Source organism: Callithrix jacchus, chromosome 14 (genome assembly GCF_049354715.1).
Source record: "Callithrix jacchus isolate 240 chromosome 14, calJac240_pri, whole genome shotgun sequence".
Classification (NCBI taxonomy): domain Eukaryota; kingdom Metazoa; phylum Chordata; class Mammalia; order Primates; family Cebidae; genus Callithrix; species Callithrix jacchus.
In genome coordinates, this window is record NC_133515.1 from 25,593,045 (window position 1) to 25,653,162 (window position 60,118).

General features: G+C 43.2%; 1 protein-coding gene and 1 long non-coding RNA gene across 4 annotated transcripts; one reads left to right on the top strand and one right to left on the bottom strand.

Annotated features, from left to right (window-relative positions):
• Nucleotides 1-2,119: 2,119 nt before the first annotated feature.
• On the bottom strand, nucleotides 2,120-7,036 carry SPMIP9 (sperm microtubule inner protein 9). Of its 3 annotated transcripts, none has more exons than XM_035272015.3 (4): nucleotides 6,951-7,036; nucleotides 6,011-6,047; nucleotides 5,175-5,267; nucleotides 2,120-2,653 (listed from the first exon to the last, which is right to left on the bottom strand). In XM_035272015.3, the coding sequence occupies exons 1-4, from the start codon at nucleotides 7,028-7,030 to the stop codon at nucleotides 2,231-2,233; spliced, it is 633 nt and encodes a 210-aa protein (XP_035127906.1). In that variant the 5' UTR covers nucleotides 7,031-7,036; the 3' UTR covers nucleotides 2,120-2,230. The 3 variants fall into 3 exon arrangements, with proteins under 3 accessions (XP_035127906.1, XP_002757571.1, XP_035127908.1); XM_002757525.5 differs by having other exon boundaries at nucleotides 6,898-7,036; XM_035272017.3 differs by lacking the exon at nucleotides 5,175-5,267.
• A 118-nt stretch (nucleotides 7,037-7,154) lies between these two features.
• Nucleotides 7,155-52,178, top strand: LOC118147252 (uncharacterized). Its single transcript, XR_004733452.2, has 3 exons — nucleotides 7,155-7,241; nucleotides 22,747-22,937; nucleotides 51,980-52,178. It is a non-coding gene; the product is annotated as an uncharacterized LOC118147252 (long non-coding RNA).
• Nucleotides 52,179-60,118: the final 7,940 nt, after the last annotated feature.

Here is a 60,118-nt window from a genome sequence, read left to right on the forward strand (position 1 = left end):
CCAGCTACTTGGGAGGTTGAGGCAGAAGAATCACTTGAACCTGGGAGACAGAGGTTGCAGTGAGCTGAGATGGTGCCACTTCTCTTCAGCCTGGGCAATAAAACGAGATTCTATCTCAAAAAAGAAAAATCAATAGGTAAGGATATATGTTCGTGAATAGTTATTGCAGCACAATGTGTATAGGAAAAATTGGAAACGCGTGACTATCCCCTAATAAGGAAATTGTAGTAAATCAATATCCATCAATTCAATGGAATATTAGGCAGTTATTAAAAATAATTATCTCTATAAGTGGGGAGAAAATAAGCATGCAGAGTGTTGTGCCCAGCCTGGCTACTGCAGTGTGGCCACAGTCTTGCAGCATTGGCATCATGCGCGTTCTCACTCATCTATGGAGTCTTTTAAAAAGTTGATCTCATGGAAGTAGGAAATAGAATAGTGAGAGCTTCTTGGAAATGCTGAATCTACACCCCAGAACTACAGAACTAAAACTTGCATTTTAATAAGATTCCCTAGGGGAAACACTGGTGTGCGGTATGATCCCAAAACAAAAGATTTCTCACATACTGTGCAAAGCTGGATAGTCACAACAAAAATCTGTCCTCTCCTTCTAAACCAATAAACCCCTCATTCTTAGTTGGGGACATTGCCATCCAGAATAAAGATGATACTTCCCAGCCTTCCTTGGGGTTTGGTATGACCATATAGCTAAGCTCTGACAAGGGGACAAGATAGTAAGTGAAGAATGTCATTTCTGCATTGTGCACCTCAAAGGAAAATTATCTGTATCCCCTGGTTATTCTTTTTTCTGCTACCTGAAAAATGTCAACAACCGAATCAGCCACTGTATCAGTCAGCTTGGGCTGCCATAACAAAATACCACAGACTGGGCAACTGAAACAACAGAAATTTATTTTTTCACAGTTTGGGAGGCTGGAAAGTCCAAGTTCAAGATCGAGCAGGGTTTGGTCTCTGGTGGGGGCTCTCTTCCTGGCTTGGACACAATTGCCTTCAAAGTGTCTTCCCATGGCCATTCCTCAGTACGCACACATGGATAGAGAGATCTCTCTCTCTCTTCCTTTTCTAACAAGGACACCTATTAGAAGAGGTGTCCTACTGGATTAGGGCCCTACTCTTATGACCTCAATTGACCTAATTACCTCCCAAAAGCTTTATCTCCAAATACAATCACGTTGGGGGTTAGAGTTCCAACATATGTATTTGTAGGATACATAATTCAGTCCATAGCATCTACCTTGGGCCTGAAGATAGAAGCCACAACAAACATATTCTACCCTCGTAACTGTCTACCTCTGAACTGTTAGGCAAGAGATAAATAATCTAGCATGTTGGTCAAGCCACTGTGTTTTGGTTCTCTTTGTTACAGCAGCTTAACCTATTTCCTCACTGATACATATGTGTGTTTACATGCATTCCACTGAGCAAGAAGAAAAGTATGAAACAATGCCCTCTAAACTGTTGCCATTCATTGCTACAAAGTAGTAGTGGTGGGTAAACTAAACTAAGAGTATTGAGGGGAAAAGTTATCCAATAGCACCTCAGGTTTTGCAATCACACCCATTATCTAGATGACTGAGGGAAACGTGCTTTTTCCCACTTTATAAATAAATGCTTAAAACAGTAAGAATCTTTACAGCAGGAATTTTTTTTTTTTTTTTTTTTTTTTGAAGCTGAGTCTCCCTCTGTTGCCCAGGCTGGAAGTGGCACCATCTCAGCTCACTGCAACCTCTGCCTCCTGGGTTCAAGCGATTCTCATGCTTCGGCCTTCTGAGTAGCTGGGACTATAGGTCTGAGCCACCACACCCAGCTAATTTTTATATTTTTAGTAGAGATGGGGTTTTACCATGTTGGCCAGGCTGGTCTCGAACTCCTGACCTCAGATGATCCACCCACCTTGGCCTCCCAAAGTGCTGGGATTACAGGTGCGAGCCACTGTGCCTGACCAGGACTCTTAATTATAATGAAACATGACACAAATTTCAGTTCTAAATACACACTGATTTCTCCTCCTTCCCTCTCTTCCTCCCTCCAAAATGGGCATGCTGTAGCCAGGGCAGGCCAGGGAGGAAGGTAGAATGAGCAGGTCCCAGGGTCCCAGTGAAGTTGGAACATCTTTCCAGTTTTATTTTCAGTTCTCTTCTCTGTACTCCAAGGGCATAGGATTTCCACATGCCCTTAGAAGAGACCTTGGAAGATATTTTCATCCTTCCTACTGGTAAAATGGCATCAAGGGTCCCCACCGGTTCAAGATGGGGACCTTGCCTATATGGTGATGAGGACAGGGACACCCTGGCAGTAGCAGGTAGCCTTTGCCCATCTCTGCAGCAGGCTGGTGTTTGGGATCCAGAAGGCACGGAAAGTCAGCACTCTGGAAGACCTGGTTGGGGTCACTCTCAGCCAGGTTCAGATCATGGGAAGCTGGATATGTGAAATGGCAGGTGCTGGTGAACTTATACTTGTCCTCCTTTGTGGCCTCATGGTCCTGTGATGGGAAGAAGCCGGGGAGCCCTAGGTCTCTGGCAGTCATGTGGGGTCTTTTGAAGGCAGGATATCCATCCGTTAGCTTGGGGTTAGGGTTGGGGATGGGCCTATAAAACTCTTTGTCCCGGAGTTGAGCGTCGAGCTTTGCCTGCTGTGGAAACAAATCACACGTGAGTGGAGGGGTGACAGAGACGAGAGACAGTGTAGCTTTTCTTGGAAGCATCTAAGACAGAGCCCATCCTTCTTTTTTTAGTTTTTAAAAAACTTTAAATTAGTCCTTGAATGGTAATATATACAACAGAGAAAATACTGAAATTACGTGAAAGAGTTTATAGTAAAAAATTAGTCTTTTCCACTCTCCTCCTCCCTCAGTTTCCATCTCCAGAGACAACCACTGCTATCAGTGCTTTTTGTATCTTTCTAGAAATATTTTATATGCATATCAACATGTATGTGCATATCTTCTTCCCTTGGTTTGTACACAAGTAATGAATATTCCATTCCACACTTTGCTTCCATTAAATAACATCTTAGAAATTGATCCATCTTTATTTGTTTAGATCTTTTTTTTAGTAGGGAAATCGCAGGACAGGAAAAGATTTTTAAGCAATCTTAAAAAGAGAAAATGATAAAGGAAAAAAAATGATAAATCTAACTATATTAAAAATAAGAAATTGAGACCAGGTGCAGTGGCTCACACCTGTAATCCCACCAGTTTGGGAGGCCAAGGCAGGCAGATCACCTGAGGTCGGGAGTTGAAGACCAGCCTGACCAACGTGGAGACACCTCGTCTCTACTAAAAATACAAAATTAGCCAGGCGTGGTGGCGGGTGCCTGTAATGCCAGCTACTCAGGAGACTGAGGCAGGAGAATTGCTTGAACCAAGGAGGCAGAGGTTTCAAATCCTTGAACCAAGGATTGCGCCACTGCACTTCAGCCTAAAAAACAAGAGCAAAACTCTGTCTCAAATTAAAAAAAGATAAACAAACAAAAAAAGAATTCACACTCCCTGAAAAATTTAGTGCAAAGACAAACCACAAACTGGAGAAGAGTTTATCCACATATAACATACATAACTGAGAAATGAAAAATGCTTAGGGCCAGGCATGGTGGCCCACACCTGTAATCCCAGCACGTTGGGAGGCTGAGGCAGGTGGATCACTTGAGGTCAGGAGTTCTAGACCAGCCTTGCCAACGAGGGGAAACCTCATTTGTACTAAAAATACGAAATTTGGCTGGGTGTGGTGGTGCATGCCTGCAATCCCAGCTACTTGGGAGGCTGAGGCAGGACAATCGCTTGAACCTGGGAGGCAGAAGTTGCAGTAAGCTGAGATGGCACCACTGCACTCCAGCCTGGGTAACAGAGCCAGATTCTGTTGCAAAAAAAAAAAAAGAAAAATGCTTAGAATCTTTTTAAAAACTCCTGCAAATTAATAATAATAATAAAAGACAAGCAACCCAGTAGAAAAATGAGCAAAATACATGAACAGACATTTTATAGAACAAATCTCCATCAATAAATGAAAAGGTGTCCAACCTCATTAATAGTAAGTGAAAAGAAAATTATGACCATAGGAAAATATGATATTGCACCCACCAAATTGGCAAAAATTAAAATGTCTGCTAATACCAAGCAATGGCAAGATTGCAGAGCAACAAAAGTAACCATCTCCAGCTAGCCATAATGTAAATTGGTGCAACCACTTTGGAAAACAGTGATTTTACCTAATACTCAATGACAAACAATTCCACTCCTGGAATGGAGAAACTCTTGAACATTAGGATGTGTCTCATCTCATTTTCAGTGCAGCATTTGGGAGTGGGAAGAGGAGGAATAAAGCATGCAAATGTCCACCAATAAGAAGAGACAGATACAGAAAAGACAAATACAGTATGCTGCGGCATATTCATGCAATGTAACACTATGCAGGAGAAAATGAATAATATGCCATAATGTTTGGCAAAAAGTGACAAATAAAGTTCAAAAAGGCAAAACCAAACAATTTGTTTGAAGGGATATATACATACAAGGTCAAATGAGTTTTTAGAAAAGCACACAGGGAATTTTGTTTTGTTTTGCTTTTGGAAACAGAGTCTTGCTCCACCTCCCGGGTTCAAGTGATTCTTATGTCTCAGCCTCCCAAGCAGCTGAGAATACAAGTGTGCACCAACATACCAGGCTAATTTTTGTATTTTTGTAGAGACGGAATTTTGCCATGTCAGCCAGGCTGGTCTTGAACTCCTGGCCTCCCAAAATGCTAGTATTACAGGCCACCACACCTGGCCTACAAGGGAATGATTAACCACTTCTGGAGATGGGAGGAGGGGTAAGTTTGTGGGCCACCCAAGAGGCTCTAAGGTACTGCTAATGTTGACGTGCCAGGTTTTAAGCTGTCTGTAATGGTTTCATCGGTGTTTGTTTTATCAGTGTTATTTAACCTTTAAATGTGTATTATTTACAATGTTTTGTATGCATGACATATTTGATGTACATTTGAAAACATCCACACACATACATGCACATGCACATAAAAGACCTCTAAGTCACATCTCCTGGCATTGAATATTGTTCTAACAAGTGCCCAAATGTCCACATTTGTAATACAAATGAAGCAATAGAGAGGATTTCAGTGGACAGTTGATTGAATGAAAGGACTTGCATGGCTTCCTACCTCTTGCAGTGTGACCCTGGAGTATTTGTGCTTCCCATAGGGCTGATAGTCGACCATGTGGGAGCTTTGGTATATGTCTAAATCCACAGAGTCCTAAAGCACAAGGAGAATAAAGACAAGAGAATCCCTCTTTGCACTCCTCTTAAAGCCATTCATGGCTTCTTGCTGTTTGTAAGACAAAGACCAACTTTGGGGCCTGACATTCAGAGCCCAGAGGATCTGGTTGTGACCCACTCTGACCATCCCATCATCTCCCCGCCCTCTCTACTCCAGCCTCACTTTCTCCCACTCGCATGGGTTGGCATGTGTTCTTTCCTATCTCCTAATGAAAATGCAAGTTGCCTATCACAGACTAACAAACTCCTACCTATCCTCCAAGACCCAGACTAAATGTCACTTCCCCAAAACATCTCTCCCATTCTTTTATTCTCTACCTCCCAAGAGTTAAGTCTTTTCCTGTTCCTTACAACCCTGCACAACAGCACTTACAGAGTATCCTGTGATGGATATGATGAAGTTCACTATATCAGGTTTAGCGTCCTTAGACATCTCTGCAGTCCCAAAGCCCAGCACAGTGGCTGGTACACTGTGAGTGCCTAATAAGTGCATGCTGAGTAGTAACTTAACCCCCAGAAAATTATAAAGAAGAGAACTGAGTTCTCTTCTTCTTGTACAAAAACAAACAAAAAACACCAAAAACAAAAGAAAAAAAAATCCCAAAACTATCATTCCACAAAGATGAGCACAGGGAGCCACAAGAAGCCTGGCCCTTCCAGGGACTTGCTGAGGCTACCAACACTGAGACAGTCACAGGGGACAGAAACCACATCACTTACCTGTCCTGGGTATATCACACGTGCCATGGCAAAAGACCTAGACACAGACAAGTTGTTTAGCCCTGCTCTGCCACAGACAAGGGAAGTAGCCACTATCTTCAAGCTGTGCCAACCAAGCATGGCTGTCCCAGCTTTCTTAGCCCACTCCTCCCCACCTTCCCTGGGCTCCCACTCTGCATGTCACACTCCATCATCAAGGGGTTCATGGTGATACCAGGGTCCCTGGGACAAAGGAACTGGAGCAGGACTCAGGAGGAATGAGGGCTGTTTAAAAGATCACATTTACAGATCAGGTTTACTGTTTGAGAGGGAAATCTGATCTTAGGGCAAGTGATGTTCTGGAAAATGCTTGACAACCGTGTTTCTGGGGAAAATAGGCCCTGGGTTTATAGCATCTGCCAATTTCTATGGTGTGAAGGCTCCTATCATGGCTCACTTCAGGCCATCAATATAATGTCATTGGCACTGAGTTGCACAGATATGAGCAGGATGGGCTCTTGTGAGCCAATATGAACTGGCTCTAGCTCACAGGTTCCTGTGAACCAGGCTTCAGTACTCCTCCTGGATGGAGGAAGGCCCAGGCCTGGGACTCAGAGCCACCTTGATTCAGGAGGGGAGTATCCAAGGTGAAGAAAGTTGAAAGGCTCTGCATTCCCAGTTGAACAACAGTTTATAGGCCTAACCCTGACCCTTCCTTCTAGCCCTGAAGTCCTAGGGATACCTCACTGCCCAGACCCCTTGTGTACATGGGCCCCTAGAGCTTTGATGGGTACTCCAATGCATTCCCTGGGAACCCTCCCCTAAGCCCCACTCCCTCAGCAGACTGTGGCCCAGCAGGGTGGTGCCTGGACCTCAACCAACTTCTGTGTCCCCTCCCTTTTGCTCACAGACAGCTTCTCTCCTAGGACTGGGGACCAGCTGCTACGCAGACAGAGCCTACCCCTTCTGCCAGGGCAAGATGGCGCTCCTGCCGTCCCACCTCCAGGTGCCCTTGCCACATGGAGAGTCCTGCTGCTGCATCCCACTGCCACGCCTATCTTTGAGTTGAGCCCTGACCTGTGTGATGACGGTCCCTATCATTGTGAGGTGGGTGGCTGCTCAGGCTGCCTGCAGGTCAGTTCCCCTGTCCCTGGCTCACCAGAGCCAACAGGAATCCTGGCAGCACTGGAAGGTCTTGGGGACCAGAGCTTTCTGATACTCTACAGAATCTTTCTATTCCTAGGAGAGGACGGTAAATAGAGCCCATGTGGTTTATAACATCAGACTGTGTGTGACTGAATCTACCTCATACCATAGCTTGCCCCCACAGACCTCTGCTGCCTGAAACCCTGGCTCAAAATTGTCAAAATGTCATACTTTTTGACATTCATGGTGTGTGGCTTTGTAGAGAAACAAGTGTTGGTGAGGATGTGGAGAAATTAAAACCATATCGTTTTGCAATTCTACTTGTAGTTATAAGTCAAAAAGAATCAGAAGCAGGGACTCAAATGGAACCAATGTTCACAATGAGTCACAATAGCCAAAAGGTAGAAACAACTCAAATGTCCATCAGAGATGAATGGATGTGGTATACATGTGCAATGGAATATTATTCAGTCTTAAAAGGGAGGCCTGGAGTGTGGCTCATGCCTGTAATCCCAGCACTTTGGGAAGCCGACGTGACCTTGTGAGGTCAGGAGTTCCAGACCAGCCTGGCTAACATGGTGAAACCCTGACTCTACTAAAAATACAAAAATTACCCGGGCATGGTGGTGCACGCCTGTAGTCCCAGCTACTTGGGAGGCTGAAGCAGGAGAATCACTTCAACCGAGGAGGTGGAGGTTGCAATGAGCCAAGATCACACCACTGCACTCCAGCCTGTGTGACAGAGCAAGACTCCATCTCAAAAAAAATAAAAATAAAGGAAGGCAATATTGACACATGCTACAGCATAAATAAACCTTGATACATACAGCATAGATAAAAAGACAAATGCGGGATGATGCCACTTGTGTGAGGTACTTAGGGAAGTACAATTTATAGAGATAGAAAGTAGAATAATGGTTGCCAGAGACTGAGGAGAGGAACGGGAAGTTATTGTTTAATGGGTATGAAGTTTCTGTTTCAGAAGATTAAAAAAAGTTCTGGGGATGGATGGTGGTGATGGTTGCGCATTGTGAATGTACTTAATGCCACTGAATTATGCACATAAAAGTGATTATAACGATAAACTTTGTTATATATATGTAATTTCATATCTACTTATATATATTTTATATTTTATGTAATTTTTTTCTTTTTTGTATTTTTCTTTTTGTCAGTACCAACTTGCTATTTTATGTAATTTGTATATACATATGTATACTTAATTTTATATATGCTATATATAATATTAAACATTTTATATGTTATATGTTATATTATATATATAATTTTAATAATCCACCTTCTTTAATGGACACCTTCTCCATGAAGCTTTCCTTGACCTCACTAGGTATCACCATAGACTCATCTATCCAACCAATATTTACTGAGCACTTAGTTTGTGTTTGGGCATGCTTCTGAACTTTATAGATTCAAGAGTGACCAAAATAGATGGAAGTCTCTGCTTACATTCTGGTGATATGAAAACACAGAGCAAACACAATAATAAGCAAGTCACCCTCCATTAGATAGAGCAAATAAGCCCAGTGATACACAAGAGAATGACTAGTGGGCTTTTAGATGGGAGGTCCAAGAAGGTCTCTCTGAGAGAGCGATGTTACAGTAGAGATCTGAAGCACGGGAACGAACCAGCCATGCAAAGACCCTGAGGATAAAGGGTTCCAGACACAGCAATCAGCTAGTGCAAAGCCTAAAGGCAGTAACCACTAAGAACAAGAACCAGCCATGTCCCTAGAAAGGACTGAATGATGGCCAAAATCAAGCCATTGAGTCGGCTAGGAATCTCCAGCATTCTTCTTCTTTCTTTAATGGAGTGCCAACTTCCCCTCAGAGAACAATTGCTTGCCTTTCTTTGGTTTGAGTGTGACCACAGAATTCACATGTTGGAAATTTGGTCCCTAGCATGGCACTGTTGGGACTTTAAGATTTGATTAGGTGGTTAAGAGGCATTAATGCTGCTCTCTTGAGACTGCATTAATTCTCACCATAGTGAGTGAGTTATTGCTCTCTCGGGACTGGATTAGTTACCCCAAGAGCTAGTTGTTATAAAGTAAAGTGAGGCCGCCCCTCACATTTCGTGAATTTCGCATGTGCTCACTTGCCCTCCCACTTCTGTACCATGTTATGATGTGGTATGAAAGGCCCTTCCAGAAACTGCTGCCATACCCTTGAACTTCCCAGCCTCCAAAACCATGAGCCAAATAAACTTCCGGGTTTTGCTGGTGTTGTTTTTTTTTTTTTTTTTTTAGAAAGAAAAAAGGAATGAAGGGGAGGAAGATAGAGGAAGAAAAAGAGGGAGAGAAAATGGGAATGTAGCTTTATTCTAAAAATGGATATTAATAATGGCTGATCAATATTTTGTGTATTTAAAATGGAGAGCTCTATAAATATTTATTGAGTTTACTTGTTTTGGATCTGAGTTCAAGTCCGGATATCTTTATTAATTTTCTGTCTCGTTGAGTCTAAATCTCTTTATGAGACTTATGTATCTGGGTGTTAGGATCATTAGCTCTTTTTTTTTTTGAGACGGAGTTTCACTCTCGTTACCCAGGCTGGAGTGCAATGGCTCGATCTCAGCTCACCGCAACCTCCACCTCCTGGGTTCAGGCAATTCTTTTGCCTCAGCCTCCTGAGTAGCTGGGATTACAGGCACACGCCACCATGCCCAGCTATTTTTTTGTATTTTTAGTAGAGACGGGGTTTCACCATCTTGACCAGGATGGTCTCGATCTCTTGACCTCGTGATCCACCCGCCTCGGCCTCCCAAAGTGCTGGGATTGCAGGCATGAGCCACCGCACCCAGCCCTGTTAGCTCTTATTGTTGCATTGATCCTCTTACCACTATATCTTTGTTGCTTTGAAATCTATTTTATCAGATGCAAGAATTGCAACTCCTGCTTTTTATTTATTTATTTATTTTTGCTCTCCATTTGGTTGGTAAATCTTTCTCCATCCCTTTGTTTTAAGTCTTTGTGTATCTTTGGATGTGAAATGGGTCTGGATGTAGCATACCATTGGGTTTGGGCTGTATCTAAGATTGGAGGATTTAGTTGACTTAAATATAGGGTTACCGCCATTTGATGTTAACTGGCTATTTTATCCATTCGTTGATGTAAATTCTTCTTTATGCTGATGCTCTTTACTTTTTGGTATATTTTTAGAAAGGCTCATACTGGTTGTTTCTTTCTATGTATAATGCTTCTTTCAGAAGCTCTTGTAAAGTCGGCCTGGTGGTAATAAAATCTCTGAGTACTTGCTTGTTCATAAAAGATTTTATTTTTCCTTCAGTGGTGAAGCTTAGTTTGGCAGGATATGAAATTCTGGGCTGAAAGTTCTGTTCTTTAAGGATGTTGAATATCAGCCCCTACTCTCTTCTGGCTTGTAGGGTTTCTGCTGAGAGATCTGCTGTAAGTCTAATAGGCTTCCCTTTGTGGGTAACCTGACCTTTCTCTCTGGCTGCCCTTAGTATTTTCTCCTTCGTTTCAACCCTGGTGAATCTGACGATTATGTGCCTTGGGGTTGCTCTTCTTGAGGAATATCTTTGTGGTGTTCTCTGTATTACCTGGGGTTGAATATTGTCCTGCTTTGATAGATTCAGAAAGTTTTCCTGAATAATATCCTGAAGAGTATTTTCCAGCTTGGATTCATTCTCTCTGTCGCATTCAGGTGCACCTATCAAATGTAAATTAGGTCTTTTCACATAGTCCCATATTTCTTGAAGACTTTGCTCATTCCTTTTTATCCTTTTTTCTCTATTCTTGTCTTCTGGTTTTATTTTATTAAGTAGTGCTGGTGTTGTTTATTAAGATGGAATCTTGCTCTGTTGCCCAGGCTGGAGTGTGCAGAGGTGCAATCTTGGCTCACTGAAACCTCTGCCTCACAGGTTCAAGCTATCCTCCCACCACCTCAGCCTCCTGAGTAGCTAGGATTACAGGCATGCACCACCATGCCTGACTAACCTTTTTGGTATTTTTAGTAGAGATGGGTTTTTACCATGTTGGCCAGGCTGGTCTCAAATTCCTGAACTCAAGTGATCTGCCCACTTCGGCCGCCCAAAGTGCTAGGATTACAGGCGTGAGCCACCACACCCAAACTTAAACTTCTGTTTTTTATAAATTAGTCTGTGGTGTTCTGTTATAGAAAAAAAAAAAAATGGACTAAGACACTCCCCTTCAGGGATCACATGGTGTGGGTGGTGCAGATCCTACTCCAACTCTAAGTGGTCATGTTGCCACCAGAATATTCCAGTCTCTAGGCCACAGTGATTGATTGTGGGCAGTGATGGGGAGAGGCTCATGATCCACGCTGGGCTGATGAGTGCCATCCCTAGCTCTTGGGAAGGAATAGCTGAAACAGCAGGCACCAAGAACCATGTGAGTCTCAAGCTGCCTGAAGCCACTGTGTGGAGAAAGCCAGGCCAATAATAAAATCAGCACAAAGAAAAGAATACCCAAGAGACAGAAACAGCAACAGCACTTTGACTAACACGTACAACCATGCCTGAAGCTGGACCTACATCTACACGTCAGTTTCTGTGAGCCAGTACATTCCTTTTCTTGCTAACGCCATCAAGGTTGGAGGGCTCACATAGTTATTTCTCCTAACTAACTGTAGGATTTTTGAGGGAAAGAGTGGGGTCTCACATTTTTTTCCTCAGTGCACTGACACTTAAGGGTGGGGATTTAAGAAGTGCTTGTGAATTAAATAAAACTAAAGAAATGGAAAAGACTAAGGCAAAGAACAGAGTGACAACAGGGATGAGAGTGGAGAGGGCAGCTGGGGAGTAGCAAGTGATTTTTGTCCCCCAAGTACGCATTTTTCATAAAAGTATTACAAAGTACATTTTGGAGTCCTGAATTCAAATTCTGATACTTACTGTCCTCATGTCCTTGGGTAAATTATGTAAGATTAATAAAAGGCCGTTTGATCATCTGTAAAACAGAAGTAACACCTACCTGAAAAGATTGTAGGAAGTTAAAAGATATGTCTGTGAAGGTGCTTGGTGTTCTTCATACCAATATTTGCCCATATTTTCTGAGTTCCTGCTGTATGTTAGGCATTGTGCAAGGGCCTGGAATTAGGGTAACGAAGTAGAAGAGAAATTATCTCTGCCCTTACGAAGTTACAGTATGGTGGCAGATAAATATGCAAATAATCACACAAGTCAGTCTTTCATTACAATTTTAACAAGAGCCACGAAGTAGAAATGTGGAGAATCAGAGGTTGGTCCAGTCTTGGGAGCTGGTCAGAGAAGACTTGCCTCAAGTAAAGACATTTTAGCTCAGTTCTAAAGGGGAAGGAGAGTTCTGTTCATTACCCTGGGGCAGGAAATAGACTTCCCACGTGTAGGACAGAAGCCGCTCTGCTAGAGCAGAGCCACGAGGGACAAGGGCAGCTCTAGATGAGGCTGGAGAGAGGGGTACTACCTCATCAAGCAAGGTATAGTAAGAACCTTGACTTTATCCTTTGCAAGCCACTGGATGATGATGGTGATGTCTGGGACAGTTTGATGAGATGGCAGTAAATAGGAAGAGAAGTGAGCAGGTTCAGGAGACGTTAGGAGCTGGGCGCAGTGGCTCACGCCTGCAATCCCAGCACTTTGGGAGACTGAGGCGGGTGGATCAAAAGATCAGGCATTCGAGACCAGCCTGGCCAACATGGTGAAACTCCATCTCTACTAAAAATACCAAAAAGAGAGGGAGAGAGAGAGAGAGAGAGAAAGATGTTAGGAAAGTAGACCACATAGGATTTAATCATTAACAGGAAGCGGCAGTGGCAGAACAGAGTAGGGTCAAAAAGATTCCCAGATTTCTCAAATAAGCCATTGGAGCCTGATGGTCCTTTGATGAGGTGGGAGAGGCAGAAAGAGGTATCTTTTTGGGAAATGCTATGGTTTGAATATTTCCCCCTCCAAAACTCATGTTGAAATTTAATCCTCTATGTGGCAGGATTGAGAGGTGGGGACTTTAAGAGGTGACTGGGTCATCAGGGCTCTTCATGAATTAATGGGTTATCATGGGAGGGCAACTGGTATCTTTATAATACGAGGGAAAGAGACCTGAACAAGCAGGTTAGCATGCTCAGCCCCCTCACCAGGTGATGCTCTGCTCTGCTCTGGGAATCCGCAGAGTCCCCACCAGCAAGAAGGCTGTCACCAGATATGGCCCCTTGATCTTGGACATCTCAGCCTTTATAACTGTGAGAAATAAATTACTTTTCTTTATTAATTAGTCAGTTTTTTTTTCATTTTTAATTACCCGGTTTCAAGTATTCTGTTACAAGCAACAGAAAATGGACTAATACCAGGAATAAATCTATGCTTGCAGTTGGGGTCATATTCCAGTTGTGGAGCCTGTGTGGTTTCCAAGAAGAGATGAGTAAACACATGGGCAGAAGGATTTATGGTTCAGAGAAGAAAGTTCTGAACATGTTATATACTCTGGAATTGCCAATGATATAGGTGGCACTTGAAGCTCACAGGGAGGATGGATAATATCTCTAATTTGGGTAATGTAACCTCCCAAGTAGCCCTGCAGAGCAACGCTGCCCTGACACTAAAAGGCATTCTGTGCCTCCCAAAAGGAGCATTCAAGGGCAACAAGAAGGAAATCAGGCCAGAAGGATGATAAGGTCACTGGCACTTGTGCTCAGGCCTTGCTGGTCCATGTATTTGGGCCTCTTTTTGGCCCCCTTTGGTGCCACCTTCACTGCAGTCAGGTTTCTGCAGAATCTTCTGGCTTCAGTGCCAATGCAGCAACATTAGTGCAACCACCTGCAGGAGGGGCTGGGCCCTCAGCTCAGCCACCCACTGGTTATGGCAGTGTGGACAAGCGACTTCACTCCCAGGAGCTCAGGGCCCTCTTCATTGAGACTGAAATCCTCAATGCCTGCACAGGTTTCCTCCACCCCAGACTACTACGTAGTTACTGCACTTGAGTAAGCTAGCCCTGAAACACTGCAAAACATCATGTTGTACCCATTCTTAAGTTTTTACAATGCAATACATGTGATTTTTCTCAAGCTCAAAAGGGTAAATTTTTTCATGGTTCTCATTGTCTCCTCTAGCAGCAGGCAAGGGAGGATCTTTCCTACATTTGTAAGAGAAGGAAAGTAACCCAGAAAGCAAATCCTGCTTTTGTTTTGTTTAAAGTTTAAATCACATACAAATTTTGTGTTCAAATTGTGTAAGGTAAGATAAACCAAATTATATTATTTTAGAAAACTCTTATAAGAAATATGAGAGTATTTCTAGAAGCACGGTTATGTTAAAATAAAGGTTAAAGAATACAAAAAAGGTGTGTGGTCAAGATCCAATAAACAGGTTATACAAAGTAGGGGGCACATAAAAGGCCCTCAACAGGCATCATTCTTTCTTCTCCCCTGCTACCTCCAGTGAGGATATTCACCTCTAAATCTACATAGCCATATTGAAAAAATAGCCCAACACATATACAACAGGGTTGGATGTGAAAACTAAAGAAGAAAATATCAATTACTTCGCACCTAGTCTGGTATACTATAGGAGTTTAATTATTGTAACCATTCATTCGACAGAAATAGGAACAAGAACAACCCAAAAGTCATCTAAGAATGACTCCCACATCTCCCACCATAGCCTGGAGAGAGCTGGGCCCCAAGTTTCTGCCTATGCAAATTCAGCATGTTAATATTGTTAAATCACAGGAGGAAATTCTTCTCCCCAATCAGAAGCCCTTGAGTTCCTCCAGGCTTATATTAAAGGGATTACAATCCATTTCCTCCCTAATACAGCTAATGCGCTATGGGAAGCCCTCAGGCCAGGGATTAAAGCATTTATGCCTTTAATTAGGAGCAACCCTTCCCTTAGAGCCAGAAACACAAACAGCAAGTCGACACTACAAAGGCCTCCTCCCCAGCACAGTGGGCATATTGCTCCCTCTCCAGGAGCCTGGAGCCTCGAAGAGCTTAGCAAACACTGCCTTTCCCAAATGAGATGTCTTAGGCAGGAGGGCCCTCATCAGAAATAGAAACCCCTTCACCTGAAGAACAAACAAACAAAAAACAGATCTTGAGTTAATTCGGGATCAGCCCCTGCTGCACAGCAGGGAAGGCGAGAGGAATCCACAGTGTTAAGAGGCCCTGTGGAATTAGCACATCTCCAGGAGGGGTGGGGGATGCTGATTGTCCCACCGCTGCAAACACACTGGATCATTAGGTTTCAAGTGGATGGCTTTGAAAATTAAGATGTGACTGTGCTCCGGAGAGGTCTGTCCCCAACCAGATGCCTTCAGGAGCCCCTCACACAGGGTCTGTCATCCTTTTCCACTCTAGATTCATAGACACTAGCTGGGTCACCTAGCATAGGGTTTCTCCTCCAAGGGCAGCCCAATGACGCTCTTCTTCAGAGTCCCCTGGAATACATATAAAAATCCAGATTTGTGCCGCCACACTTGTGTCAGAATCTCTGGGAAATGAGGTCAACCCTGGACTTTTAATAAACTTCATTGGAGACTCTATGATCCTTAAGCATGGGGAGGAGGACCATGGCTGGGCCACTCCCACTGTTCATAAAGGAGGGAACTGAGGTCCAGAATTTTCCAGGGATGGACAGAGGCAGACAGCCAATCAGGGCCTGGTCTGGGATGTTTTTGGGGTGGTGGATGTGTGCAGTACCTGAGAAATGATACCAAAAGAACCCGTGAAATTGTTAAACTGAGATAAGAACTCGGGACCTTTTGCTTCACTTGTTCAACAAACAAATATGACTGTCTTAGGTGAGCAAGGCATGGTGCTAGATGCTGTATGTGTGTGTGTGTGTGCGTGTGTGTGTGTGTGTGTGGTCATAGGAAGAAAGGTGTTGGTGGATGATGATAAAAGATGAAAAACACTGTGTTCCTACCATCCAGCACGTTACACACTGGGAGGGAAAGGAAGCAGGGAGTGTCCAAAGAAAGCACAGGCAGGGAAGTGCAGACGCAGGCCAGGATCATCTGGTATGGAGGGAGACTGAAGAAATGGCAGAGAACAGGTTGCGCTGAGGTCAAATGTTAGATGAGGAGCATCCTTCTCTTGTCCAAATTTGGTCCACGCTTGAAGCCACAGCCACTCCCTGACTTCTGGTGGGAACTACTTCCTGACTGCTCATGCTCACCCACAGCCCTTTTCTCTGAACATTTATGACACTTCAGCAAATATTTATCACCTAGTTTATGCCACATGCCTTTGTTTAGTTGTGCTTTTTTTTTTTTACTTCCCCCTCGAAAAATAAAGATTTGAACTGCCTTTTTCTTCTTGACTTCCTCTGAGCCTGCTAGACCCTCAATAATGCTCTTTGATTGTATAAGGAATAGCTAGAATTCAGGCTGGAGGGAGGCCAAGGTGGGTGGATCACGAGATCAGGAATTCAAAATCAACCTGACCAAGATGGTGAAATCTTGTCTCTACTAAAAATACAAAAAGTAGCCAGGTGTGGTGGTGGGCACCTCTGATCCCAGCTACCTGGGAGGTAGCAGCAGAGGCAAAGAATTTCTTGAACCTGGGAGGTGGCGGTTGCAGCAAGCTGAGATTGCGCCACTGCACTCCAGCCTGGGTGACAGAGTAACATTCGGTCTCAAAAAAAAAAAAAAAAAAGTCAGGCTGGAAAGGCAGAAGGAGCTGTACAATGAAGACTCTGTGGTGCTGAACTTTCATGGGGGAGACTGAATGCAGAGAGGAAAAGGTTTTAAAGTCAGATGACTTTGCATGTGAACTCAGCTTTACAACTTACAAACTGTGTGTCTTTTGGTAAGTTACTGACATTCTTCAGTTTCCTTCTGAAGTGGTAAAGTAGGACTAAAAATGCCTGTCCTGCAGGAGAATAAAGCAAAACCCTAAGAATACCCTGCCCAACCCAATTCCTGATGGACAGTGCAAGCTCAGTAAATGAGAGTGAGCATGGAACATGTCACTCAACAGTAACATGATAAAAGGGACCTTTCAAGAAGACCTGTGTTGGGGAGGTGTGCAGCACAGAGAGAAAAGAAGAGAATACAGAAGAAATGATGGCTGGGCATGGTGGCTCATGCCTGTAATCCCAGCACTTTGGGAGGCCGAGGCAGGTGGATCACCTTAGGTCAGGCGTTCAAGATCAGCCTGACCAATATGCTAAAACCCTGTCTCTACTAAAAATACAAAAAATTAGCTGGGCATTATGGCATGCGCCTGTAGTTCCAACTATTTGGGAGACTGAGACAAGAGAATTGCTTGAACCTGGGAGGCGGAGGTTGCAATGAGCTGAGATTGCACCACTGCACTCCAGCCTGGGTAACAGAGCGAGACTCCATCGCAAAAAAGAAGAAATGACAACAGCCAGAGGCTCTTACAACTGCCCAGGCACTTGAGAATTTACTGGACATTCCATACTAACGTTAACAACAGAGCAATCCTCTGTGCTGGGTACTGTCCTGACAGCTTTATGTGGATTTGCTTCACTTAATCATTACCCTAGGTCGGGCGCCGTGGCTCACTCCCAGGACTTTGGGAGGCCGAGGCGAGTGGATCACCTGAGGTCAGGAGTTCCAGACTAGCCTGGCCAACCTGGTGAAACCCCGTTTGCACTAAAAATACAAAAGTAATCTGATGTGGTGACACATGCCTGTAACCCAGCTACTTGGAAAGCTGAGGCAGGAGAATCACCTGAACCCAGGTGGTGAAGTTTGCAGTGAGCCAAGATCGTACCATTGCACTCCAGCCTGGGTAACAAGAACAAAACTCTGTCTCAAAAAAAATTAGCCGGGTGTGGGGGCACACACCTGTAATCTCAGCTGCTCCAGAGGCTGAGGCAGGAGAATCACTTGAACCTGAGAGGTGGAGGCTGCAGTGAGCTGAGATTGTGCCACTGCACTCCAGCCTAATAGACAGAGTGACTTTCCATCTCAAAAAAAAAAAAAAAAAAAAAAGCAAACACACAAAGAAAACAAAAAAATCATCATCCTAACTGTACAATATAGGTCCTTTTCATTCTTCTCATTTTATAAGTAAGGAAAATGAAACACAGAAAGATATATGTATTAGGGTTCTCCAAAGAAACAGAACCTGTATATATATGTGTGTGTGTGTATGTATATATGTATATATATGTATGTATACATACTATACATCTATACATACGTACATGGAGAGAGAGAGAGAGATTTATTATAGGAATTGGCTCACATGATTACAGAGGATAAGAAGCCCCACACTTTGCCATCAATCAGCTAGAAAATCAGATAAGCTGGTAGTGTAATTCATTCTGAGACTGAAGGCCTGAGAACCAGAAGCACCCATGTGGATGGGGCAGGAGAAGATAGATGTCTCAGCTTGAACAGCAAGACAGCAAATTTGCCCTTTTTCTGCTTTTTTGTTCTATTTAGGTCCCCAGTGGATTGCATGATACCTGCCCACATTGAGAAGATTAATCATCTCTACTTGGTCTACCAATTCAAATTCTAATCTCTTCCAGAAATGCCCCCAGAGACATACCCAGAGATAGTGTTTTACCAGCTATCTGGGCATCTCTTAGCCCAGACAAGCTGACACATAAAATTAGCCATCACAGTAAGTAATTTGCTCAGGTTCACAAACAGTTAAGAGGTGACCAGAGCAGTATTCCAGCCTCAGCTACCTGGAGTCAGAGTTCACACTTTCAACTGGAATGCCTATGGCCTCTGCATATCTGGTGAGAAAGAGGTGGGGTCTAAAGAGGGCAATCTATATGCTGGAATTTGGGGGATGGTTCTTATTTTAAACAATTTCTAAAATATTCTAATAGAAAAGTGGCTCCTGATCTGGATGCTCTGGTGTTCTCCTATAAACAACTTCACAGAGCATCAATATCAGACAAGACCATTGTGACCATGATGGATGAAGACAAAAACAAGACTCCTCTATAACCATGTCTCAACACAGGCAAAACATGAACACTGTCCAAGACAGACACAAAAATTACCAAAATCTTCCCTATCCAGCCTAGTGGTAACTGCTGCTTCCTTAGCCTTGACTTTTTCCTCCTGCCTGATAGATGAGAACTATTAGGCCGGGTGTGGTGGCTCATGCCTGTAATCCTAGCACTTAGGGAGGCCGAGGCAAGCATATCAACTGAGGTCAGAAGTTTGAGACCAGCCTGGCCAACATGGCAAAAACCCATCTCTATGAAAAATACAAAAATTAGCCAGGCATGGTGGTGGGCACTTGTAATCTCAGCTTCTCAGGAGTTTGAGGCAGAAGAATCACTTGAACCCGGGGGCTGGAGGTTGCAGTGAACGGAGATTGCACCACTTCACTCCAGCCTGGGTGAAAGAGCAAGACTCCATCTCAAAAAAAAAAAAAAAATTAAATTAAAAAAAATAAGATCAGAGTTACATCTGCTTCCGACAGCATATAATCCAGAGCAAAATCCGACTCTCTTGAACCACCCTCCAAATCACCTGACACAAGCTTAAATTCTAAAATAGATTTTTTTTTTTTTTTGACACGAGGTCTTACTCTGTCCCCAGGCTGAGTGCAGTAATGCAATCATGGCTTACTACAGCCTCGACCTCTTAGGCTCAGGCAATCCTTTCACCTCAGCCTCCCGAGTAGCTGGGACCATAGGTGTATGCCACCATGCCCAGCGAATTTTTGTATTTTCTGTAGAGGCAGGGTTTTGCCATGTTGCCCAAGTTGGTCTCTAACTCCCGGGCTCAAGCAATCCACCAGCCTCAGCCTCCCAAAGTGCTGAGATTATAGGCATGAGCCACTGTCCCCAGCCAATGATAGATACTTTATTTATTTATTTATTTATTTTGAGATGTCCAGCCTATAGTGCAGTGACTTGATCTTGTCTCACTGCAACCACCACCTCCCAGGTTCAAGTGATTCTCCTGCCTTAGCATTCCGACTAGCTGGGATTACAGATGCTGCCACCACACCCAGCTAATTTTTGTGTTTTTTGTAGAGACAGGGTTTGCACCATGTTTGGCCAGGCTGGTCTTGAACTCCTGACCTCATGATTCACTCACCTTGGCCTCCCAAAGTGCTGGGATTACAGGTGTGAGCCATCATGCCCAGCCCAATTATAGACATTTTCTAACACACCATTCTAAAAGCTTCCCATTGCTTGTGTTCTCCCTATTTGCTACTAGAAATAAGCTCAATTTGTTCAATCCCAGGTGGATCCCTCATGATCTTTGAGTGGAAGTCACTGACATCCTACTGAACATCCCAGTGTTTCAGTATTTAATCTGTTTCTCAGACTGCCTCTCTCAGTAAGAGGGAGTCTCTCTCAACTGTCATTGAAAATGGTTTCAACCACAGCATAGCCTGACAATGCTGTGTTTGATGACAGAGGTTGTTTTAAAAATATTTAATTTTTAAAATAGTAAGCTTTCTTTATTAAGAAAATGTATAATTCGAAGATTCTGAAGATGGGACTTCATGTCCCATCTATATCATGTAATTTGATCCCACAGTCATAGAATAGAAAGAAACTGATAATCAGGATGAATTTTAAAATAGTTTTTGAGTCTTACGGAAAAAAAGTGAAGCTTTTCTGAACAAGAAAATAAAACAAATTAAGAATTGCAGTCTCTCTACCAGTCCCTGTGCTAGACGTGGCAACTGTTCTACCATTGGATCTTCTCAACAATTATTTGATGCTGTTATGATTCTCACCCTCGCTTTTAAAGAGAATACTTGCCCCTTTCCCCTTTCTGCTGAGGAGCTCTGTGAAACCCAGTGCATCGTCAAGGCTACGCTGTGGTTGGGAACTCAGAAAGGGTCACTGGCATCATCTTTGCCTGCTTCATTTTTGTGTTTGTCAGATCTCCTCAGCAGAAAGTGGAAAGCATTCTCTTTAAAAGTGAGAGTGATCCTGGGTTCGATGGCTCACACCTGTAATCTCAGCACTTTGGGAGGCTGAGGCAGGTGGATTACTTGAGGTCAGGAGTTTGTGACCAGCCTGGCCAACATGGTGAAACCCTGTCTCTAGTAGAACTAAAAAATGAGCCAAGTGTAGTGGCTCAGGAGGCTGAAAAGGAGAATCACTTGAACTCAGGAGGCAGAATTTGCATTAAGCCGAGATTGCACCACTGCACTTCAGCCTGGGCAACAGAGTGAGACTCTGTCTCAAAAAAAAAAAACAAAAAAAAAAAAACATGAGAATGAAAGTCTTAATGGCATCAAATAATTGTTCAGTGGCAGAACAGTCGCCACGCCTAGCACGGTGACTGGCAGAGAGACTGCAGTTCTTAATTTGTTTTATTTTCTTGTTCAAAAAAGCTTAAATTTTTTTCCGTAAGACTCAGAAACCATTTTAAATACTCATGCTGATTATCAGCTTCTTTCTATTCTATGACTGTGGGATCAATTACATAACATAAATGAGACATGACGTGTTCAATACTTTCATATCATACATTTTCCTAAAAAGCTTACTATTTTAAAAATTAAATAGTTTTTTAAAAAGTTAACCTCCGTTTAAAAGAATTTTAATCTTTTCATATGTTTAGCGAAGGATTCAGCATTTCACAGAATAAAAATACACAAATGACCCATAAACACATTATGCAAGTAAAAGCAGTGCACAGAAACACATGATGCAGTTTTCCACCTATCGGAGTGCCAAAAGAACATTGAAAATGTAATTCTCAGTACTGACAGGAGGAAATAGGCACTTGCTCATCACTACTGGTACAAGTATAAACCGCCATAACTTTCCAAAAACAATTGAGGTACCTGCCAAAAATGTAAATGACTCTACGCTTTGACCTATCAATTACACTTCTAGGTGTTGGTCTTACATCAATGATCACTCACTTGTGCAAAGGCAGGCATGACATGGTTCATTATGGCACTGCTCGAATTAGCAAAAACCTGCAACAACCCGAATCTACATCAGCAGGAACTGATTTTTAAAATATGGGTGCATGCCAGGGAATTTATAGGCAAACAATAGGAAAAAAATATGAGTGTTACATACTATGAAATACTAGTATGTCTTTAAAGAAAATAAGGTAGATTTTCAGACGAGCAGAAGCAGAAGGATATCCATGTCGGCGAGAAAAACCATTTCTGTGAAAATGTTTAAAATAATTTTGGTGGCGTTGGGGATACCTGAATAAAATCCTTTGGCCCAAAGGCATGGAAATGGAATACAAAATAACAGCCCTAGGCCAGGCACAGGGGCTCAGGTCTATAATCCCAGCACTGTGGGAGGCTGAGACAGGAGGATTGCTCAGTGCCAGAAGTTTAAGACAAGGCTGAGCAACAGAGATCCTGCCTTTGCAAAAAAAATAGCCCTCATCCTTCGAGTGCTCCGTAACTACTGATTGCTGTTGTTGATGATGAAGATGGTAGTTATCATGATGATGTGATCTATACCCAAAATAAATGGAAGAAGGATACTGCCCCTAAGAGATCTTATTCTAACAGTTTCTGCTACATATTAACAGAGCTTATTTTGTCTTCTCATACCTTTGTCAGCTTTTCTAAATTCTTTCAAATGCTTTTTGGGACATGAGTCCAGGGTCAGTGCTGGGTCGGTGCATTTAGATGTTGAAAGGGCAAGGTGATCAGTAAGTCACACCCCCATTCTATTCCTGTCTGACCTGGTGCAGGAGGAGTAATCTGTGAGAGAATCTCCCCTCATGCCATCACATTGGAATGGAAGTGCAGAGAGGAGCACCTTCCCCAGGTATCGCGTTGACAGATCGGTCAGTCACTTTGAGGTCAGCCCCCTTCGCAACACAAACCTGGCAGCAAGAGGTTGAGAAAAAGCCTGATGCTTCTGGTCACAAACACTTCCAAGGTAAGTTGGTAGATCTTAAAGTGTGGTCCTTGGACTTCCAGGGATGATTAATAAGAATACAGAATATCAAGCCCCCCTTCGTATCTTCCCCATCAGAATTTGATGAGGGAGATTGGAGTGAGGCACAAGAATCAGCATTTTAAACAAACTCTCAAGGGAATCATTTTGTACCCTAAAGTTTGGAAACAACTGCAGCAGACCTTGATGGTATTTTGCTCATGGCCGAGTCTTTCAGCACCCCATTTTGTCTGATTATATCTTTGCATGAAGCATTTTTGCAAGCAGTCAAATGACCCTATATCTATTCCATTACCCTGGTTTAGAAAATAATTAGAAATAAATTAAGGCTTATTTTCACTGGGCTCCTCTGTGTATATTCAAGCAATATCAGAAATAAGACAACCCCCAAAACAACAACAATAACATTAAGAAAAGAAATAAGGGCCGGGCACGGTGGCTCACACCTGTAATCCCAGCACTTTAGGAGGCCAAGGCAGGTGGATCACGAGGTCAAGAGATTGAGACCATCCTGGTCAACATGGTGAAACCCCATCTCTACTAAAAATTCAAAAACTTAGCTGGGCATGGTGGCATGTGCCTGTAATCCTAGCTACTCAGGAGGCTGAGGCAGGAGAATTGCCTGAACCCAGGAGGTGGAGGTTGCAGTGAGCCGAGATCACGCCATTGCACTCCAGCCTGGGTAACAAGAGTGAAATTCCGCCTCAAAAATAAATAAATAAATAAATAAAAAGAAAAAATAAAAGAAATAAGAAAACATCAAGACAAATTACATAGATACAAGCCATTTGCCAGTTAGTTTATAATTGAATATACCCAAGTAGGAGCTTGGCCGAATGGTGCTGGAAGCCCGAAATGCCTCGTGAATTACTGGGAATAATAAGTTCCATTTATTTATTTATTTTTTGAGACGGAGCCTCACTCTGTCACCTAGGCTGGAGTACAGTGGCATGATCTCTGCTCACTGCATCCTCCACCTCCTGGGTTCTAGCAATTCTTCTGTCTCAGCTTTCCAAGTAGCTGAGACTACAGGTACACGCCACCACACCTGGCTAATTTTTGTATTTTTAGTAGAGATGGGGTTTCACCATATTGGCCAGCCTGGTCCTGAACTACTGACCTCATGATCTGCCTGCCTCGGCCTCCCAAAGTGCTGGGATTATAGGCTTGAACCACCACACCCAGCCTCCTTTTATTGTTTAAGTCAGTTTATGTTGAGTTTTCTGTTACCGGCAACTAAGGTATTCCTGATACATTATTACCAGCTCTGTGAGGGTAAGAACTGCATTTGTCCCTTAGATATTCCATGCTGGACCTAAATCTGGCACACAAAGTGGGTACTATAAACATATTTTGGCCGGACATGGTGGCTCACACCCATAATCTCAGAGCTTTGGGAGGCCAAATTGAAAGAATCACATAAGGCCAAGAGTTCAAGACCAGCGTGGGCAACATAGCAAGACTCCATCTCTACAAAAAATACAAAAATTACCTGGGTTTGGTGGCACGCTCTTGTAGGCCTAGCGATTCAGGAGGCATAGGCAGGAGGATCACTTGAGCCCAAGAGTTAAAGGTTGCAGCAAGCTATGATCCATTACTGCACTCCAGCCTGGGCGACAGAGCAAGACCATGTAAATCAATTAATCAGCCTGGGATCAGTGACTCACACCTGTAATCCCAGCACTTTGGAAGGCTTAGGAGGGCAGATCACCTGAGGTTGGGAGTTCGAGACCAGCCTGACCAACATGGAGAAACCTTGTCTCTACTAAAAATAGAAAATTAGCCAGGCATGGTAGTGCATGTAATCATAGCTACTCGGGAGGCTGAGGCAGGAGAATCACCTGAACCTGGGAGGTAGAGTTTGTGGTGAGCCAAGATTGTGCCATTGCACTCCAGCCTGGGCAAGAAGAGTGAATCTCCATCTCAAAAAAAACAAATTAATTAATCAATCAATAAATCAATTTCAATCCATGCAGGGATATCCAGTCTCTTACAGAGCAGCTGGTAACAGCCTTAATCAGGGAGTGAGGGAGCAGTCTCAAAGCTGGTCCACTCCTTGCCTGGTCTCTGTATTGCATCCCACTTCACCTCTCCTGTGTTAACATGTGCCTGGCTTGTTTCAGGCCCAGAGTAGTCACATCTTAGGCTAACTCCTTCCAAATGCAACGAGTTCACTTCTAGTAATGAATTGAGGGCATGTTTTCTGTAATACTCTGTCCCTCCCCTAGCCTGGGTACACTCTCTTGGAACTCTCTATCAAATTTATTTTTTCTGCCATCATAATCAGCTGTCTGCATGGCAGTAATGGCCTAAGCAGTTAAACCCTCTAGAGGGGGACGTCCCTTGCATTTGTTTCTCCCAGGAGTGGGAAGCTGTTGTTGCCAGAACAAATTACTACTAACTTGGTGGCTTAAAATAACAGAAAATGTATTCACTCATAATTCGGGAGGCTAGAAGTTCCAAATCTACGTATCAGCAAGGGCACGCCCCCTCTGAAGGTTCTTGAGGAGCCTCCCTTGTCTCTTCCTGCCTCCTTCAGGTTCTGGTGTTCTCAGGTGTGCTTTGGCTGTGCCAGCATGACTTCCATCTCTGCTTACTTCAGTCTTCTCATGGCTGTCCTCTCTGTGGGTCTCTGTGTGTTCTTTTGCATCTCCTATTTTTTTAATACAATTTTTTTTTTTCAAGACACTGTCTTGCTTTATCACCCAGTCTGTATTACAGTGGCACGATTATGGCTCACTACAGCCTCGACTTCCTGGGCTCAAGCAATCCTCTCACCTCCTGAGCGTGCATCACCATGCCTGGCTAATTTTTTTCTTGTATTTTTTTTGTAGAGATGGGGTTTCACTATGTTGCCCAGGCTGGTCTCAAACTCCTGGGCTCAGGTAATCCTCCTACCTTGGCCTTCCAAAGTGGTGGGATTAAAAAAACGAGCCATCACAGCTGGCTCTTTTTTATCTCTTATAAGGACACTCACTGGCTTTACATCCCACTCTAATCTGGTATGATAGCATCTCAAATCTTACCTTAATTACATCTACAGAGACCCTCTTTCCAAATAAGGTCACAAGCTGAGATTCCAAGTGGACATGAATTTGGAGAGGACCCTATTCATCCACATCTCTTTAGGTCAGGGTTCTTACCAAAAACACATTCCCCACCTGCTGTGAGAAATACCATGAAACACTCACTGTCTGGTGGCCGCTGCTAAAGCATCCAGATGACTCTGTTGCAGATGCTTCCAGAATACACTTAGTGAAGCCATGACATAAAAGAGTCATCTCCGGCTGGGCTCAGTGGCTCATGCCTGTAATCCCAGCACTTTGGGAGACCGAGGCAGGTGGATCACCTGAGGCCTGGAATTCGAGATCAGCCTGGCCAACATGGTGAAATCCTATCTCTACTAAATATACAAAAAATTGGCTGGGCATGGTGGTGCATGCCTGTAATCCCAGCTACTCGGAAGGCTGAGGCAGAAGAATCACTTGAACCTGAAGGGGGCGGAGGTTGCAGTGAGCTGAGATCTGGCCATTGTACTCTAGCCGGGGCAACAGAGTGAAACTCCGTCTCAAAAAAAAAAAAAAAAAAATGTCATCCTCAAGAGGCATTTGAGAATAGAGCTGAGCCTAGGGTGCTAGGGGAACCAGAAGAGGGATTCAAAACTCAGAATGAGTATGTGAGAGGGTGTTGGGGTGGGGTGGCGTGGTGCGGGACACACTGGTCTGGCTGGAGTCAGAGGGCTAGAATCAGAGACTAGGGCCTTCCCTCTCACATCTCTCCTACCAAACAAGCTGTGCTTTGCTGAATCACCTCCCTCCTTGGAGGCTGCCTTTGATATTCATTTGAAGTGGATTCAACTGATAAGCAAAGGTGGCTGGTCCACAAGGGGCCTATATGGTAGTGCCTATGACAGCCTAGATTCCAACACTTGATTACCCAGAGGGGTGGACGTTACAAGAAGAAAGTGGATCTACCATCCAGACAGTCACCTTCTTGGCCCAGCTTGCTACTAACCTGGTATTACTCTGGGTAGCTCATTTAATCAGAGGACGAGAAAGAGGTGAAAGCAACAGGGCCTACGGTTATGAGAAGGAGGGGGGTGGGGGTAGTAGAGAGATCATCAGTAGCTGAGACCTGTTTTACTCAAATTTCCAGAGGACAGGGTGCCTTGTCATTTTCTTCTCCATGATTTCCTGAGGGTCCAATCATAATAGATCTTCCAAAAAAATTAACAGAAAAATAAAAATATTAAGACTTGGCCAGGGGGCTGGGCATGGTGGCTCACGCCTGTAATCCCAGCATTATGGGAGGCTGAGGTGGGTAGATCATCTGAGGTCAGGAGTTGAAGACCAGCTTGGTCAATGTGGTGAAACCCTGTCTCTACTAAAAATACAAAAAAATTAGCTGGGTGTGGTGGTGCATACGTGTAATTCCAGCTATTCGGGAGGGTGAGGCAGGAGAATCAATTGAATCCAGGAGGCGGAGGTTGCAGCGAGCTGAGATTGTGCCACTGCACTCCAGCCTGGGCAACAGAGTGAGATTCCATCTCAGAAAAAAAAAAAAAAAAATCACACCACCATATTCCAGCCTGAGAGACAGAGTGAGACACTGTATCTGGGGAAAAGAAAAAATTAAGGCTCATGGTGAATCTTTCTTTCAATTCCCAGAATCAGGAATTTTCCTTCAGAAAAAAAAAATAGGCTTGCTTTTAATTTCATGCACCACGTTTAACTTTGATTTTCTTCATATCCCTCATCACAACCTGAAGCCAGCTTGTGTCTTCCTTTGCTTGTCCAGCCACAGGCACTAGGTTGCTGGCTGCTGAAGAACAGGCAACCAGGCGTCCTGCCAGCCCTGCATCCCACCTGCTGGCATGGGCCATCTTCATCTTTTCCTACTCTTATTTTCTTCTGGGTGTGGGCCTGCTTCACCTTTTCCCATTCTTATTTTCACTTATTATTCTTTATCCGGTTGCATCATCTGCAGTTTTCCAAGCCACCTTGAATCCCTTTCTGGAATAAGGCCAGGTATACACAAGTACATCATTAATCCATGCCTGTAACAGCTTAGATTCCAACACTTGATTACCCAGAGGGGTGGATGTTACATCAGCATCCTCTTTCAGAGACAAATTAACTCCTTTATTCAACTTACTTCTTTCTCAGTGTCTGTTACCCACCGGTCACTGTACTAGGGGTCAGAGTGACGAACACTAAATAAGCAGACAAAAAAATAAATTCTAACAAAGTATAACTAGTGCAAAGGAGAAAATAAGCAGAAAAACAGGAATGGGCATCAGCATTTGTATAGGAAAGTGCAGGGAAGGCCTCTCTGAGGAGGTGACATTTCAGCAGGGACTGGAAGACAAGGAGAGGTGTGGGGAGTCATCCTAATGAGCAGCTCAGAGAAACAGCCAGGTGGGTTTTAAGAATGACAGAGGCCTATGTGTATGATGGGGAGGGGACAGGGATCAAGGGAAGACAGGGGTCAGGCACTGTGGTTCATGTCTGTAATTCCAGCACTTTGGGAGGCCAAGGTGGGTGGATCACTTGAGGTCAGGAGTTTGAGACCAGCCTGACCAACATGGCAAAACATTGTCTCTACTAAAAATACAAAAAATTAGCTGGGGATGGTGGCACATGATTATAGTCCCAGCTACATGGGAGGCTGAGGCAGGAGAATCACTTGAATCTAGGAGGTAGAGGTTGCAGTGAGCAGAGATTGTGCCGCACTCTAGCCTGGGCAAAAGAGTGAGATCCATCAAAAGAAAGAAAGACAGAAAGAGAAGAAGAGAGAGGGAAGGGGGGAGGGGAATGGAGGGGAGGGGAAGGGAGAAGGGAAGCAGGGAAGGAGGGAAGGGAAGGGAAGGGGAGACAGGGAGGTAGTGGTGAGGAGCATAGGTTTTGTTCTTAGTGCTGTGGGAAAGCCCCATTTGAACCTGAAAGCAGCAGGTTCCAATCTGCTGTTTTTTAGTTGCTTTGTTTTTTTTTTACAGAGTCTTACTCTATCACCCAGGCTGGAGTTCAGTGGCACCATCTTGGCTCAATGCAACCTCCGCCTCCTGGGTTCAAGTAATTCTCCTCCCTCAGCCTCCCAAGTAGCTGGGACCAGTCTGCTTTAAAAAGATTATTCTGCCGGGAGCAGTGGCGCACGCCTGTAGTCACAGCTACTCAGGAGGCTGAGGCTGGAGGATCTCTTGAGCCCAGGAGTTCTGGGCTGTAGTGTGCTATGCTGATCGGGTGTCCACACTAAGTTTGGCATCAATATCGTGACCTCCCGGGAGCAGGGGACCACCAGGTTGCCTAAAGAGGGGTGAACCGGCCCAGGTTGGAAACGGAGCAGGTCAAAACTCCTGTGCTGATCAGTAGTGGGATCACACCTGTGAATAGCCACTGCACTCCAGCCTGGGCAACACAGCAAGACACTGTCTCTTTAAAATAAAAAAAAAGATTATTCTACATTCATACTACAGAATATTACACAGCAATAAAAAGAAACGCTTACTGATACACACGTCAACTTGGGTAGATCTCTAGGGCATTATTCTGAGGAAAAAAAGCCGACTTCAAAGGGTCACATATGCCTGATTCCATTTATACAATGCTCTCAAAACAACAAAATTATTGCGATTGGTGGTTGCCTGGGATTAGGAACAGGGGAGGGGCAGTAGATTGGGTATGACTATAAAAGGTAGCACAAGGGAGATCTCTGGTGATAGAACAACTTCGTATCTTGATTGTGGTAGTAGTTACACGAATCTACACTTAGGATAAAATTACACAGATTGATATGCACAAACATATGTACAGAAAAATGAGTGCAGGTACAACTGAAATCTGAATAAGCTCCATGGATTGTACCTACGTCCATTTCCTGGTACTGATAGTATCATATAGTTATGTCAAACAGTAACATTGGGGGAAGCTGGATGAAGGATCTGTCAGACCTCTCTCTTCTATTCTTGTAGCTTCCTGTAAATCTATATAATCATTTTCAAAATAAAACATTTTTATAAAAGTTCACTGTCTGTGTGGGGAGGAAGGGTGCATGTAGGGAGTTCAGAGGATGACAGAGTGGCAGCTGTGGAGATAGTGGGGCCCAGAGGGAGGGGAGAGCTTTGGGGACAAGTGATAAATGGAGGGACCCATTACATCAGAGGCAGGGTTAGGAAAAGGAAGGGGAAGGGAATCCCAGGTTTTAGACCTTAGTCACTTGAAGGGATGATGATGCCAATTACTGAAATGGTGAAGGATGGCAAAGGACCAGGCTTATGTGGGCAAACAGACCTTTTCATTGTTGCTTATTATGACAAAGTTCACAGAATTAAGCAAGTATTAAAATATGCCAATGTAGAAGCCAACAGAGCAATGAAAATAACATATATATGTATACAGCTTATTTATTTATTTATTTATTTTTTTTTTTTATGATAGCCCACTAGCTACCATACTAATGTTGAACAGTGGAAATGTGCCTTAGGTGACTGAGGAGCTGAACTTTTTATTTAACTTTAGTTTTTTTTTTTTTTTTTTTTTTTTTTTTTTTTAGGGAAAAAGAGAAAAAGAAGGGGAAAAAAAGAAAAAGAGGGAAAAAGGAATATTACTTCATTCCTAAAATGGGTTTCAATAATGGCCGATCAATATTTTGAGTGTTTAAAGTGGTTAATGCATATTTTATGTGTTTAAAATGGAGACCTCTATTGTGTTTATTTGTTCTGGCTCTGAGTTCAAGTCCTGGATATCATTATCAATTTGTTGTCTTGTTGAATCTAAATCTCACTATGTGTCTTATGTATCTGGGTGTTAAGATCTCTTATTGTTACATTAATCCTTTTACCCTTGTATCCTTATAGCTTTGAAATCTATTTTGTCAAATGTGAAAATTGCAACTCCTGCTTTTTATTTATTTATTTTTGCTCTCCATTTGGTTGGTACGTTTTTTTTTTTCCAACCCTTTATTTTGAGTCTATGTATATCTTTGGATATACCGTTGGATTTTGTCTGTATCTTTTGATTGGGAGATTTGGTTGATTTAACTTTAGGGTTGCTGCCGTTTGATATTAACTGGCTATTTTGTCCTTTTGTTGATAAAAATTCTTCTTTATGTTAATGCTCTTTACTTTTTGGTGTATTTTTAGAAAGGATCATACTGGTTGTTCCTTTCTGTGTATAATGCTTCTTTTAGAAGTTCTTGTAAAGCAGGCCTGGTGGTAATAAAATCTCTGAGTACTTGCTTGTTCCTAAAAGATTTTATTTTTCCTTCAAATGTAAAGCTTAAATTGGCAGGATATGAAATTCTGGGCTGAAAGTTTTGTTCTTTAAGTATATTGAATATTGGCCCCCACTCTCTTCTAGCTTGGAGGGTTTCCGTTGAGAGATCTGCTGTAAGCCTAATAGGCTTACCTTTATGGGTAACTTGATCTTTCTCTCTGGCTGCCCTTAATATTTTCTCCTTCGTTTCGATCTTGGTGAATCTAACGATTATGTGCCTTGGGGTTGGTCTTCTTGAGGAATATCTTTGTGGTGTTCTCTGTATTGCCTGGGGTTGAATAGTGTCCTGCTTTGCTAAATTAGGAAAATTTTCCTGGATAATGTCCTGGAGAGAATTTTCCAGCTTGACTTCATTCTCTCCGTCACATTCAGGTACACCAATCAAGCGTATATTAGGTCTTTTCACATAGTCCCATATTGCTTGGAGACTTTGCTCATTCCTTTTTATCCTTTTTTCTCTATTCTTGTCTTGTCGTTTTGTTTCATTAAGTTGGTCTTCGACCTCTAATACCCTTTCTTCTGCTTGATCCATTCGGCTGTTTAAGCTTGTACATATTTCACTCAGTTCTCGTGTTGTGTTTTTCAACTCCATAAGTTCATTTGTATTCCTCTCTATATTGTCTATTCTTTTCAACATTTCATCGAACCTTTTTTCCAAGTTCTTAGTTTCTTTACATTGGGTTAGAACAAGTTCCTTTAACTCCCAGAAGTTTCTTATCATCCACCTTTTAAAGCCTACTTCAGATAATGGAACACAGTCCTTTTCCATCAGGGCTTGTTCCGTTACTGATGAGTCCTCTTCCATCAGGGCTTGTTCGGTTGCTGATGAGACCTTTTCCATCAGGGCTTGTTCCGTTACTGATGAGTCCTTTTCCATCAGGGCTTGTTCCGTTGCTGATGGGTTCTGATTTTGAGTATACTCGGCCTTCTTGGGCTGTTTTTTTCCCTTCATTATAGATGAACTGCCTTTCTAATTAGTTTTCTGAGTCGACGTCCGACTTACTGATTCCCAGTGCTGGGATCCGAGCCACCCACTGTGGCAGCCTAAATAGCAGCGATAAGACTGATGGTGCTCTTCTGCCCGGGAATCTCTGGTCTGGCTTCCCTCTTGAGTCCGCAACAAGCCGCTCTGACTTCCCGGAGCTCCAAACTCTGGTCAGTAGGGGAAGCAGTCCCGTTGGCTCTGCATGAAGAGCTGCTGCGCCGAGACGCCGGCAAAACCGCTGTGGCGGCCACAAGAGTCGCGCTGGCGACCCGTGGGGCTCCTCCACTGGGAATCAGCTAATCGGTGAGTGACGAAAATTTGTCTAATGATGTGGCGTCATCTCGTTCTCTGAGCTTTCACTGGGAGCTACAATCCTGAGCTGTTAGTGGTCGGCCATCTTTGATTGTTGCTTATTATGACAAAGTTCACAGAATTAAGCAAGTATTAAAATATGCCAATGTAGAAGCCAACAGAGCAATGAAAATAACATATATATGTATACAGCTTATTTATTTATTTTTGTACAGATGGGGTCTCCCTATGTTGCCCAGGCTGGTCTCAAACTCCTAGGCTTCCCAAAGTGCTGGGATTACAGGCACGAGCCACCACACATGCCAGGTCAAGTTTAATAAATTACTGCATTGCATGCATCTAACCACTACCCAGGTGAAGAAATAAAACCCTGCAAATCACTCACCCTCACTGTTCCTCCTGACTATAGATATCCCATAGAGGTAACCACTGCCCTGATTTTCTTTTTTTTGTTATTGTTTTTTGTTTGTTTGTTTGTTTGCCCTGATTTTTAGAGTAAACTGCATCCTTGATTTTCTTCCTAGTTTATGCATGGGCCATGTTCAGTTTAGGTCAGTTTAATTCATTTTCAGTTTGCCATAAGACATCCAAATTAATGTTTGAATTCAAAGAGCTCTAAATTTCCATTCAATACCAGTGTCAGGCTTTCAAATCCTGCCAATTCTTCATGTTCTGTAGGCCATTCCCTTCTTGAGGCTGGAAGAAGTGACACCCATACAGTGTCAGGTACACTTCAGTGTCCTAAACATTTGAAGAAGATGGTCAATGTTTTAGGCTTGCTGCAAGATGTCCTCATTCCTTGTTATTTCCTTTCCTCCATTGTTACTTGTGAAGTCTTGAATGTTGAATTTATTTCTACACGTATTTCCAGAACAATACCTTTGAGCATGATTCAATAGATCAGTGAGCGCACAGGGCATCTGCTTCCGTAGAAGTGTGTGTCCTTTCAGTTCTCAAGATAAGAGATATAAACAGCTGAAATAAAATGCTGTTTCTACCAAGTGCCCTGAGCCAGGAGCTCATTCCAGTTCTCACAGAATTAATCTCACTGCAAGGAAAGGCCCACCCATTTGGCCAAATGAAGGGCTCCATCTGCAATGAGCACCATGGAAGGAAAGGCATTTACACTGATATTTCCACTAATAACCAGAGAGATAGGATTATTGGGCTGGGAAGTGTCACAATGGTAAGGTTAATTCAGAGGGCCCTGATTGGGCTGAAGAGGCAAAGCAGGACCTATCTGGCTGTAAGAAGGGGTGGGGAGTTCTTCAATTTCCAGGCTACTCCTTTGAAACTTCCCCCTAAACAGTGCCTTAGGCAAACCATACCACCTCCTTGGAATGCTGCAGGTGGATGTTTTCCCAGGGAGTGCTCTGGCCTTCTCCCCAGCACGGTGTTGAAAGCATCATTCTTCTGCATGCTCCTCCAACATGCTGGCCTCCAGGATATGCATCTGTGTTTATAATCCTTTGCCAGGGTTCCACTGCAGAATTTAGGGTCCCCTGTATTGATACCTTTTGTTGCACAGGCTTGAACCTGCATAATACAAGGGACCCCAATAACTAGATGCCAAAACACGGAATCGTGTACCAAAACACAGAATCGTCTACAAATATCTTATGCACATATTTCTAGGTGCCTACACACAGCAAATCCTAGAAAATTCTAAGATATTGCCATTTTGTGTCCATTTTATACGTATGAAATCTGAGTGATCCATGGAGAGTTTCTGGGGCCAAGGGATATACTCCCTCCTCTTCCCTCCAGCTTGAATATAGAGAGACTTGGGACCCCCAAGGCCAGTGGTGGGCACATAGGACTTTTCTGATCTAACAAGAACCTGCCCCTGGATGCAGTGGGTACTATGGAGACCCCTAGAGATGTATCTGACCCTCTCTGGCTGCCTAATCTTGGGTAACTTTCTCAAAGTCTTTGTGCCCCAGATTCTTCTTTCATAAAAGACAGGTGTACCAGCACCTATCTCAGAACTACTTTATAAGAGCTATTCATACAGAAAACTCAGCACAGGGCAGTTAGCACCTATTAACTTATGTTACTTAGCATCTATCATTTAACACTAGGTTCCAGACACTGCAAAATGCTGTGCACGAATTAACTCCTTTCATCCTCATGACAGAACAAAGTGGGGGTTCCTATTAGCCCCATCTTACAGACGCTCAGAGAGTTAAGTAACTTGCCTGAAATTACACAGCTAGTGAACTGCCATGCTGAGTGTCTAACCCAGCTGACGTAGTCACTCTGCTTTGTGACCTCCAACATCTTCAGTGAATTCGGTTCAGTTACTGGGTTCTGACAGCTGGTGTCAATAACCACTTTCGTGCTGGTCCAGGGTAATGCTCTACCCTAGTTGATCAGAATCCGTGGGAGGTACTGCAAGAAAACCAACTGGGAGGCACATTTCCAAGCCTGTTGATGATGGTGACCATATTTAGTGAGTTTTATTTGTTCTCCTAAAACAACTGACAATGCCCAGCTTACAGGAGATACTAAAAGGATAATGCCCCGCTGTTTCTTTCAGAGACTTCCTGTAGCAGGTTATTCCCTTCTCCTGCCTTACGGGGACCACAGCAGACATCTATGAGCATTTCCTCTGAGCCAGAAGCTGTTCTAAGAATCCCCATGCACTGTCCCATTCCATTCCCACAGTATTCTTACATGAGAACCAGCTCTCATCATCCTAAAAGGGTGAATCTGTGTCTAAAACCGCAAAACAATAACAGAGGCAGGACTTCAACTCAGTCCCTATAGGTTCAGTGCCATACACTTGACCTCTGTACCGTACCATTACCTGAAGAAAGAGTGTTTGTTCTGCATATATCATCTTTTTATTCTTATTTTTTGCATATATCATCTTATTCATCATCAGCAACAATATAAATTGCTACTATGTTATTTCTTTCTTCACTTACAGCATTATATCCAAATGGTGGGTTGAAATTTGACCAGAAGGCACAACTCTTATGATTCCCAAATTCACTGGACTTACATTTAAAATCACAGTGCTCGGCTGGGTGTGGTGGCTCATGCCTGTAATCCCTGCATTTTGGGAGGCCAAGGCTGGTGGATCACCTGAGGTCAGGAGTTCGAGACTGGGTTAGCCAACATGATGAAACCCCATCTCTACTAAAAATACAAAAAACTAGCTGGGCATGGTGGCACACACCTGTAATCCCAGCCACTCAGGAGGCTGAGGCCGGAGAATCACTTGAACCCAGGAGGCGGAGGCTGCAGTGAGCCGAGATTTCGTCACTGCACTCCAGCCTAGGCAACAAGAGCAAAACTGTGTCTCTAAAAAAAAAAAAAAAAATCACAGTGCTCATTGACAAACTATATATAGCACAAGGGCTACTAACAGTCAGTTTTTAACAGTTTTCATTAATAGGTAACAAAAACCCATTTGAAATGTTTTTAAAAGATAAACAGTTAAAGCAAAAGTTGCCACCTCCCCTCATACTTAAAAAAAAAAAATCTGATGAAAGCCATGGACTTTCCCGAGAAATGTGGATATTTCCATTAAAAAAAAGTCATACCTGCACTCTCAAGGAGTTAGTTTCCAGAGCTACTGCGGCCCATCCTTTGACCCCAGTGATAAGAAGTGCTATGGATTTACAATTGGTGAGATTCTTTGTGAAGCAAATGCTTTTCCTCCAATTTGCATTTTATAACTCCTGATGCTAGAGTACCCTCCTTCCCTCTTTCTGCTTCTACAGACACTAATATCATGGTATATTCTTTCATGTACTGTCATCATCATCTTTATCTATCATAAGAGTAGATGTTCCTTTTTTATATTCTGTGTTTCAAACTAATGTCACCATAACAAATCCTTCAGTTTTCTAAAACACAAACCAAATTTTAGCTTCATCATTTCATTAAACTCATATCTCGGCTAATGTGCAGACCTTTAATTTTCAAGCCTAAACTTGCCCTCGAACTGATTTGTAAATTTCCTACAGAATATGCTCAGCATTGAAATAATATTAGAGGCATAAAAACAGGCCAATTTAAAGGAACAGCTGAGATAGGTTACACACTTGCTACAAAAGCAGTCTGCATGTTCACCTAAGAAAACACAAGTTGTTGCTGGGCGCGGTGGCTCAAGCCTGTAATCCCAGCACTTTGGGAGGCCGAGGCAGGTGGATCATTAGGTCAAGAGATCGAGACCATCCTGGTCAATGTGGTGAAACCCCATCTCTACTAAAAATACAAAAATTAGCTGGGTATGGTGGCATGTGCCTGTAATCCCAGCTACTCAGGAGGCTGAGGCAGGAGAATTGCCTGAACCCAGGAGGCAGAAATTGCGGTGAGCCGAGATCACGCCATTGCACTCCAGCCTGGGTAACAAGAGCGAAACTCTGTCTCAAAAAAAAAAAAAAAAAGAAAAGAAAACACAAATTGTTGACAATATGGTTATCTCTTCTGGTTACTATTTGCAAGAGACTTTGGATTTTAAAATGCTTCATAAACACTTTATTTATAGCATAATGTCTAATTGGTGGGTCAAAATTTGACCAGAAGTCACAACTCTTATGATCCCAAAATTCGCTGGACTTACCTTTTAAATTACATTTCAATAATCCTCACAACAATCCTGTAATGTATCAGAACACCAATTTTACAGATGGGGAAACTGAGAATCAAAGAATTTAACTACCTTACCCAAGGTCACACAGCTGGGAAGTGGCACATGACTTGTCTGGCTTAAAAACCCACACTTTTTCAGCTACCATGTTACCTTCCTGGTTTTGGCCTGAATTTGGCTTCAGACTGGTATTTGTAGAGTGTCCCTACTGCAAATGGAAACATTTACTTCACCCTGGAACAGGACTGAACTTGGACACAACTCTTCATGTCCTTAAAACTTAAATCTGGCCAGGTGCAGTAGCTCATGCCTGTAATCCCAGCACTTTGGGAAGCTGAGGCAGGAGGATTGCCTGAGGCCAGTGGTTCAAGATCAGAGTGGGCAACATAACGAGTCCCCCATCTCTATTTGAATCATTTTTTTTTTAAGACGGGGTTTCACCATGTTGGTCAGGCTGATCTTGAACTCCCGACCTCAGGTGATCCGCCCACCTTGGCCTCCTAAGTGCTTGGATTACAGGTGTGAGCCACCACGCCCGGCCATGAATCATTTTTTAAAAATTAAAAAAGGAAAAATAAAAATTTAACCTGAAAAGGCTGGGCATGGTGGCTCACACATGTAATCCCAGCACTTTGGGAGGCTGAGGCTGGTAAATCTCCTGAGGTCAGGAGTTCGAGACCAGCCTGGCCAACATGGTAAAACTCCATCTCTTAAAAAAAAAAAAAAAATTAACCTGATAAAGATGATGATCAAGCAGAACCAGCAGATAACTTTTTGGATTAATGTCTGCAACACGGCCACATAATTTTTTAGAATAAGTAACGTATTATCAATTTAACTGTAGAACTTGATTTTAAAACCTAAGCATGCAGGCCAGATGCAGTGGCTTACGCCTGTAACCCCAGCACTTTGGGAGGTCAAGGCAGATGGATCATGAGGTCAGGAGTTTGAGACCAGCCTGACCACATCTCTACCAAAAATACAAAAATAATCCTAGCTACTGAGCAGACAGAGGCAGGAAAATCACTTAAACCCTGGAGGCAGAGGTTGCAGTGAGCCGAGATCGCACCACTGCACTCCAGCCTGGGCAAAGAGCGAGACTCCATCTCAAAAAAAAAAAAAAAAAAAAGAAAGAAAAACTAAGCATGCAGTTAGCATCAGATCCTAAATTCAAAGTGTTGGACCTACATTTCATATGCCTAAAAAAACTTTTTGTTCATAAAATCATTCCAAAATGGGCAATTAATTCCAAAATATCCTGACATTGGCTCACTTTTGCTCTGTTAAGTAACATAAACCTCTCCTGGAAAATAATCACCTGCCTGTACTGACAGACAGGCTAAGTAAAACCTGGCCTTTCACATAAAGAGATAATTAAGCAACTGGACGGTTTCAGTTTGTGTCAAAAGTCACCCTCTCCTTTGATCTGTACTTCAGCTAAGGTGCATCACGAACCTCAGGGGTCATGGGAGAAGAGAAGCAGGGCAAGAGAGAAATTTCAGTCCACCTTGAAGTGTGAAGTGTTTGCTTTTACCCAGACAGCTTGACTCACTTCCTCTCTAGTGAAAATCTACCCTCTATATTCCTTAATGAAACTATCCTGGCATTCTTCAGCTGCCCTTCCCAACACTTTAAGAAGCTCAAAATGAAGTCATTGCTTTCTGAAAGGCTTCTAATAATAAACACCATGAAATCTGGGGGTTCTGAGATACACTGTGGGCTTTCTGGAGTCCCCCGTGATTTTTTTTTTTCTTAATGGGGTAAAGTTTTAATCTTTTAGTAACAGCATTTAAATGCAACACCTCTACACTACTGAAATTAAGAATCATAATAGCATTAACCAAAAGTCATAGCATTTTGTTTAACCCCTCACAATTTTCCCCTTTGTTCCCTACTCACATGTCATCACAAATTAAAGATCCTGCAGATTACATGTGTGTAAAAAGAGGGCTTTTATCTAACTTAGGAGGCTGAGGGGAAAGGCTGATGGAGAGAGTTTCTACCACTTTTTCTAGACTTAAAGCTTCCTTCTTATCTTTTGTTTCTCTTCCATGACTTCATATCATTTGCAATGCACTAAAATGTGAAATTCTCTCTTTGTACATTTTTGTGTCACCCCTAACTGAAAGGCCCTGAGGTCCCATTAATTTCAAAGTGGAGATAAGCCACTGGGAACAGGAGTCACTATTCAAGGAATCCTTACCCCACCCTTGTTGGCTTGGTTAAGTCAAAAGTACTCTTATCCTAAATCAGAAATCCTAGAAATGAACAGAGATGTCTCTAGTATCCTTAAAGCAGCAGCCCGTAGCAGCATGGGTTCTCCGACTCGAGCCTTTTATTTCTCATCTTGCACAACCATAAAATAAATCAAGTATTTGTCATTACGATTTGAAGGTGACACTGGTTCCAGTAATTACCTACTCATTGTAGATCTAGCTAAGTGACTACAACATGGAAAAACTGCTTTTTGATTTGCAGATATGGTTTTTGAGGAATCTGATAATGGGATTGATATTTTCTCGCGCCCTGCCAATAGTGCAGTGCTTTACTGAGAGTTGAGGCATTTCTTTTTTCAAGAGCAGAGAGGATGTGTTTGAATCCTGGCTTCAATACTTACTGAGCTCCAGGGACTTTCAGAGGTTTGTGGACCTCTCTGGACCACAGCTGTGCTAGATAAATAAGGGGGATATTATTTATGTCCAGGGTAGCTGTGGCAAGAGGTAAAAGAGTGGACAGTGGACACTATTCCCTATTAGGGAGAAGCAGGGCTCCTTGGAAGGATATTGGCTCCCCGTTAAGCCTGCGTCTGCTGCCCAACCCACATGGGCCAGAAGCTGGACGGAGTACCTGAAGGAGCTGTGTTTGGTCATGCCCAAAGTCCTTACATCACGTAATCCAGTTATGTCTTTGAGCATTAGCCATACGTTTTTCCCCCCTGGAAACTGAAAAAAATATTTATTTTCTCTCCGTGGTTTCCATTTATCATCCAGACTTGGTCATTGTCCCTGTCCTTACTCAAACGCTCTGCCAACTGGTGGCTTTGTCTAATGAATGCCCTGCATTCTAGCTCTTACAAGCTTGACTCCACCGATTTTCTCATTTTCACATTCAGTGACCTAGAGCAGGTGGTGACCTTGGGTTTAATTAGCACTTGTAAATCCCAGAGGAGGGCTCAGTAAATGCTGGCTGAGAAAATAAAAGCTGAAATTCATTTTATTCTAAGGACTCCAGATATCAAAGAATTTCTGTGGGTGTATACAGAAGGATTTTCACTTATTTTAAGAATCATTCTCGAGATTTCAACTGTTCCTTGACACTTTTTTAAAAAATATAGAGAGACAAGGTCTCACTGTGTGTTGGCCAGTCTGCTCTCAAACTCCTAAGCTCAAGTGATTTGTCCCCCATGGCCTCCCAAAGTGCTGGGATTACAGGTGTGAACCACCACACGTAGCCTCCTTCATACTTTTCTTCGTTTGAGATGGAGTCTTGCTCTGTTGCCCAGGCTGGAGTGCAGTGGTATGATCTCAGCTCACTGCAGCCTCTTCCTCCTGGGTTCAAGTGATTCTCCTGCCTCAGCCTCCTGAGTAGCTGGGACTACAGGCACCCATCACCATGCCCAGCTAATTTTTGTATTTTTAGTAGAGACGGGGTTTCACCATATTGGTCAGGCTGATCTCAAACTCCTTGTGATCTGCCTGCTTCGGCCTCCCGAAGGGCTGGGACTGTACAGGTATGAGCCACTGCACTCTGCCACCTTCATACTTTATTTTATTATTTATTTATTTATTTATTTATTTATTTTTATTATACTTTAAGTTCTGGGGTATACATTGTACAAGTCGTGCAGGATTGTTACATAGGTATACATATGCCATGGTGGTTTGCTGCAGCTATCCCCCCATCACCTATATTAGGTATTTCTCCTAATGTTATCCCTCCCAATCCCCCCACCCGCTATCCCTCCTCTAGTCCTCACCAGCCCCCAATAGGCCCCAGTGTGTGATGTTGCCCTCCCTGTGTCCATGTGTTCTCATTGTTCAACATCTACTTATGAGTAAGAACATGTGGTATTTGGTTTTCTGTTCTTCTGTCAGTTTGCTGGGAATGATGGTTTCCAGCTTCATCCATGTCCCTGCAAAGGACATGAACTCATCCTTTTTTATGGCTGCATAGTAGAACATGGTGTATGTGTGCCACATTTTCTTTATCCAATCTATCATTGATGGACATTTGGGCTGGTTCCAAGTCTTTGCTATTGTAAACAGTACTGCCATGAACATACATGTGCATATGTCTTTATAATAGGACAATATATAATCCTTTGGGCATATACCCAGTAAAGATTTCTGGGTCAAATGGTATTTCTATTTCTAGATCCTCGAGAATCACCATGCTGTCTTCCACAATGGTTGAACTAATTTACACTCCCACCAGCAGTGTAAAAGTGTTCCTATTTTTCCACATCCTTTCCAGCATCTGTTGTCTCCAGATTTTTTAATGATCGCCATTCTAACTGGCATGAGATGGTATCTCAATGTGGTTTTGATTTGCATTTCTCTAATGACCAGTGATGATGAGCATTTTTTCATATGTTTGTTGGCTGCATAAATGTCTTCTTTTGAAAAGTGTCTGTTCATATCCTTTACTCACTTTTTGATAGGGTTGTTTTTTTCCTCGTAAATTTGTTTTAGTTCTTTGTAGATTCTGGATGTTAGCCCTTTGTCAGATGAGTAGATTGGAAAAATTTTTCCCATTCTGTTGGTTGCGGATTCACTGTAATGATTGTTTCTTTTGCTGAGCAGGAGCTCTTAAGTTTAATTAGACCTTCATACTTTTAACAATTATTTGTTTTCTTCTTCTTAAGAAAGATCTCAAAACTATGTGTAGAAAAAAAAGCCTGAAAGGAAATCACCAAAATGCTAACAGTTGTATTAGTTTGGTGGAACTACACATGTTATTTCTATAATATATACAAATTTATTTATAATAGCTTATTGTATAAATTTTATTTTAAAAGAAACACTTCACTGATGATCTGTATCAATGTTAATTAGGTATATAAAATATTCAAGCCTAGGCCAGGCATGGTGGCTCACATCTGTAATCTCAGCACTTTGGGAGGCTGAGGTGGGTGGATCACCTGAGGTTAGGGGTTCGAGACCAGCCTGGCCAACATGGTAAAACCCCATCTCTACTAAAAACACAAAAATCAGCTAGTCATGGTTGTATGTGTCTGCAATCCCAGCTACTTGGGAGCCTGAGGCAGGAGAATCTCCTGAACCCGGGAGGCAGGGGTGGTAGTGAGCCGAGATCGTGCCACTGCACTCCAGCCTGGGCAAAAGAGTAAGACTCTGTCTCAAAAAAAAAAAAAAATTCAAGCCTCTGTTTTGTCCGGTTCTTTCTTCCATAGTCTTCCTCATTTTATATTTCCATGAGGAATATCCTAATATAAGCTATAGATTTGAATAACCACCATGAGAAGCCTGATTTTATTGAATATTGAGTGTCTATTCTATTTGTGAGATATACTGAGTTATAAAAGGATAGAATAAGGACTTGGGCTACTTGTGAACAACAGGCAGAGATGCTACAGGGAGGCACATGCCAGAAACTCTGATATCCCTATTTCTCTTCTTGTGTTTGTTCCTGGATTTTTTTTTCAAGATGGAGTTTTGCTCTTGTTGCCCAGGCTGGAGTGCAATGGCACAATCTTGGCTCACCACAACCTCCACCTCCGGGTTCAAGCAATTCTCCTGCCTCAGCATTCCGTGTAGCTGGGATTACAGGTGCCTGTCACCACACCCAGCTAATTTTGTATTTTTAGTAGGGACGGGGTTTCTCCATGTGGTGAGGCTGGTCTCAAACTCCCAACCTCAGGTGATCCACCCACCTCAGCCTCCCAAAGTACTGGAATTACAGGCATGAGCCAGCATGCCCAGCCTTGTTCCTGGATTTGAAACTGCCTGGATATATTTGGTAGTACCCAAACATCTGCCCAAAGTGATAACCTTGAAACAATCTCTGCATTAGTGTCATTCACACAGAAAACTGAGCAGTTCCAGAGCTGCAGAAACACAAGGAAAAGAACAAATAAGGTTGAGAGAGTTAAGAGAAGCATTGTGATGTGACTGTTGCCTGTTCCACCTGACATTTTACCTGGGTCTCCCTTTCCATCACTGCAAGTTGTCAAGGTGTTTGTGGATAAACAGAGCCCCTTCTCTTAGTGATCCATCTTCTCACACTGCTTGATTTATGCACGGATCACTGCCCACCCTTGGTGAAATGGCCAAGATATATCAATAGGTTTTAAAAAAATGAATCAGATGCTGATTGAACTGCTGTACAATGCAAGATACTGTTTCTGTGTCTCTGTATGGCTCCCATAGACCTTGGATGAGTTGCCGGAGTTCCACTGCCAAACCAGAAAGACCCTGGCTTTTTACAACTTTTAGGCCTTCCTAAACTAACTCAACCTCCCATTTTTGCAGCCTCACCTGCCACTCCCATCCCTACAAAAATTTCTTTTCTCTCACCAGCTGTTATCTCTTTTTACCTCTATGCTGGTCCTTGTGTTGGAAACTTCCATTCTTCCTTCTTTAGAGGCAACGCAGCTGAAATGCTACCTTCCCCAGAAACCGTCTCCACTTACCCCAGATTTTCACTGCATAGTCTGCATTCATGACTCACTAGTGTCCCAAATAGGCTGAGATTATATTAGAGACCTGCTGGATACGAGATGTTAAATGATTCCTTGCTGCTACGATGTTTAATAAAAGCTTATTGAAATTATTTACATATATGCTTAATAGCACAAAGAAATTAAAAAAGAAAGAGGCCAGGCATGGTGGCTCACGCCTGTAATCCCAGCACTTTGGGAGGCTGAGGCAGACGGATCACGAGGTCAGGAAATCGAGACCAGCCTGACCAACATGGTGAAACCCCGTCTCTACTAAAAATACAAAAATCAGCTGGGCGTGGTAGTGGGCACCTGTAATCCCAGCTACTAAGGAGGCTGAGGCAGGAAAATCACTTGAAACCTGGAAGTGGAGGTTGCAACAAGCTGAGATCACACCACTGCACTCCAACCAGGGCGACAGTGTGAGTCTGTCTCAAAAAAAAAAAGAGCCGGCCGGTCACAGTGGCTCACACCTGTAATCCCAGCACTTTGGGAAGCCGAGGCGGGTGGATCATGAGGTGATCAAGACCAGCCTGGCCAAGATGTTGAAACCCCGTCTCTACTAAAAATACAAAAACTAACTGGGCACGGTGGCACGTGCCTATAATCCCAGCTACTCACGAGGCTGAGGCAAGAGAATTGCTGGAATTTGGGAGGCGGAGGTTGCAGTGAGCCAAGATTGTGCACCATTGCATGCCAGCCTGGGTGACAGAGTGAGACTCTTTCTCAAAAAAGAAAAAGAAATTAAAAATAAAACTTTTAGTTACTTCTGCATCGGCGGTATCTTTCCTCATACCTGCTTCCTTTCTCCGTACCTGCTTTGGTAGGTGACATTTCTTACCCATCCTAGCAGCTAGGGAACCAGCACTTGAGAACTGCTTTCCATTTTATCAGCCCAGGATGTAATTTCTTCTCATTTGACTGACATCTGGCTTCCAAAGATGATTTATTGTAATGTCATGCACCCAGCTGGCCAATGGGCTATAAATCAATTCACCAAATGACCAATTTGCTGGATCGACTCTAGCTCCATAGTAAGTCTGAAGAGGCTGGCTTGTGGAAAGGGAGTTATTTAGGCTAAGTCTCAAAGAATGGGCAAGATTTGGACTAGCTATTACAAGACAGAAGCAGGAAGGGGCAATTCTAGGAGAGATAACCAGCAAGGGCAAAAAACAAACAAAAAATAATTCCTTTTTCTTGGGATTTATAATGCTTCCCCCACCCAAGAAAGAGAAGTTGTTTCAAAATAAATGATTTGCAAATACAGGATGCTTATCTGGAGTTACGTATGACCTTACTGCTGCAATTGCATACATCTTGAGAAGCTTTTGTCTTCATTTGATTCAGACGTCGGTTGAGTAGCTGCCTTCTTTTCTCCCACTTCTTGGTAATATAGGTTCTGCTACAGAATGGAGATCTAGCCCTGGGGAATCTATTTGCCTCCCTAAAGTACCCAAATTATGTCAATGGAAATTGGCTTGAGTTTAATGGAAATTGGCTCATGCTGTCATGCACGTCAAATGAAAAGCAAACCCCAGTATATTTGTTCAGTAATTTTGGTACCAAAAAAAAGATTGTTTTTTAGACATTTTCACTCTTGTTGACCAAGCTGTAGTGCAATGGTGCAATCTCAGCTCACTGCAACCTCTGCCTCCCAATTGTACTGCTTTTTTAGTAGAGACAGGGTTTCACCACATTGGTTTTACAGGCACGCACCACCATGCCCAGCTAATTTTTTGCATTTTTAGTAGAAACAGGGGTTCACCATGTTAGCCAAGCTGGTCTCCAACTCCTGACCTCAGGTGATCCGCCTGCCTCAGCCTCCCCAAGTGACGGGATTTCAGGCATGAGCCTTTTGTTTTTAAAAAACAAAAGATGATGGTACATCCAGTGGGTCTACCAGTTGGAAAACACCCCATGTTTCTCCAACTATGATCTTAGAACTTTCTATAGGTGGTGTGACCATGGTGATGATGGAGGGAAGAGTAGAGTGTGTCACAAAACACAGGTTCCAAACCCAGACCCATGTGCACACCTGTAGTCTCAGCTACATGGGAGGCTGAGGTGGGAGGATCAATCAAGCCCAGGAGTTCAAGGTTGCAGTGAGCCATGATCACACCACTGCACTCTAGTCTGGGCAACAGAGTGAGATCTTGTCTCTAAAAACAGAAAAAAGCCTTAAGTTAGAATTGTCAGATTTCACACACATAAAATACAGGATAAATAGCTGGATTTAAATTTTAGGCAAAATGATTTTTTAAAGTATGTCTCATGAAATACTTGGGATATACTTATACTAAAAATCATTCACTATCTGAAATTAAAATTTAACTGAGCATCCTGTATTCTATCAATCAATTTATCTACATCAATGATCTCAGCTTCTATCTAAAGAAACTTAAGGCCAGGTGCAGTGGCTCACACCTGCAATCCCAGCACTTTGGGAGGCCGAGGTGGGTAGATCACTTGAGGCCAGGAGTTTGAGACCAGCCTGGCCAATGTGGTGAAACCCTGTCTCTACTAAAAAAGCAAAAATTAGCCAGGCATGGTGGCATGCACCTGTAATCCCAGATACTTGGGAGGCTGAGGCAGGAGAATCGCTTGAACCCAAGAGGTGGAGGTTACAGTGAGCAGAGAGCACACTACTACACTCCAGCCCAGGCGACAGAGAGAGACTCCAAAAAAAGAAGAAGAAAGAGAAAGAATGAAAAAAGAAAAGAAAGGAAAAAATTAAAAAGGGAGGGAGGGAGGGAGGAAAATTAACCAGGTATGGTGGCATGCACCTGTAATCCCAGCCACTCGGGACGCTGAGGCAGAAGAATCACCTGAACCGGGGAGGCAGAGGCTACAGTGAGCCGAGATCACTCTACTGCACTTCAGCCTGGGCAGCAGAGCAAGACTCTGTCTCAGAAAAAAAAGAAAGAAAGAAAAAACAGACTAGCATCTGAAAACATCAAATACTTGGACTCTGAGGCAGGTAGATCACCTGAGGTCAGGAGTTCAAGATCAGCCCGACCAACATGGCAAAACCCTATTTCTACTAAAATACAAAAATTAGCCAGGCATGGTAGCATGAACCTGTAATCCCAGCTACTAGGGAGGCTGAGGCAGGAGAATTGCTTGAACCTAGGAGGCGGAGGTTTCAGTGAGCCAAGATTGCACCACTACACTCCAGCCTGGGCAACACAGCAAGACTCTGTCACACACACACACACACACACACACACACACACACACACAAAATTAAATACTTAGAAAAAAATTTAACAAAACACGTGCAATGTCTGCATGCTGAAAACCACAAAACACTGATGAAAGAAATCAAGAAAGACCTAAATAAATGGAGATAAACACTATGTTCGTGCATTGGAAGACTTAATGTTTGTTTTGAGCCAGTGGCTTGCTCTGTCACCCAGGCTGGAGTACAGTGGCATACTCTTGGCTCACAGCAACCTCTGTTTCCCAGACTCAAGCCATACTCCCCACCTCATCCTCCCAAGCAGCTGGGACTATAGGCATGTAGTCCTCTCCCCTCCAACACACCAGGCTAATATTTCTGTTTTTTGTAGAGATGGGGTTTCGCCATGTTGCCCATTGTGGTCTTGAACTCCTGAGCTCAAGCGATCTGCCCGCCTCGGCCTCCCAAAGCGCTGGGATTGCAGGTGTGAGCCACCATGCATGGCCAACTCAATGCTGTTCAGATGCCAATTATCTCTAAATTGACTTATATAGCTTTATTACCATTTCAATAAAAATTCCAGCAAGAGTTTTTATAAAACTCAATATGCTGATTGTAAAATTTATATGGAAAGGCAAAGAAACTAAAGTAATCAAAACAATTTTTTAAAATAACGAAGTTGTAGGACTCATGCTACTTGAGTTTAAGCCTCATTATAAAGCTACAGAAATCAAGACAAATCAATGGAACAAAATAGCAAATACAGAAGTAGAGATACACATATACAACTCACTGATTTTCTACAAAGTTGCAAAAGCGATTTAATGGAGAAAGAAAAGACTTTCCAACAAATGATGCTGAAAGAATTATACATCCTAATGTGAAAAAAAAGAGAGAAATGAATCTCAATTTATACCTCACATCCTATGCAAAAATTAACTAAGTATGGATCATAAAATCTAACACTTTAAAGTTGTAGAAAAAAATAGTTGTGACTTTGGAATAGAAAACTATTTCCTAGATTTGACAGAAAAGCATGTTCCCTGACAGGATTTTTTTTTTTTTTTTTTGAGAGGGAGTCTCGCTCTGTCACCCAGACTGAAGTGAAGTGGGGCAATCTCAGCTCACTGTAATCTCCACCTCCTGGGTTGAAGCAATTCTCATGCCTCAGCCTTCCGAGTAGCTGGGATTACAGGCACCTGCCACCATCCCTGGCTAATTTTTGTATTTTTAGTAGAGATGGTGTTTCACCGTGTTGGCCAAGCTCATCTCAAATTCCTGGCCTCAAGTGATCTGCCTGCCTTGGCCTCCCAAAGTGCTGGGATTATAGGCATGAGCCACCATGCCTGGCATTCTTTTTTTTTTTTTTTTTTGAAACAGGGTCTCACTCTGTCACCAAGGCTGGAGTGCAGCGATATGATCAAAGCTCATCAGTCAAAGATGACTGCCCAAAAAAAAAAAAAAAGCTCACTGCCACTTCCACCTTCTGGGCTCAAGTGATCTTCCCGCCTCAGCCTCCCAAGTATCTGGGATTGCAGGTGCATGCCACCACGCCCAGCTAATTTTTGTAGTTTTTGTAGAGACGAAGTCTTGGCATGTTGTCCAGACTGGTCTTGAACTCCTGGGATCAGGCAATCCTCCTGCCTGGGCCTCCTGAAGTGCTGGGATTATAGGCGTGAGCCACAGCACACAGCCTATTTTGTATCTTAACTATGACAGTGGTTATACAACTGTATCTGTTTGTGAAAACTCACAGAGTGGACATTAAAATGGTGAATTTAATGAATGTAACTTAACATAATTATTTTTATTTTTATTTATTTATTTTTTTGAGATGGAGCTTTGCTCTTGTTGCCCAGCCTGAAGGCAATGGTGCAATCTCAGCTCACTGCAACCTCCACCTTCCAGGCTCAAGCAATTCTCCTGCCTCGGCCTCCTGAGGAGCTGGAATTACAGGGGCCTGTCACCATATCCAGCTGATTTTTTGTATTTTTAGTAGAGACTGGTTTCATCATGTTGACCATGGCAGACCTTGAACTCTTGACCTCAGGTGATCCATCTGCCTTGGCCTCCCAAAGTGCTGGGATTATAGGTGTGAGCCACCGTGCCCAGCCAATTTATTTAAATTTTTAAAAAGAAATGAGGCATATAAATACCAGAGTTGTGTAAATGGAAAGTTATTAGATGCTGATCATCCCATAGGTGACAAATGGAGTGACACTGGCTCGGTTTGGAGGCAGAGACAAAGTAGGTGGTGGGCAAGAGACTATTTGGACAAACATCTGGTTGTGAGAAACAGGAGTCACAGACTTGAGATGAGAAACTGTGGGGCTGCCACACCTGGGCCTGAATTGCTCATTGATCATCATTAGAGAAGGAGTGCTCTGCTGGGTGGTAATGGTGGAGGACTCAGGGCAGACCTCGTGAGAGAAACCCAGGGAATGGCTCATTGTGTGCCAAGTCTAATGCATTATCCTTATGCAGGGAGGCAATGGAAAGAAGGCAGAACCAGGAATCAGGATATCTGGGTTCCAGGCACAGCCCAGCCAGTGATGAACTCTGTGACCTGTGAAATCAGATGAGCCTCAGATGCCACATCTGACCAGAGAGTTTAGAAAGATGGAGTCTTGGCCAGGTGGGTGGCTCATGCCTGTAATCCCAGCACTTTGGGAGGCCAAGGCGGGTTGATCACTTGAGGCCAGGAGTTCAAGACCAGCCTGGGCAACATGGTGAAACCCTGTCTCTACTAAAAATACAAAAATTAGCCAGGCGAGGTGGTACACACCTGTAATCCCAACTACTTGGGAGGCTGAAGCAGGAGGATCATTTGAACCCAGGAGATGGAGGTTGCAGTGAGCCAAGATTGCACTGCTACACTCCAGCCAGGGCGACAGAGTGAGACTCTGTCTCAAAAAAACAAACAAACAAACAAACAAAACACACACACACACAAGAAAGAAATAAAGATGGGGTCTCAAGTCCTTTCTACTGCGAACCACCTCTTGGTTACATAATTGATACCCTAAAGTGAGTTCACTGGAATATACATTTGCACAGTGCTTTACAGTTTATAAAGCACCCTCAGCACCAACCTTAATCACCCTTGGCGGCAGTGGGGAGTGTGCTATTCCTCTTTTCCGTGTGAGGAAGCTGCTCCTTGGAGAAGTGAATTAGTCTTGTATAAAGTCACTCCAAGTCCAGTGCTCTTTCGGTCATCCCACAACAAGGAGCAGGGCAGTGCCTGCTTTTTCTAAGACCAGGCTGAAGGATGGCCCTCTGAAGAGGGCTTTGAGCCCATGGCCAGACAGAAGAACTTGTTCCTGGAAAGAGCTACAGTGAGAACACTCCAGGTATGTAAACACTTCTTCCTCTGCATCTCAGCTGTTGCCTGGTGGCGGCCCCACTTCCAGTTCACAGGTTTTAAATATTTGTGGTAGTAGGTGTGATACTCTGAACCATGACCCCTCAAAGATGCCTTCCTCCTAATTCCAGAAGCAATGCATATGTTGCCTCTTCATGGTAAAGGGGATTTTGCAGATGGGATAAAGTTAAGGATCTTGCAATGGGAGATTATCCTGGATTATCCAGGTGGGTCCAATGTAATCACAAGGGTGAGGAGGGTCAGTCAGGAAAAGCTGAAGACAGAGGGGTTGGTGTGATACACTTTGAAGATGGAGGGAGGGGCCACAAATCTACAAATGGAGGTAAGGAAACTGATTCTCTCCTGAAACCTCCGGAGGAACTGACACCCTGATTTTAGACTGCTGGCCTCCAGCACTGTAAGAAAGTAAATTTGGGTTGCTTAAGCTACCAAATTTGTGGTAACTTATTACAGCAGAAATAGGAAATCAACCCAGTTGGGGAGAAGAAACATTGACATTATGGAATTAAGTATATTCAGAAAAGTTAAAGCCAAAGATTCTTTATTTTCCCACATTTAAAACCAAGCAAAATGAACACACACAGACACACACACACACACACACACACACACACACACACACATCTGTCCTATGACAAAATGGTCATAATTTTGGTGTGTTTAGGAGATACTGTTTAACATTCCAGATCCCCAAGCAAATTGGGAACAAAGACACTTAGAATTCTTTTTCACCCAGAACTGTGCTGAAACTGACAAACTGCAGGGTGGGAAAGTAACTTTTTAATGCAAATGCATTTCAGGGGAGAAGACACTGAATTGAGAAAAATACATGATTTAAAATTCAATTGGAAACTTGGATGTTTATGTCCATGATTTCTGACTCACTTTCAAATTTGCCACCCTTATCTCTACAAATGCACTTAGACTTTTCATGTGCAGATTTTCATTCAGAAAATCCGTTCTTGGTTCTCTGAAAACAAGCATGGAAGTATCTTAGAGATTTACCAAAAAAAAAAGCATATGGGAATCAAGCATCCCTTTTCTTTTGAAAAAGCATATGATATTTGTTTTAACCCAGCTCTGGCTTTGAGAGTGATCTACTGTTCTGTCGCCTTAAGCATGAGTTTAGTGGTCATTCCAGTATGTGTTAACAGACAGTGACATCATCTGGAAGCAGGAAATGGCTCTCAGGTTACCATATAAATTGACTTAAGCTTCGGAGAGGATTACAGGGCAGACCTCTGCTAAGTGTGGAGATGCCATTACAGCTAAATCAAAGGTAACTGTGAGGTCTGGCAGGCACCTGTCAACAGGTAAGGGAAGGAGAAGCCCAGAAGGAGCCTTGAGTCAGGATTACATTCTCCAAGCTTTATTTTTATTTCAGGTTAAAGGGTCAGACAGAGAAGCCATTCGCAGTGGTCTTTATTTATGGTTCTCAGAGGCCGGGCTGGTGAAGCGTCATGAGGAAGAGGGATGGTCCAGGTGGGATCCCCATCTCCTGGCCCAGCTGATGACAGACAGAGGGCCTTGAGCTTTGTGAAAGCCTAGCTTTTTATGAATGTGCATTAATGTTTGCAGGCACAACATGAGAGCTCATCCTTTGTTACCTCTCTTGCAGGAAAAGGTATGTGTTTTCCAAGCCTCCTTACTCCTCGGCCACCTGAAAAGACTTATTTCTACCACCTGTTTTTGGCCTTTGAAGGACAGGTGAGGAGGAAGCTGCATCCCTGACTAACAAGCTTGGCTGGAGAGAGTCTCACAGACTGTCAGCCAGCTGATCCCTACCAAGGTATTCTCTGATAACTGATGTGTTAGCAATAAAGTATACTCATTCCAAAAGACATTTCTATTTAGTCTGATGACTCCTGAAAACAAGAGATTTTAGCATCCAAACAACAAAGCTATAATGGTCAAATGATTAGAAGTAATATTTTGGGGCTGGCACGGTGGCTCATCCTAGCACTTTGGGAGGCTGAGGTGGGCGGATCACCAGGTCAGGAGTTTGAGACCAGACTGACCAATATGGTGAAACCCCGCCTCTACTAAAAATACAAAAATTAGATGGGCGTGGTGGTGCATGCCTGTAGTCCTAGTTACTCGGGAGGCTGAGCAGGAGAATCTCTTGAACCCGAGAGCAGAGGTTGCAGTGAGCCGAGAGCATGCCACTGCACTCCAACCTGGGTAACAGAGCGAAACTCTGTCTCAAAAAAAAAAAAAAAAAAAGTAATATTTTGAAACAGTAAATGGACCCTATAATCCAGTTGAAAATATCATCATCATTCCAAAAAGAAATTCCATGCCCACTGGCAGTCACTACCCATTTCTTCCACTGCCCACTAATCACTAAACCCTTTCAGCAACCACTAATCCATTTTCTGACTCTATGCATTTCCTTATCCTGAATGTTACTTGTAAGTTGAATCCTACAATATGTGACCTTTAGCATCATGTTTTCAATGTTCATTCATGCTGCAGCATGTATTAGCACTTCATTGCCATTTATTGCCAAGTAATATTCCTTTGTATGGCTATACCACTTTTATTTATCCAGCCATCAGTTAGTGAACACTTGGGATATTTTTCTTGGCCAGACTTGGTGGCTCATGCCTGTAATCCCAGCACTTTGGGAGGCTGAGACAGGTAGATTGCTTGAGCCAAGGGGTTCGAGACCAGCCTGGCCAACATACTGAGAACTCGTCTCTACAAAAATACAAAAATCAGCCTGGCATGATGGTGGGTACCTACAGTCCCAGCTACTCAGGAGCCTAAGGTAGGAGGATTGCTTGAGCCCAGAGGTCAAGGGCACAGTGAGCCAAGATTGCCCCACTGAACACCAGCCTGGGCATCGGAGTAAGACCTGTCTCAAAATAAATAAATATATAAAATTAAAAGGACAAAAAATAAAGGAACACTTGACTTGAGTTATTTTTCCTTTTGGGCAATCCCTCTGAACTTTTTTTTTTTTTTTTTTAATTTTTTATTGGATTATAGGTTTTGGGGTACATGAGCAGAGCATGCAAGACAGTTGCGTAGGTACACACATGGCAGTGTGCTTTGCTTTAATGATAATCAAACTGTAGTATATCTATACAGTGAGGGACTTCTCAACAATAAAATAATAAAGAGGGGTGGACTATGAAGTTATTGATTCACACAACAGCAAGGATGAATGTAAATGTGCTGAGTGAAAGAAGTCAGACTTTTAAATTATATGATTCAATTTATATAAAGTTTTAGAAAATGTACACTAAAAGCAGATCAGTAGGAGCTTGTAAGGTGTTGGCACTAGGGATGGGAGGGGTTACAGAGGGACATGAGAGCATTTTAGGGGGTGATGGAAATGTTCGCTGTCTTGATGTGGCAATAGTTCTACATGTACTTATATCAAAACTTATCAAATTGTGTACTTTTAAATATGTGCAGCTAATTTTACGTCAATTATACCTGAATGAAAGAATAAAAGAAGTCGGGTGCAGAGGCTCCTACTTTGGGAGGCCAAGGCGAGCAGATCACCTGAGGTCAGAAGTTCAAGACCAGCCTGGCCAACATGGTGAAACCCTGTCTCTACTAAAAATACAAAAATTAGTCCGGTGTGATGATTCGTGTCTGTAATCCCAGCTACTTGGGAGGTGGGGCAGGAGAATTGCTTGAACTTGGGAGGTGGAGGTTACAGTGAGCCGAGATTGTGCCACTGTACTCCAGCCTGGATGATAGAGCAAGACGAAAGAAAAGAAAGAAAGAAAGAGAGAGAGAGAGAAGGAAGGAAGGAAGGAAGGAAGGAAGGAAGGAAGGAAGGAAGGAAGGAAGGAAGGAAGGAAGGAAGGAAGGAAGGAAAGAAAGAAAGAGAGAGATATAGGAAAGAGAAAGAGCCAAAGATTGGGAGGAACAATGGGAGGCAATGCACCAGGAACAAGGAAAAAGAAGCAGATGCAGCATAAACCTCAAAACATCCAAAATCTAGAGGCTGCAGCCTTAAAAAAATAAAATCACGTCTTTTCTAGCAACATGGATGCAGCTGGAAGCCATTATCCTAAGAGAATTAATACAGGAACAGAAAACCAAACACTGCATGTTCTCTCTTATAAGTGGGAGCTAAACATGAGTACACACGAGAACAACAGACTCTGAGGACTACTGGAGGAGAAAGGGAGGGTGAGGGGCAAGGGTTAGAAACTGTTAGGCTCTCTTCTCAGTACCTGGGTAAGGGGATCATTTGTACCCCAAACATCAGCATCACACAGTATACCCAAATAACAAATCTGCACGTTTCCCCTGAATCTAAAATAAAAGTAGAAAAAATAATTTTTTTTTTGAGATATAGTCTCACTGTTGCCCAGGCTAGAGTGTAGTGGCATGATCAGGGCTCACTACAGCCTTGACTTCCTGGGCCGAGGCAATCCTTCCACCTCAACTCCACAAGTAGCTGGGACTACAGGAGTGAGCCACCACACCCAGCTAATTTCTTATATTTTAGTAGAGCTGGGGTTTTACCATGTTGCCCAGGCTGGTCTTGAACTCCTGGACTCAAGCAACCTGCATGCCTCAGCCTCCGAAAGTGCTGGGACTACAGGCATGAGGCGCCACAGCCAGCCAGAGAAAAAGTACCTTTTAAAAAATAAATAGGCCAGGCTCAGTGGCTCACACCTATAATCCCAGCACTTTGGGAGGCCAAGGCGGGTGGATCACGAGGTCAAGAGATCGAGACCATCCTGATCAATTCAGTGAAACCCCGTCTCTACTAAAAATACAAAAATTAGCTGGGCATGGTGGTGCGCGCCTGTAGTCCCAGCTACTCAGGAGGCTGAGGCAGGAGAATTGCTTGAATCCAGTAGGCGGAAGTTTCGGTGAGCCAAGATCGCGCCATTGCACTCCAGCCTGGGTAACAAGAGTGATACTCCATCTCAAAATAAATAAATAAAAATAAAAAATAAATAAAGCCTGGGCGTGGTGGTTCACACCTGTAATCCCAGCACTTTGGGAGGCAAAGGCATTCAGGTTACTTGAGTCCAGGAGTTCAAGACCAGCCTGACATGGTAAAACCCCATTTCTACTAAAATACAAGAAATTAGCTGGGTGTGGAGGCAGGCGCCTGTAGTCCCAGCTACTCAGGAGGCTGAGGCAGAAGAATTGCTTGAACCTGGGAGGTGGAGGTTGCAGTGAGCTGAGATCGTGCCATTGCACTCTAGCCTGGGTGACAAAGTGATACTCTGTCTCAGAAAAATAAAAAAAATTAAAAAGTTAAAAAATAAAGATTAATTAATTAATTTTAAAAATGCAATTTATTTTTTTTGAAATAAATAAAATCTATTTTTAGTCTTCTTCAGGCACAATCCCACTGGTCCTGGCATTGGAAGATTCATTGTAAGGCTCAGCTCTGCTAGTCACTGCCTCTTATTTCTTAGGTAAATCTCTTTAGAGGTTCAAATGGGATAAATGTTTTTCTTCCATGAAACCCCATATGAATGTTTGCAGCAGCAATAAGAACAGCAGTGGATACTGATGACATTTTACTGTTGTTGATATCACGATCATGCTCATAAGTGGATTCAAGCTTTCCCCACAGAGCTTAGTGATGACCAAGGATGGGTGTCACCACAGGGTCCCTGTCACCATCTTCATGGAGATCCTGCATGGACACTTTGCAGAAAACAAACGATTTCCACTTTCTCACGGCTGCACTGCTGCAGTAAGAATCAAGCCATGTTTGGCCAGGTAAAGTGGCCCAGGCCTATAATCCCAGCACTTTGGGAGTCCGAGGCAGGCAGATCACCTGAGGTCAGGAGTTCAAGACCAGCCTGGCCAACATGGTGAAAACCCATCTATACTAAAAATAGAAAAATTAGCCGGGAATGGTGGTGGGCACCTGTAATCCCAGCTACTTGGGAGGCTGAGGCAGGAGAATCACTTGAACCCAGAAGGCGGAGATTGCAGTAAGCTGAGATCATGGCAATGCACTCCAGCCTGGGCGAAAGAGCGAGACTCTGTCTCAAAATACACAAATAAGAATCATGCTGGCCGAGCACGGTGGCTCAGGCCTGTAATCCCAGCACTTTGGGAGGCTGAGGTGGGTGGATCATCTGAGGTCAGGAGTTCAAGACCAGCCTAGCCAACATGGTGAAACCCGGTCTCTACTAAAAATACAAAAATTGGCTGGGCGCAGTGGCTTACGCCTGTAATCCCAGCACTTTGGGAGGCCAAAGCGGGTGGATCATGAGGTCAAGAGATTGAGACCATCCTGGTTAACATTGTGAAACCCCGTCTCTACTAAAAATACAAAAAATTAGCTGGGCATGGTGGCGCGTGCCTGTAATCCCAGCTACTCAGGAGGCTGCGGCAGGAGAATTGCCTGAACCCAGGAGGCGGAGGTGGCAGTGAGCCGAGATCGTGCCATTGCACTCCAGCCTGGGTAACAAGAGCGAAACTCCATCTCAAAAAAAAAAAAAAAAAAAAAAAAAAAAAAAAATTAGCTGGGATTGGATGCAGGTGCCTCTAATCCCTGCTACCTGGGAGGCTGAGGCAGGAGAATGGCTTGAAACCAGGAGGCAAAGGTTGCAGTGAGCCAAGATCGCACCATTGCACTCCAACCTGGGGGACAAAAGCAAGACTTTGTCTCAAAAAAAAAAAGAATCAAGCCATGTTTTAGCTTGCACCACCTGGAAGTGACTCTACCGTCATTTCAGGAGTAAAATATGTTCTAGTATTTGACATCCCCCAGTCCTGAGATGATATCAGCACAAACTTACTAGTTATGTTTCTTCATGTTCTAAATTTTGCCTGTAACTCTGCTAGTTTGGTTTACTTTTTGTCATTATAATCTGTAACTCCCTATAGTAGACAGGGAGTCTCCTCCCTGTCTCATCAGCATATGTAAGAGATGAATGTTTTTACCTGGGCATGATGGCACCTACAACTGTTTCTGCATTATTTTGAATTTTCTTCAGCATTTTCCTGCTGAGGTGGCCTCTTGGATATAATCACATCTTAGCTAGTCAAATGCTGTTAATCTCTTTTTGGTATATAGAGATGGTGCTTCATAAAGTCCATCGTTTTTTAAGATGCCGCTAAGGAAATGCTCTTCTCCTGTATTAGTCTGTTCTCACACTCCTAATAAAGACATACCCGAGACTGGGTAATTTAAAAAGGAAAGAGGTTTAATGGACTCACAGTTCCACATGACTAGGGAGGCTTCACAATCATCACGGAAGGCAAGGAGATGCAAAGCACATCTTACACAGCTGCAGGCAAGACAGCGTGTGCAGGGGTACTCCAGTTTACAAAGCAGATCTCCTGAGACTTATTCACTACCAGGAGGACAGCATAAGGGAAACCACCCCCATGATTCACTTATCTCCACCTGGCCCCACCCTTGACCTTTGGGGATTGTTACAATTCAAGGTGAGCTTTGGGTGGGGACACAGCCAAGTCATGTCATCGCCTCACAAAGAAAGTCAGCTCACTTTCCCCACTACTTCTTCCCTGGGTGGTGGAGGGTTAGAAATGCCCAGTGCTCAGCTGCAGGGCCAAGCTAGAGCTATTGCTTGGGCTTGGCATACATAGTGAATTAGTTGGTAATTAATTGGTAACTAATTAATAATAAATGTGGTAACTCCTCCCTGAATTTCTCTGCAGTCTGGGGATCCTGGATCAGTTAAGATATGCTCTCAATTGATCTTCTTGGTAAGAGAGATCCAATGTATTGCATGTTCCTAGTTTATAGATGCTATTCTTTCTAGCAATGGTATCTTCCCTTTTCCATAGAGGGGATTCAAGTAGTGGTGTCTCCAGTTTAATTCATAATTAGATTTCATTCTGCAATCCAACTGCATCCAGCTTGTAGGATTCTAGGAACTCCAAACCTAAACTAGAGCAATGCCCAGCAGTACTTAGATTTATACAGTTTCTTCCTACGTATTTTAAAATTTATTATCTGAGATTAATTTTTTTTTTTCAGACAGAGTCTCACTCTGTATCCCAGGCTGGAGTGCAGTGGCATGATCTCTGCTCACTAAAACCTCTGCCTCCTGGGTTCAAGTGATTCTCCTGCCTCAGCCTCCTGAGTAGCTGGGATTACAGGCGCCTGCCACCATGTCCATCTAATTTTTGTGTTTTTAGTAGAGACAGGGTTTCGCCATGTTGTCCAGGCTGGTCTCAAACTTCTGACCTCACATGATCTGCCCACCTTGGCCTCCCAAGGTGCTAGGATTACCAACACGCCTGGCCTAGCAGGGATTAATCTTATTTATATACTGGAATGTTACAAAGTACTGAGTTAACAGAATACTGCTTATTCATTTTGTTGAGGTGTTTATTTATTTATTTATTTATTATTTTGAGATAGAGTCTTGTTCTGTCACCAGGCTGGAGTGCAGTGGCGCAATCTTGGCTCACTGCAACCTCCGACTCCCTGGTTCAAGTGATTCTCCTGCCTCAGCCTCCCAAGTAGCTGGGATTACAGGCACGTGCCACCATGCCCAGCTAATTTTTGTGTTTTTAGTAGAGACGGGGTTTAACTATGTTGGCCAGGATGGTCTCAATCTCCTGACCTTGTGATCCGCCTGCCTCGGCCTCCCAAAGTGCTGAGATTACAGGCGTGAGCCATCGCACCCAGCGAAAGTGTTTATTTAGGAAATTACCTTAAATTTAGGGCTAGGCATGGTGACTAATACCTATAATCTCAGCACTTTGGGAAGCCAAGGCAGGAGGATCACTTGAGACCAGGATTTTGAGGCCAGTCTTGGCAACATCGTGAGACTCCATCTCTGCAAAAAATTTAAAAATTAGCTGAGTGTGGTGATGCTCATTTGTAGTCTTAGTTTCTCAGGAGGATGAGGAGGGAAGATTACTTAAGCTTAGGCATTTGAGGCTGCAGTGAGCTATGATCATGCCATGGCTCTCCAGCCTAGGCAACGAAGTGAGACCCAGTCTCTATAAAATAAAATAAAGAAAATTATTTTAAATTTAAACCTGGAATGACTTTAGCAGGAAAATAGCTTCAATATTGCCTCTTTTATATAAAATCTTTACAGTAAATTGAAGTAGGATTTACATGGCAGGATCAAGAGTGGAGAACAGGTCAAGAATATGCAGTTTTCTCACATCTGAACTTGTCTATTTCCTGCAGAAAGCCCTCGATCTGCCAAAGAAGAGTGCATCATCAAATAAGCCATAATGTGTATTTAGTAGGGGAAAACAGTTGAATAAAAGCAAACTGCAACCTTCAGTGCCATCATCAATTACAGGCTCCTTCAAGGATAAGCTTGAGATTAAAAGTAAATACTCTTTACCTTTTACAGAAACAGATTTTTAGGAAGCTAAAGGAACATCTGAAGAGGTACAGCATCATCAGACCCTCTGATTGATTAACAATAGGATACAGCAGCAAGGATTTCACAATCCCCCCAGGCCAATTATGTGTTACATGTAGTGTTAGACTGGGGAACATGGCAGTAGCCAACTGTATCATAGCCCTGGTGCTCCAAGACATGACCCTGGTGTGGCAGTTAGCATGACAATCATGGAAGAAAGCCTCCCCATGGGAAAACAGGTCATTACCCGGGACTTGTCTGTCACTGGACATCTCTTGGGACACAGTTTCCCAAGGCCTCTAAAACAAGGCCCTAAGTACCACTGTCTCTGTAGATGGAGCAGATGTCATCTTGCTTCCTTTCCTTCCTCTCTGATGCATGACTGATTCTAAGCCTTTACACACTATTCAAAGAACTAGCTTTGTTTTTGAAGTGTTCACAATCCTTTTATT

What these genes read in the sequence shown, in the direction of transcription:
- SPMIP9 (XM_035272015.3), bottom strand. Translation starts at nt 7,030, where the DNA reads ATGCAGCAGCAGGACTCTCCATGTGGCAAGGGCACCTGGAGGTGGGAC. An exon ending in GTGTGATATACCCAGGACAG is followed by an intron (nt 5,268 to 6,010) that starts GTAAGTGATGTG and finishes CTTGTGCTTTAG; the next exon opens with GACTCTGTGGATTTAGACAT. An exon ending in CCAGGGTCACACTGCAAGAG is followed by an intron (nt 2,654 to 5,174) that starts GTAGGAAGCCAT and finishes TTGTTTCCACAG; the next exon opens with CAGGCAAAGCTCGACGCTCA.